The sequence below is a fragment of the Daucus carota genome, chromosome 9 (genome assembly GCF_001625215.2).
Source record: "Daucus carota subsp. sativus chromosome 9, DH1 v3.0, whole genome shotgun sequence".
Lineage (NCBI taxonomy): Eukaryota > Viridiplantae > Streptophyta > Magnoliopsida > Apiales > Apiaceae > Daucus > Daucus carota.
The window spans coordinates 31,268,538-31,340,626 of NC_030389.2; the positions used below are offsets into that span (position 1 = coordinate 31,268,538).

Consider the following 72,089-nt stretch of genomic DNA (forward strand, 5'->3'; position numbering starts at 1 on the left):
AAAAGCTGAAACACCAGCATTTGCTCTTCTAGATAGAGCCTGGTTTGAGACCTGAGATGGATTTTTGTTTAGGTCCTTTGCATTCTCCAGCACCACTGCTTCAGTGGCATCCACTTGAATCACTTGAGCACTATGATCTTCTAATTATTATGTGTCCAAGTTCAAGGCCATAAATCTTACCTTTCTTGTCATCCAATATATTCTCCAGCACCACTGCTTCAGTGGCATCCACTTGAATCACTTGAGCACTATGATCTTCTAATTATTATGTGTCCAAGTTCAAGGCCATAAATCTTACCTTTCTTGTCATCCAATATATTCTCCAGCACCACTGCTTCAGTGGCATCCACTTGAATCACTTGAGCACTATGATCTTCTAATTATTATGTGTCCAAGTTCAAGGCCATAAATCTTACCTTTCTTGTCATCCAATATATTCTGTTTAGGGATATGTTTTTCAGAAAAATATTGCATAATACTCCAAAAAGAGCAAATATGATAACTGAAAATCAGAAAATTTAGAAAGAATCTACAAAATTTTGTTGAAAAATTGACATAAATTACTGAAATTATTTCAGATATTTTTTGAATGGAAATATCATTCATATGTTTTTATGAGATATCACTTATATTTAGAAAAATACCGTTAATGCAAAAACTAAATAAATATTTAATATGGGTCACCCGTAGACTAAGAATTCATTGCACATCCAAAAAAAATCGTGTTTATATATTATATTTTAAAATAATTTTTGAACACACACAATAATGCAAAAAAACAAGTATTGATCAGTTCAATTCACCACGCAAAATTTTACACTAACCATGTTCAAAAAATCTATTTAAAATTTAAAATTCTACAACACAGCCTGATTCTAAGAGCATTTCTAATGGGTTAGCTATAATCGTTGACTAAATGCTGAAACCGCAAAACATTGTGTTTCAAAGAAATTGATTATATTGGTTAGCTATAATTTAAAAATAGATATGTTTGGACTGTGGAGTGTGAGTTTTTCGAGAAGTTGACTATATTTTTTATTTTTAATATGTCAATTCACATTTTTACTCGGGACTTTCTACGAAGGTCTATTTTAAATATTGATTCTCCGAAGGCAACCCTATATTACCTTATTTGTAATTGCAGTAACTTAAAATTAATTGTTTTTTATCAGTATTACAATCATATTAACGACTATGAATGTATTTTTGAAAACAAGTATTTTTACAAGTTCTTTTATATAATAATTTATAAAATTATATTATGAGTTGGGCTCCTTGGAGACTCATATTCTTTAGAGACCATGGAGACCTAGTAAACTACCTTTGGATGGTTTTTAAATCAGACGGTCAGGAATAAAAGTCGTTTAATATTTTTTTTAATTTTGTAAAACAAAACAAATGATGGTAATGTATTAGAGCCGTGATAATTGCTACTTCTTCATCTAGCACAACATCATCGGCAGTTACAGAATTGAAAGCACACACCGGGGATAATCTTCTTCTCTCGACGGGAATCAATCAAAATGACATATGTGCAGAACAATCTCGTGACATATATTTCTTATCAATCTTTTCTTTTTAATCCTGTCTTTTTGGGTGACCTGTGAAAGACCTATAATCATGATTACATGTGCTAAACAATTTTATATTTTTATATCAAATTTTATGATAAGGAAACTACAAAACTATTATAAAAATCGTATGTCTTTAAATGAGTTGCATGGTACAATAGTACAGTACAAACTTAGTATTCTTTTTCCCTCTTGCTTATTCCACTTTTTGATTATATCTTGTTTGTCATTAAAAGTCGTGATACAATACCAGCCCCTTAGACAATAAAACTTTAATGTCCGAAATGAAAAACCCGTCTTCTTCCAAGCATCCTGAAAATATAAACAAAGGAAAACAAAGGAATATAAGTCGATATATATAACAGATTATATATATTATAGAAAAATAAAAGATAATATATCCAATAATTAAGCCAACAAGGTGGCAACAAATTTCAGCCAACAAGGTGGCACATAATTGCCTCTTACAAGCCAAAAATATGTCATCAATCATGGCCCTCCCATAAATAGTACAAAATTAACCATCAATAAGGCGCAATTAACATAATAACTGAATAAATGAAAATAAAGACATATACAAAAATTTCAAAAAATTTTCATAACACAAAAGAACCAACTATAATGGATAATGGAGATACTAAATAAGGAAATTAAAACTATTATACAAAGTTCAAAAATCTATGCAAAACATTAATCAATATAGTTAATATAACAATTACTAAAAAGGGTAATTTCAAAATTTAAAAAGTTAAAAATAGCCAAACACTAATTAAAGAAAAATTGCATGAAACAATTTACCTATATTACAACCAAAATAATTAAAAAATATTAAATGCAGATAATCAAAATCAAAAATTAAATACAAAACTACAAAACTGAAATCGTAAATTAAGCCATAATTTTAGTCAAGAAAATCACAACCGTGAACCACCGTAGAACCACCATCATCTTACCGATATCTAAAAATTCGTAATAAACAACATGTTAACACTAAATCTGTCGTGGTGGCATAGAGTACAATTTTACGCAAACAAACAACAAACTGCAATGAGTATATTTATAAAGTAAAGACATTAAGATTTAATGCAAAATCTAAATTACCAACAGATCATATAAACAAGTAAGATGCTGAATTAGAAAAAGTACACCTTAGTTTTGTGGAGTATATTTACACAAAAAGAATCGTCTTCAAATTTTGATCGGTCCTTTAAAAATGTCCTTATTTTTTCGCAAATTCGACCCGGTTTGATGTATAGAGAAACACAAACTCCACTCCCTTGGCAATCCTTGACTCGGTCGAATGATTTTGGTGGGGGTTTGGAATTGCCAGATCGTTCTGTTTTGATTGGTAAGTGGAGCGAGTATTATAAGCACAAAAAACCAATCTTTTGGTTTAGTCAATACTTGAGAAGGTAGTCCTCATCGTCATCCTCATCTCCATCAGAAGGTAATTGCGCATTTGACAAATGCGAGTGTTAAATCTACCTACAACTACACCATAATATTCCGGATATCTTTCCATTCAGACCGTACACACATATGATGCGTGAATACATCTTATATGCATACACCACATATAAGTACTACTCTCTAATCCACACAACACAGTAAAATTCACACAGACGCCTTCAAAGCCAGCCTCCACCAGCCCCTGTCTCAACCTCCAGCCTATCGTTTGTAAGTATTTTGCACACCGTCGTGACAAAGCCAATATCGTTGCCACAAACTAGTTCAATGACACTAGGGCTGAGCAAAACCGTACCGAAACCGAATAATCGAACCGAACCGTACAATTCTGGTTAGGTTTGGTTTTTATTTTTCTGAAAATTTCGGTTAATTCAGTTTTCGGTTATTAACCGAATAACAATTCGGTTCGGTTCGGTTATTAAATTATAAATACAGTTATAACCGACATAACCGAATTATATATGTATTATTTTTAAATTATAATATATATGTATAATATAGAAATAGTTTATAGAATAATATATCTCACGCCAACACATTTTTAACCTAATTCCGCGCATCCGCCTCTCGCCTCTCCCTGGTACTCAGTCACTAGCTACCACCCGCCGATTTCAAGAATCCATATCTAATATTCAAGACTCAAATCAAAGATTCAAAGGTACTATATCTTATATACTGTATGTTGATCGATCTTTAATAAACTATGAGTGATATTATGTAGTGCGATTGATTGCATTTGAACCAAACAAAATCTTCAGGCTCCTGCCTGTACAGGACCTAATGCGGACTATTTTTTTTTTTTTTGTTTTTTCTTGTTTTTCAGATGGTGGGCGCATTGCAAATCCTGTTTTTGCTTGTTTTTCAGAAAAATTCTGTTTTCTCATAACTGAAACCGAATTAACCGAATTATTTCGGTTCGGTTTCAGTTCAGTTTAATAAATAATTCGGTTCGGTTCGGTTTAATAAAAAAGTTTCATTTCGGTTTTCGGTTATTTCGGTTCGGTTCGGTTTTAGACCGAACCGACCGAATGCTCAGCCCTAAATGACACCGTTAAAACTCCGACAAAGACACACAACCTCAGTAGCACCGCTGTATCCACCAGCCTTTCAACCATCCCATCTCCCTCCTCGCCAGCTAATCGTCGTCACCATTTCTATACACTCCAATTAAAACCTCTGATTAATGCTGCTCATATTTCTCGCCTATCAGCCACCCCACCATCACATACACGCACATTACATACTCCTCAATTTATATTTAGATTAATTCATACCAAAGCCGCCGATAGCTACACAACACAAGTGCTATTCTATTCATCACCATACACCCACACGAATATATACATATCCTAATTGATACATAACTTCAATTTGATCAACGAAATCCAGGACCCCAACCCCTTTTTCCTCTACAACTCAATCCCTGTATCCGTTAAATGCGTTAAAAGGAGCATTTGCTTGTGTATATGAAGAAGATATTTATTGAATCTCGATTACGCATCTAAGAAATGTTAGGTAGAAAGGGAGTTGTACCGACTCTCGGTATTTTCGACATTTAGTATTAAAATTTTAATTATTTAAAGCATTTTCTCCATTTTGTGATATTAAAAGAAATAATCTTTTTCAAAAATACTCAAGTCGTATTTTTTTTCTTTTTCTAAAAATAAGGAGCAACCTGAGATATTACCATAGCAACTTCAATCATATTTTTAAACTTTTTTAAAAACATATTGCCTCCGACCACATTCTTTACATTTAAGAGGGAGGCTTAATAAATACTTCAAAACTCTTCTTATATAAATTACAATTTCTTATTTTATTTTAACTAGTTGAGAAGCCGCGCGTTGTGGCGGCCAATAAAAATTATATTAATGATTCAATATTAATATTTATAGAATAAAATATTTTTTGGCTGTCTATAAAAAGTATATTAATGTTTCAAAGTTAATATTTGTACAATAAAATAAATTTATATTATAAAAATCTTGATATAATATCAATACTAATATATAAAATTGCAAAATTGGACTATAGTTCATGGTGAAAAAATGAAAAATAAATTTATACACGTAATTAACAATTTAAAGCATGACGAATCTTAATTATTTTTTTTGAAAAGTAATCATGTTCTTGCATTGTCACCTTCCTCCAATTTTTTTGATTGATTGTGCACAAAAACATTAACTTAAATCTGTGAGATAACGGTCTATAACTCCCTTCTTAAAAGTTGCTTGAACGGAGCAAACAGATAATGCATAAATAATTTTTTCCCGTATACAAAGTAAATCATATAAAAATTAACGACAACAAACATGTCTGATGAACAAAACATATATTATAAAAGAATAACCAACAAACATACATCACTAATAGTTTATTTTGTTCATATCAACCATCAATATCATGTCAAGACTATATTCTTTTCCGTGTTTGGATTTGTGGTTAAAAATCGAGATCGAGTAAGAGAACTATCACCAGAAAGAGGTAGGTTTGTGGTATTGAGAGAGGAGGTTGTGTTTAGATGATCCAAAACCCTACGATCGATACGGGTATTTATAGGTGCAGAGAGACTTGTTTGTTACTCTTTCCCATAATTAAATAATCTGAACAAAATCAGAATAAAATTTTCAAGTTACTGTATTCCATAAATAATCTATATTTCCCGTAGTTCTAATTTTTGATATTTTTCATCCAGAAATTTCAGAAAATTAGAAAAATAGAACGGAGGCGCCACCTAGACGCCCCTCGCTTCTCCTTTATATAAGTATATTGATATTGATGATTTTATTATTTTCTTAAAAATTTAATATTTAAATCTTTATTCTAAAGATAGAATTTGGAAAATTAAGTTAGGCAACGACTCACCCGTTAAATATTTTACGAATTTTCCTGAAAATTACTGTATAGATGAATATCGGCCCCAGGACCGAGACAAAACCACCGTTTCATTCAAAAGTCAAAACCACCGATTCAGTCAAAACCCTCAGTGGGAGCGACTGCCTCTTCTTCACCACCACCTCCTCATGATTTCTCCGGCCATCCTCCACCTTGCCGGAAAATCCCTCAAAAAGACCAAACTACCCTCCATTCTCCTCCTATTTTCCATCCTACCCTCTTCACCATTCTCCACCTCCTGCAAAACCCACCATTATCTACATCAAACACCCCCTCCTCCTGTCCCTAAAAAGGTACCCTTTAAAGCCTCAGCTCATGGGGTGACGTGGCAAGATCCCTACCATTGGATGAAACACACTGATGACCCTGACTTGATCAACTATCTTGACCAAGAAAACTCATATGCTGATGCTTTTATGGATGATACAAAGAGTCTGCAGCAGACTTTTTATTCTGAGATGATTGCAAGATTACCCTCCAAGATTTCCACTCCCCCGGAAAGATGGGGACCTTGGTATGTCATAGAATCTCGATATATGAATACCCGATTAATTAATAAATTTCGAGGTCCTGACATGATAGAGAATGTGTATTTGTAATTTTGGTAGATGAATAATTCCGATGAATTAATAAATTTCTCGGTCCTGACATGATAGAGAATGTGTAATTGTAATCTAGATAAATAAATTATAATTCTTTGGGCATGACCATTAGTTATGGTAATGTATATGCAATGCACGATTGTGAAAGATGTAATCTTTTGGTTGCACGAGTTATGATTATTGACTCTCATTAGTGTTTTAATTAGAGCTGTAAACGAACTGAACTGTTCGGTAAGCTCGCTCGGTTCGTGTTCGATAAGCTCGTCCGATAAGCTTACCGAACACGAGTTCGAACAACATTTTCTGTCCGATAAGCTTAACGAACCGAACCGAACTTTCAGGGTGCTCGTTTCATGTTTGGTTCGTTAAGCTCGTGTTCGGCTCGAGTTCGAGAAGCTCGTGTTCGTTCGACAATAAATAAAAATATTTATAATATTATATGTAAATATAATATATGATATCCATAATTTAGGTATTAATATTTTTTATAATTGTAGATTTATATAAAATTGATATTGTATATGTTGTAAATATATAAATAAAATATTTGGGTTAATTTTTTTCATTAAATCAATTAAAAATAAGCTAAATATTATTTTCAAATATACATAGTTCGCGAACTGTTCGTGTTCGGTTCGACTGTTCGCGAACAGTTCGTGTTCGGTTCGGTTCGTTACCGAACTCGAGTTCGGACAAGAAAATTTGTTCGATAAAATTATAGAACATTGTTCGGTTCGTTAAGATTTTGATCGAGTTCGATAAGAGTTCGTCCGAGTTCGGTTCGTTTACAGTTCTAGTTTTAATAGTCCTTGTAGATAAATAATCTCGATAAGTGAATATGATTCTCTAATTCCAATAAATGTATTAGCATTGATTATGGTGGTGTATAAGCAAGAATGTGTAAAACTGTAACCTTTTGGTTGTATGAGACTCCGAGTTAGGATTATAGATCCTTTTTAGTGTTTTAGTGATGATTTATGGTTTAATTTAGTAGCGTTTACAATTCAGTCTAAGCACATTCGAATTTAATAATAATTATACGTATTGTTTTTTTGTGTGTTTTTACTTTTTCTTATTATTTATGGTTGAATTGAGCAGAGTTTTCAGTAAGGTATTTGGGTCTCGGCGGACTTGTATTAATATGTGTAAATGTATTTATGTATTCACATGTGTTGTTTTCATTATGCTAAATATATGTGCAATAATCTGTCAAGATATAATCTTTTGCTCATGTGAGTAAGCACTGTAGGTTTTTTTTTGATCGAAAGGACAGTATATTCTTTCTAGTGTTATAATTTTTACAATAATGTTTAGATTAGTTGCTTAGAGTTTGCAATTAGTCTAAGCACACCCGGATTGATCTCCATTTTCTTTCTTAGGGATGAGGTATTTGCCTGTTTGTAGATCATGTTAATTAATGTGCTGGAATTGTTGATTTGCTTGTAACATGATTTTTATGAGTTTTGAGAGACTAGCAGCTATGTATGTGATACGATTTTTGTGCGTATTGGGAATGTTGCTTATCTTACATTAATTGGGGCGTGTACAGGTTTTACTTTCAATATATTCCAGAGGGTAAGGAATACCCAGTTCTTTGTAGGAAATTAGCAGCCGAGAAGAATGGTTGGATTCAAACTATATATAATTATGTTATGGGAGAATGGCGGAAGGTGCAAATATTATTAGATTGGAACGAAATTGCAGAACAGTATGGTGAGTTCATTTATCTCTTTAGTTATTGATGAGAGTTTGATTTTTAGTTAACATAAGAGTTCTCCAGAATCATATCATCTTGTTTTATTTCATGTAATTTTCCGTGTTTTTTTAAAATCAAAAACTTGGACTGCTGTATTTTTGGAAAAGAAAATTCAAGAAGTAATTGTTTGTTTGAAAGGCATGAAAGTCAGTGCTGAAGTTTCTGAATATGACTCTATAGTGAATGAACTTATCTGCGGATGTACAACTGCATGTCTGGCATAGGGTTCTCTGGTTTTGGCTTTTTGCCTTATGTGTTATATATTAAAAAACTTATTTCTAGATTTGATATGTGCTTACAAGCAGTTTTTATAGCTTATATAATTTGGTCTGTTTGTATTTATTACCAGGGTATGTTCATGTGGGTACATGTAGAGTGTCACCGGATCATAATTATCTTGCCTTTACACTTGATATAACTGGTGCTGAAAGGTTCATGCTGCAAGCTAAGAACCTAAGCAATGGTGTTCTTGAGAACTTGAGAGTTGATGATGTAGTTAGCTTGGCATGGGCTCCAGATGGATGCACCCTATTCTATACTGTATCTGATGAAAGCCAGCGGCCTCACAGGCAAATATCTATATTACCTTTCTATGTCTTCCATATAGGAGGAGTTCATAGATCTAACTAATTTTTAGTTTATCAGGGTGCAATACTGTAAAATAGGGCAAGATCCAATCAATAATATTGAAATGTATACGGAAAAGGATTCCAGGTTCTGTGTGGACATTACTAGTACCAAGGATGGGAAGTTTATAACTGTGAATTCAAACTCAAGAACTTCATCAGAGGAAGGAATTTACCTATTTCACATGTCTTAAATAGACCCCCTCCCTGTTCCCCAACTATTATACGTGCAAGAGTTGTTTTTAAAAGTGGAATCTACTCAAATATGTGTTATATCGCTTCAGGTTTATGTCGTAGATGCAACTAACCCTCAAAGTGGCCTCCACCGAGTAAACATTCGCATCCCTGGTGTTCAGTACTTTTTGGAACATCATCATGGATTTTTCTATGCTCTAACAAATCAGCTTCCATGTGGGAATAATTTATTGTCTACTGGAAATTATTACTTGATTAGATGCCAAGTCCAGGACCTACAGACAGCTAAATGGGAGGTAAACTTTACTTTACCTAATTATGCAGTATTGACTTTTTATCTTGTGATAACAGATGAATTTCCTATTCCGCATGGTACTTTTGATGGGTATATATATCTGTTTCTCTATACTACTGCACTCATCACAATTACATTTCTTACATCCCAGAACTAGCATTGACCCTGGTTATGTGTTTGTCATATAGCTTCGTTCGTTCCGCTTAGGTTTGTTTGACACAATAATTCAAATGTGATTTGCATCTATAATATCAATGATTTCATTATGTTACTGTAAGATATCTGATTTAAAAGAATCAAATCATTTTTAATTCATTAGATGGTAACATAGGAGTCAGACTCAAATAATTTTATGGCAGTTCAACTGCAAAAGTTTTACAAAAAAAAATGGAACAAATAGTTTGAATTATGAACACTATCTTCATACATGTATTTATGTAAAGACAAAGGAAAATACATGGGGATCCACAAAGTTTTGGGAATACGCAGACCAACCATCAAGAAGGGCAGCCTGACAACCATGGCCACCACTACTGCACCCATTGATGCCGCGCACTCACTGTCTCTGTTAGTGGAACCACAGCCAAGAACAATTTGGTCGCTGACAACAAAAATGTGTGAAACTGTTGAATATACTGTGATCTTATTAAGGCCTTATAACACCTTGAGGTTTTGGAGAGTTGCTTACAGTATGGTATCACAACCAGGCTGGCTTGACTTCAAATAACCAGGTTCCGGTGGGCTGGAGCATGTTCAGGCTGTTGATGGCAAACATCAGCTTTCTTAATGTCTGGCCAACCACCTTTTATGATGGCTGCTTTGTGTTTTCTATAATTACATGGATGCCATCTTTGTGTTTAAATATTGCATGTAAACTTCTTGAAATATTCTCAAGTTATAGTGCCAACTACTATTTCAGTTCTCACCATGATATTTGTAGATAAGACTAATAATTAACAGGATGTTACGGGGACATTTATGCTATTCAGTGTTTCACTACTAGTCATTAATTATGCTGATAACTTTTCTTAATATCACCTTGAAGATGGAGCAATTTTTTGTTGAAATAATGCTAAATTAGGTGGGAATAAGGTTTAACAGAGTGTTTTTGGCATTCAGTGGGACTGGTTACTATTAAACAGGGTTGAGATTTTATACCTCAATGCATACTGTATACATGTGATCGTCTTTGAGGAATTTTTATTTTGTTCTTTATATTTGTGTTTTCTTTTGCCAGACCATCATTTTACCAAGTGAAGATATCAGCATACACGACATGGACATCTTTAATGGACACCTGGTTCTTTTCCTTAACAAAAATGGTTCTCCCGTTATATGTTCCATCAAATTACCAATTGATGAAAGCTTTAAGGTATAGCCTCCACTTTCTTCATACAAGTGCATATATAAATATGTAAATTGGAGATATATTCAACTCGTAATAGATATTCCTTTAATATAATTGTAGTTATATTTATTAGGAATTTATCAAATTAAGGAAACTTACTGCTAACAAAATATCACTCTTTATCATATGACATGTCATGTACACTAAAGTTGCGTTCACTTGGATGCAACAAAATAGGGGGAGAATGGAATGAAATTTGTACTCTAAATTGGGGGTGCTTGAAGAAAATATATATAATTTTCATTCCTTAAATCACTCCGTTCCAAACTATTTCAACTAGAAAATTAACCCACATGTTTTGGAAGGAATGCTCATTTCACTTCTTCATCATATTTCCTTACAGTCTTCATAATAAAAAATTTAGACTCTCACATATTTAGTCACTATTTTCTCATACATTCTTCTTTCTCCATAAAACTTCTTTATAATTTTTCATTCCATTCTCTCCTCATTCCATTCCGTCCAAGTGAACGCAACTAAGTTCTTGTTGTAATAAGTATTGCACTTGAATTTGGAATCTCTATATCTTTGTATGGAATCTTTTAAATCTTTATGTTGTGTGATTATAGTTGATCTGCTATTGACTTGTAGAAAGAAATGAAGATTGATGATCTTAACCCGTGGTATTTCCCTCTGCCATCAAACCTATGTGAAATTGTTCCTGGTTCAAATCATGACTTCAACAGCTCGCAGTACCGTGCCATCGTCTCATCTCCAGTGGTATGACCAGTAAATGATATAGTGTTGAGATGCACAATGACACTGCTTTTATTTATTCGGAAGCAGACTCTTTTTTCCAGTATCCTCTTAGGTCTCCATTTATTGATTAGTTTTCTCCATTAATAATGTACTCTATAAATAAGGATTTAGCTTATGCTATGCATTTATTGAACTTCAAACACAAAGTTATAGGTTATACACTAGTTTGAATCAAAGTAAACGATGCTCTTAAGTTTCATAGTCTATGCAGTTGCAATGTTTTAATTGAAGTTGAACTAAAATTCTCCTCGAAGCCCAAAAATAGCAATTAATATGAGCAAGTGAGTTGGTGAGGTATTCCTTATACTTTGTCCTATTTTTTCAAGTACAGATACCTGATGTAATTGTTGATTACGACATGTCGAGGTATACTTTCTCCATAGTGCATCAAGATGAGGTTCCTGGCAGTACTCCTAATTTTAACAGTAACTCATCCTCACTTACTTGCAAAAGAGAGAGTTTCGATTTTCAGAACACCCAAAGTGAAAGGGGCGAAGATGTTATAAATGATGAAGGGCAGAAATGGAGTAATTTTTCTGATGCCTATTGTTGTGAACTAAAGGAAGTTGTTTCCCATGATGGTATCAAAATTCCTCTGACCATCTTGTACTCTCGTAGAGCACATCACAAGGGTCAGTCTCCTGGACTACTACAAGGCTATGGAGCATACGGGCAAGTGCTTGATAAAAGCTGGAGCTCAGATCGATTAAGCTTACTTGATCGTGGCTGGGTGGTTGCATTTGCTGATGTAAGGTATATACCTGGTTTTTTAATAATATTATAAAGCAATGTTAAAGCCGCAACTTTGTTCAGTATTGCTGTTTATTCTCCAAAATTATTTTCATATGGAGCATAAATTATTGGAATTAGAGGAAGTTGTGCAGCTTATAGACTCACCAAACGCGTTTTAAGTTAAGTCTGTCACCTTCCAACTTTTGAGTGGAGCTAGTTCAGTTCAGTTTTAATGTATAATGGTCAATAATAATTTACTACGGTCTCACTTTCAATTTTGATCTGGATATATAGCAAGCGATTTACTTATTGCTGGCTGCAGTTTATACTGATGTCAAGAATCAAAATCTGATGTTGTGACCTGATTCAACTGCACAGAGGTGGTGCTGGTGCTGATCCTTCATGGCATAAATCTGGGAGTGGTTTGTTCAAATCAAACTCTATAGCTGATTTTGTGGCATGTGCCGAGTACCTAATTAGTGAACATTATGTTCACAAGTATCATCTTGGGGCTTTTGGAGGTAGCGCTGGAGGTCTTCTTGTTGGTGCAGCTGCTAATAGGTATCCACAACTCTTTCGAGCTATCATTCTAAAGGTAAACTCCCCTGAAAACTTCAGTGGAAATCATATGTTGTCTTTACGTGGCCGATTTTTATAACAGTTCATGTGGCACTTCTTCCCCTGGGAATCTATGTCTGTGGTCTATTACTTTAATTACTTAATATAATGATGATGTTGATAAAGTTATCATGAATGTTCATAAAGATTATGTCAGTGGACTCGTGTTGTGCGACTGATCATCAAATTTAGTTGTAAACTAACCTTTATGTTTACCCCAGGTTCCGTTTCTTGATATATGCAACACATTATTGGATCCTAGTCTGCCCCTTACAATGTTAGACTATGAAGAATTTGGAAACCCTCAGATACAGTCCCAATTCCAATCAATTTTAAGCTACTCACCCTATGACAATGTACCATCTGGAGTTTGCTGTCCTGCGATGCTTGTGACAGCATCTTTTAATGACTCAAGGTAATCTTAGAAATTCTTCTATATAATACATCCTCCTTACCTTAGCATGTAAGCGGAACACGTGTCTGCATTGACTTGGCACACACAAACATCTGCTGGAAAACATGTGATCATAGTTAAACTGGCGCATTCCATTGTACATCATAATGCATTCCATTGTACATCATAATATTAACTTAAGCTCTGCTTAATCTTAGAGTTGGAGTCTGGGAACCTGCAAAATGGGTGGCTAAAGTCAGAGAAAATGCATGTTCAGATTGTTCTCAAGCAGTCATTTTGAAGACAAATATGAAGGGTGGACATTTTGGCGAAGGAGGGCTGTACAGTCAATGCGAGGAATCTGCATATGAATACGCTTTTCTGGTGAAAACTATGGGCCTCATGGAGAAGGATCGTAAATAAATATTATGCATCGATTTTTCACAGACCTTTAGACGTAAATTAAGGTAATTTCAACTCCTGTTGTCCTTGTACAGTTATTTGCTACCTTTAATCAGTAGCCATAGAAGCTCAGAGAGATAAATTTGGTGCTCATATGCAAGAGGACAGCTATGCCAGGTGATTTCATTACTGAATGGTTCAAATCCGCAAAACATTCAAAGCTCTAAATGCTAACATCTATATTCTACTTGCCCTATATCGGTTTATGATATCTCATTAGCCCTATTGCTCGGTTCGACACCAGAGGAAATGTATTGTGATGTTTCACAGTTTTACTATCAGCTCTTCACAAGATGATGTTTTCCACTTGTTCTTGTCCCACATGAAAAGGGAAAGTATGGGTAGAGAAGGCTGAAAGTACAGTAGATTGTGAGGATTTGTTTATTTAGAATCACATTGATCATCTGTCATTGCATGTAAAAGTTTGAAGCTAAGCTGGGCATGCATGTGAAAATCGAACATTTCATGAAGAAAGTGGAAGACAATCATATTTCACATGTTGTTTAGCTAGCTAAGGCTCTTGACCAATAAAAATGTTGTGAAATGAGTATTAGAAGAATCTGGTTGCTATAAGCCAATGACACCACAGCAGCAATGGCTTTGGTTTGGTTATTTTAATAATTTGTTTCTTAATCACACCGGTCGCAAAATTGAGAATCGGAGCTAAAAAGCGACCTACTATAAGGATTTATCAGAGATTTTTAGTCAAACGACAAATCAGTAAAATATTTTTTTAAAATTAAATGTAGATTTTTCAATAAATCAGAGATTTTTAAAATAGTGGACTTATATCTAGATAATTAATTATTTTAATAACAAAGAGAAAATAATGGTACAGCTAACATGTTATATCAATCATGGGCTTAGTACAGATAATTAGGATGTAGATTCGTTTAATCATATACCCATTTCATTTGGTTTGATCATGCAACTCCTAATATATTAACAAAAATAAATAAATTTTGTGCACAAAACCTTTTTCCTAGTGATATTTTATAATGCTAAATTGATGATTTCCCTAATCATGAATGAAGTAAACGAACCTTTTGCTCCCCTGAAATATGTCATTTGCCGTATGTTAACTTTTTATAACAGGATTCGGTAAAAAAAAAATATTATAGGACTATCAATGAGTAATATTTTTAGGTTTTATCCGGAAAATTTTAATAAAACTGAGTGTTGAATTTGGTTTGATTTAGTTCGCCTAAGATTTATTACTAGAATAATACAGATATTAATTTATAAGCTTCTAAACTCAAAATATTATTATTAGTCATGTGTGAAACTAAAAACTACTCCAGTATAAGTTTAATACAGTACTCCCTCCGTCCCTCTCATTTCTTTACACTTTTTTTTTATGTCCCATCTATTTCTTTATATTTCAAAACTTACCCAAAATAGTTAACGGGTCCCACCACTTCTTCACTTTTCTTTCCTTTTCACACTTCTTTTACTCCACTATCTTCTTTTTATACATTAAAAATCAATATATCTCACCACTTCACCCACTTTTCTTTCTATTTTCCACTACTTTATACATATTTTTTAATCTCCATACCCAACCCAAACAATAAGAAATGGAAGAGACGGAGGGAGTAATTCCTAAATAGTTGTTCAAAAATGTTACTTGTGTTACGTACGTGAACAAAATAATTAAAAGACAATAGTACTTCATTTAAAAAAGAAAAAAAAAAGACAATAGTACTTTATTAGTACAGAACAAGTACACAAAAAAAACATAAAATAATTATGTAGCCTGAATAATGGGGTCCGCATGGCCCACTTCTAAAAATAAGCTTTCAAAAACATTTACTACCAATTCGTTCATATTTGCAGGTGCAACTATTCGCTCGGTTATCAATCAATTTGTTCTGAAATTGAATATATATTGCAGTGCTTGTCGGCCTTGTTTTTGATAATTAAACTTGCGTGCGTTAGGATTGTGTTGACCAATGCGTTAACGTAGCAAATTCGAATTAGAGAATTGTATGTTTGTGTACGAGTGCGCGCATAAACATGATCGGGAGAGATTGAGTGAGGGGGAGTGAGTGAAGTAAAAATGAAAAAAAAATTAAGACATAGTATAAGTTATTGAAGTATTTGAAAAAAAAATCCGAACCTGAAATAAAAAAGTTAACATTTTTTTTTTTGAGAGCAAAAAAGTTAACATTTTTAATTTTTTTAAGTGTTTCTAATTTTTTTACAGAAACAGGTAAAATAAAATAGAAGCGACTTTTTCTTATAAAAGAGGTGGGAGCAGGGTGGTGCCAAAGTAGAGATGGCAAAAAAAACCGATCCGAATGGATACCCGACCGTTTCGACCCGAATGGATCTTACCGAACCCGATATTTTGGATTTGGATTTGGATTTGGATTTGATTTTTAGACCCGAACGAGTTTGGTTTGGATTTGGATACTAGGTATTCCGTATCGAAACCCGACCCGAAATCCAAATCCGATCCAAACCCGAAACCCGAAAAAAATCTAAATATATATATATGTATGTATGTATGTATGTATGTATGTATGTATGTATGTATGTATGTATGTATACTAATATACTTCTTTTCAATTTTAAATCTACTAAATTTTGGTTATATATATAGAGTGTGAATATATATATTCTTGGGTTATAGTGGCTTTTTTTGTTTAACTAATGAGTTTCTTTAATATTTCATACTCCATATAGTGAAGATTTGTGTTCAGAAATTATTAAATACGGTTCACGATTTTATTAATGTGTAATACTTTATTATTAAAGTAGTTTAGTTTTAAATATAATGAAATTTAAGGGCGAAAAAATCAAAAAATAATATTTTTACAATACTTTATAAATTTCAGAATTTAGGTTTTGGACAAACCCGAACCCGATCCGAAACCCGTGGATTTGGATTTGATATTTGAAACCCGATTGGATTTGGATTTGGATTTTAAAAATAATTTGGATTTGAATTTGGATATATCAAATATCCGAACCGATCCAACCCGTTGCCATCCCTATGCCAAAGAGGCACTACATTTAAAATTTTAGTCTTAAATTATTGCATATATTTTAATAAAGAAATATTAAAATAAAATAATAAATATACAGAAGCTGAAAAATATCAAATTAGAGCTGAGTTAATTCTATATACTTATACTTAATAATAAAATTACACACATAATCTCTGTCCATGTGCGATAATATTATAAGTGCAACTTTGACTCAATTTAAAATTATTAAATTATATATCAAATATAATTTTATAAACTTGTTTATTAAACAAAAAATGTTGACTAAATCGATTATATCAGCATAAGTTCACATCAAATATTTTCAAAAAAAATAATAAAATTAAGTGTTTTTTAATTTATTTTTTTATTTTAATCTAATATCATATAATGCAATCAATTTTGGAAAAATTTCAATATTTAAGTCCTTGATATTCATAGAAGTGATTCTCTTCCACAAAGGTGCAACTATAAAAGTACAGCTTTAAACCATAAAAAAATAAGCAACTTTGATTTTATCACCAAGAAGAGCATAATGCTTAACATCCAATTTAGTTTAAATCCAAATGAAAAACACAAAAAACTCAATCAAAAGAATACATGCCGACACAAAAATTAATTCCTTTATTCTTAATAAAAGTAGCATGAAAGTGCACCTCTTTTCTCTCCTGTCACAAATAAATTCTGTGTCCGGATAAATTCAACTCTCTTTACACTTCTTAACATCACCAACTTTCAAAACTAAACAAACACAAAAATAAATAAACAAACACACAAGCATAACATAAAATGTACAACATTAATGTTTAAAATAGATACTTCCACTTTTTAAAACAATCCAATCTAAAATAACAAGGTAATGATTAAATACATAGGTTTTTATTACTTAATTTAACAGGGCTAAAGATTCCATCTTGTTCTTGGGCTTTTTACACCTCCCATCTTTGGACTCAAATTCTATAAAAATAGTGTAGATACATACAAGTCCTTGTATGTATATATTGATATCATCACAAATCAAATTAATCAGTGCCTTGAAAATTACCCAATTCAATCAAAGTCAACTCATGCCAGGGGAGATCTATTCAACTCTAAAGCGAAGAAACTGGGTGCAAAGCTTTGATATGCTTGTATTTTGACCTGCCCACAAAGCTTATTTACACACCCCTTATAAATTTTGTACATAAAGATTCAATCTTTTTATATTTTGAGCTTAAAGATTCAATCTTTTTTGCATTTTGGGCATAAAGATTCAATCTTTTTTGGGTTTTGAGCATAAAGATTCAATCTTTTTAGGATTCCCGACATGGGTTTAGTTGATTTGTTGGGGTCTTTTGATTGGGAGCAAGAATCTTACCCTCAGTATGAAGATTTTGTTGTTCTTCCCTTGTTTGCCTTGTTCTTTCCCACTGTTCGATTCTTTCTTGACAGATTTGTGTTTGAGGTACTTTATTTTGGTTGTTATGATTAATGTTGGTGTTTGATGGTTGTTTTGTAGTTTGGAGATCCATTGTGAATGTATCATTGTTTAGTTTTGTTAATTATTCTGTTTTAGCTTGAATTCGAGTTTTCGGCTTTTTTGAGCTGGGATTTTAGTTAGTGTTTTGCTCCCTGCAATTTAATGGAAGAAAACGGAGCATAGAACATATTAATGTACTTGAATGTGCAGTCTAGGCATTCTTATCTCTTCTTTATCCTCTTCTTATTAATTTGAAGACTGAATGCTTTTTAGTTAATAAACATGCTAGTGTAAATTAAACTAAACTTGTAGAGTACGGACTGAATGCTTAACTAGTAGGAGTAAAGAGACTCTTATCATCGAGGTTTCCCCTACCATCAGGAAGAGAGTCTATCTTTTTTCTCATAAACGCATTAATTTTATACCTAGACTGTACTTTGGAAGGATTCTACTTGTACTTGGATATTAAGTCATTTACCTGAAGATTTTGTCCCCCAACAGTGGTTTCCTCTAGTACTACATTCTTTTTTGGTGGTCATAAATTCTAATGATTGCAGGTAGCCTACTCACATAATTGAGTTGAGATTCTGATATCTTCAATTTCAATGGTGGATTTAAATCAGGCTGTATTATTCTAATATCTATTACATAAAGTAGGTAATGTGGAACTTGTAATTGTTTTGAGGCCTTCTCTTCAAGGGCCATGATTCTTTTTGTTAATAGTGTAGTCTAATATTATTAGTATTCTGCTAGTATTGTATGTAGAGTTAGTTTCTACTTGTCAACAAACAACCCTCTAACCTTTAGGGTACATGCTCGAATGTTTGATCTATATCTAACAAAACAAAGTCTCCCCTTCAGGATCTTCTGTCTGGCTGAGTGATGTTTCTACTACCCGTGGAACTTCATATTGTTGTTGATTAGCTGAACAATCAAAATAACTCTACATCAGATCTACTATCCCTAGAACTTCATATTGTTGTTGATTAGCTGAACAAACAAAATAAATCTCAATTAGGTAGGTTGCCAAGAAACTCTGAACCAGAAAGACTGCTTTAACTTATAAATGACATGTTATACTGATATAAACTGAGCGTAGCATATCCAGATAGAAATGTACTCCTTTGGATTTTATTTTGCTCAGACTGAAAAGTGTAACGTAACTTTGCATGTTGCAGAGAGTTGGAAGATATTTGATATTTGGAAAGGGACAACAGAATATAGCCATAGAGACAGATGAGAGGAGAAAGAAAATACATAAGTTCAAGGAGTCAGCTTGGAAATGCATCTATTATCTTTCAGCAGAGGTTCTAGCTCTTGCTGTAACCTATGATGAGCCTTGGTTCACTAACACTAGCAATTTTTGGACAGGCCCTGGTGATCAAGTATGGCCAGAGTTAAAAACAAAGTAAGGATTCTAGAAAATAACCACCTATGATAATGTTACTTTGGAAGCCACATTGGGTTGTTCAGTAATAATATGGTATACCATAGCATGTTATTAGCATACTAACTTGAGTTGCTGTATGACAACCAGGTTGAAACTGAAAGGTCTTTATATGTATACTGGCGGATTCTATACCTACTCTATATTTGCGCTGATATTCTGGGAAACAAGGCGTTCTGACTTTGGGGTTTCAATGGGTCATCACGTAGCAACTGCCATACTCATCATATTGTCTTATATATTCAGGTTTGACTAAAACATATCAGTTATATAGTTATAGTTTTGGTGCTGATAACAGTTATCCCAACGTTTATACAGATCAAAATTTGTCTGAGCAGCTGTCATGTTATTACTCAATATAGGGCTATTTTCATATTTAGCTGAAAGAGATCTAGTTTCTAGTGAAATAATATTACTTTTTATGTCTACCTGCAGATTTGCTCGTGTTGGGTCTGTTGTTTTGGCTCTACATGATGCTAGTGATGTGTTCCTGGAAGTAGGGAAAATGTCCAAATACAGTGGTGCAGAGGCACTTGCTAGCTTTGCATTTATTCTGTTTGTTCTATCGTGGGTTCTACTTCGCCTCATTTATTATCCATTTTGGATTCTCTGGAGTACAAGGTGGGAACAGATTCCAAAATATCTAAATATATTTTGCTCCTGCAAATACTTCTATGTTAATGTCAAGACGTATAATCCTAATATTGATGTCAATTCTGAACTTTTGGTTAGAGTAGATTATCAACTAAGTATCTAATGGTCCTGACAAACACAGAAAATGTGACGTGGCTTCTCATAATCTATTTTCAAATAAGTTTACTGTGACTTGCTTGGTACCCCATATTTGTGAGGGGCTGAGGGCATTGCTTGATTTGTTGCATGAAACAGATAGCTTACACAAGAATGCTGGATACCTTTTCATACAATAGGTGTATCTTGCCGACTTTTCCTGCGGCACTTGGTTTTACAAGTTCAACGTATGTATAACTCATATATAGAATGACAAGAATCATAACATGTTTGTCTAAAAATGATAGAATATCCTAAGGTTCGGTGACCAGTAATAGAAGCTAAGGCTAAATACTTAAGACTTTAGTAGCTCCAAAGTGCGGGAGAAGTGATGCTTCTAAAGGTTAAGCATTATATTCTTTCATTATTTTATTGGCAGTCATGGCCTCAGGATGTATGGTAAATTGGTAGTATTATCTTATGTTTGTGAGGATAAATGTTTGTAAACTCTAGAAGACATACCATAACTGTTGTGTACTTTGTTCTGTAGAACTTTCATGGCTGGTTTGTTTTCTTTGTTAGACTTTTATTTATCTACTATTGGTATTTGTAATTATCATGGTAGCTGAAGCTCTTAAAGCCTTATCAATTAAGATCATATCATGTATGACTATCTAGCCGGTCAATCTTCAGTCTAATTACCCTGAAATCCTTCTTAGTTTGATGCATACTCCAGTTGTGCCACAACCCACTATGAATTTCTGTGTTTCATGAGAATTGGTTGCATTAGAAGACTAGAATGCATAACTGGACAAGCTGCACCAACTTTTTCATATTTCTATTTTCTCATATTCCTTCTTTCTTTCTGATCGTTTCATTCCATTTCCGGTGCAGTTACGAAGTCCTCAGAACACTGGACAAAGCAAAACATAGAGCTGAAGGACCAATTTATTACTATGTTTTCAACACTCTGCTCTATTGCTTGCTTGTCCTTCACATTTACTGGTGGGTGTTAATGTATAGGATGCTTGTCAAACAAATCCAAGCAAGAGGCCAACTTAGCGATGATGTTCGATCAGGTAAGTTGTTACAACTGAAAATTTATGCTTTTGCATGCATAAGGGTGTAATTGTATGATTTTAGTAAAATAAGCAGGCACGGGTCCTCCTTCCTTTGTGAGTGATCTTTACTCAAAAATTCTAAAATCTTCTAATGCAGATTCGGAAGATGAAAACGAACACGAAGATTGAAAATATTTCAGGACTCGATATATGGCAGAAGGTGATGTGACAATTGTCGACGTCGTTTTTTCACTGTAATCAGTAACGCAATATATACATTTAAAGATGACTAATTACAGTATGGTAAACTCAACTGTATACATGAGCTCCTGGAAGATATAATCGAGACCTCCTAAAATTTGATTAGATTTTGTTGTAATATTATTTGACTTCTACTTTACACTGATAAGACACATCCTTTTATTTACTTCTGCAGATGGTAGAATTAAGAATTATACTTGAAGTGTTCATTAAAACACTTGTCACAAGTAGTTTCCTTATAACTGGAGGAACAATGTATATTTATTTGAGAGCAGCTGTGTGGAAGCACGTCAAGGACGGGATGCTTGGAGCATTTCTGGTAAGCGGGGAAGGTTTGGTTCGCTGAGGAAGCAAGCCAAAGGTTTATTTGAGGTCATGGCATTTTTAATCCATTTATCGATGTGTTTAGGGTTCTTTTTTAAAGATTTGATACTGAAGTTTTATCAGCTGGAACGCTCCTGATGAAACCTATTGTAACCCGTGTGTTTAACCAAGCTCTTAGTGCTGTCCGACTGTTGTCTTGCTTCCACTCTGATTAAATTCATACGAGAAAGGCCTTTGAATTGTAGAAATGTGTCCTTTCTTAGGTTCATTTTCAGTTTTGATACCCTGCTGCTATTTCTTTCGAGAATTGCCAATGAAAGAAAACATAAATTGTATTATTTATACCGAAAGTGTATCTGATTGATATCTATCTGCAAACAGTACTTAAACCCCTTGCAGAGGTCTAAACATATACTCCCTCTGTCCCATTCAATTCTATACGTTTCTTTTTCACGGCTCGACACGCACTTCAATGCTCTTGTAAAATATAGTTCTATAACTTATTTTTAAAATTTTCTTTTTCTGAATAAAAATATAACATTCAAACTTTTATTCTGAAAAGAAAAATCTTAAAAATAAGTTATAGAACTATACTTTACAGGAGCATTAAAGTCCGTGCCGCGTCCCCGTCCCCCAATGTATACAACTCAGGGGGACGAGGGAGTATAAGACACCGATTAAGATGCATATCTGATTGTCATATCATGGAGTTTAAAATAGGTTTCGCCGTGCAACACTTAATAACTTCATTATTATGATATTGTCAATTCTAGACTCGTTAGTATGATATTGTAGCCAAGGCCATTGTACTAACACTACACCATATTTCACCTGTTGCAACGGCTAAAAAATGTAACCTTAGGGCCTAAAACTGTTATAGTAGACCCTTTGGTAACATTTTTGCCAAAATTCGGTGTTGCATTTGCTGCCGTTGCAATAGACATCTGTTGCAACAGTTATTTAATTTCTTGCAACATTTTTGAGGTATTGCAATAGACTTTCAATTGTAATCTGTTGTAACATTTTCGAGGCTTTTGGTAACAATTTTATAGTGTTACAATAAATTTACTGTAACATTTTTTTGTAACACTATATTCTTAAAAATTGTTGCATACCAATAATTTGAAATTTTGTTGTAACACTTTTGTGCAACAATATTAAACCAATTGCAATACTTTTTATTTTTTTGGTAACATATTTCTGCAAAAAATTTGTATGTATTGTAATGCTTTTAAACTGTTGGACCTGATTTATAGTAATACTATTTACAAATGCAATACTCTGAAAATTTCTTAACTTGAAAAATGACCAAATTAAGTAGAATTTAAGTACAATCCGAGTCATCAACTTGAAAGATACAAAAGAAACTAGTCTAAGGTACCAAGTTTGGAACCATCCTCATAAAAGTTAATCCAAAAGCAAGCGGAGAGTTGAAGATTATATTTAAACTTAAATGTGACTAAAAATCTTCATTCATCACCATGTTTAGCAGCTACGTTTCCATATTCTTTGTCGTCAAGTTCATCATCGGAAGCACGCATGCAACACTACTAAAAGGATTGTTTTTCAGCCCTTCCTCATCATTATCATATTTGAGATAATAATCTTTCTTCACGCGAATTTTGTATATCCTCCACAAATCACGCATAGTCCGTAGTGCAAAATCCCTACAAAGCAAAGAAATGATGGAAACTCTTTGAATTACGCATTACCTGACAACTATCACAAAGAAGAAAATGCCACAATGTACCATCTTGTAAATCTATTACACAATATTTGATCAACTTATATCAGATATATATGCAGTAATTATTTCAGAATTGGGGGAGTTTCTATATCCCATAGTATAAAAACAATACCAGTCCACGACTAAATGCCAACTAGTTTAGTGAAAAGGAAAAAGTGCTCACAGTTGTGAGCATGTAGAAGTGTACTAAATCTTCTTCTTATTTTGTCACAAGTATAGGAGGTATACCTGTGATCTCGTTTTTTTGTGCAATTTTTTTTGGGGAAGGTCTTGCTTTCTAGTTGTGTCATAAGCCATGCCCAATTTCCCTCACTGTTAGTGCTGTTGGCTGCTCAACATTGTGTGTTACACATCACTGAGTAATGAGATTTCTTTATACGTAGTTTAAGGTTAGAGTGAGATGTTGAAGTTTCTGTTGAGTTTTTGGACAGTTTGTGTTGCCGCAATCTATCCATCTCTGGATGTAGGATCTCTCATATGTCTGGACAATAGGAGGAATATATAATTAGAAAGGAAGTGCATATGAAATTAGTCAAGAAGTGGAAGAAATAATAAAGAACATATTTATGATATGCAAAATTTACCTGTCATGTGGCCACTATAACAAGGTCCCTCAGCGCTTCAAGGGGAATAGGAAATAAAAAATCATCAGGAATTACAGGATAACTGGGCTTTCTATTCTCCTCTGAGTTTTTTGGGGATAGGTCTTACCTGTTCTTGAACTTCCTCCGAGATATCTAATTGATCATACAAAAAGTTTTTCAATGCTCTCTCAAGTTTCCATGTCTGGCACTAAAGCTGAAAGGCAATTGTCTTGGCAGCACCATCCTGAAATAAAAATCCAAATCTCTAGCTCAATCTCTAGCTCATTAAAAAAAAGCCCACTTTCACATGGAACACATAACTACAGACGGAAGCAAAGGGGGCTGAAGTTAGTGGCTCCAAGCATATTTGATTACAACCTGGCAAAGCAAAGAGGCCAGGAAAAAACACAAGAGCATAAACAGAAATAAATCCAAACATGTCATGGAAGAATTAAAAATCCTAACTTAATGTTATCTGTATTCAGTGAAAAATATCACAAACTTTTTCTCACCTCCCCAATCCTATTATCCAACCCAAAATGATATTATATCACTGGTCAATGCTAAAATTCACCACAAACAAACACCCAAGTCTCAAATTCCACTCACTAAACTCCATAAATCACTTTCCTAATGTAGACCCAGGTGCTAAAATCTCACTCCCTCCAAACCCAACTACATAATCACTGCAGAAACCTAAAATTCACAATCAAAACCACATAAATGCCAAAAAAAACAAACCCACAATCCAAAATAATGCCTTTAAGTGAAACCCTACAAAAATTATCAAAAAAAATACCAAACTTCACAGCAAATAAACAGAGCCCACTTGATATATCAAAGTTAGGTGTCAAAATTTACCTGGAAAACAGGAACAGTTGGAGATCAAGTTAGATACAAAGCAACATTAATAACTCTCCAACCTTACCCTAATCGAACAAATTAAGGCACAAAATAAGAACACAGAATAAGAACATAAAGATACAAAACCCTAAAAAAGTTATCCTCTAAACAACACAAATCCCTAATCGAAGTATTAAGACATGAATTAGGACAAAGATACGAATTTTACCTTGATTGATATCAAATATTTGCAGTGTGAGACCGGAGAGGATTTTGAAGATGTGCAGCGTGAGAGAGAAGAAGAAAGACAGTAGCTTGAGAGTGGAGAGGATTTTGTTTGGGGGGGGGGGGCGTTGGTAATTTTGGGGGGTTTATTTTGTTGGTTTTGATTTGTACCCCGCCAACAAAAATAAAGAAGCCCGCCTATTTTTTTGCTTCCAATTTAAAAAAAATGTTGCAAACTATTGTAACGTTTGACAAAGTGTTACCATTGTTATCAAAATTTTTAGATCTCTGAAAAAATGACCATGCATGCAACACTTTTCAGTTTTAGGTAACATTTTATGAAAATATTGCAAAAGGGTAGCAAGTTTTTGCCTATAGCAATATTTTTTGCAACATTATTGACTTTTGGTGTTGCAATAGGCCAAATATGGTGTAGTGTAATGATGTTGTTTTTGAATACACAAATTTTCTTTATTTGTATGAGATGGGACTTGGGTTGACACCCACGTTACAATCAATATACTTATATAAAGGAGAAGCGAGGGGCGTGTAGGTGGCGCCTCTCACATCGCTTCGTTCTATTTTTCTAATTTTCTGGAATTTTTGGATGAAAAATATCAATTATATAAAGGAGAAGCGAGGGGCGTGTAGGTGGCGCCTCTCACATCGCTTCGTTCTATTTTTCTAATTTTCTGGAATTTTTGGATGAAAAATATCAAAAATTAGAACTACCTTTTTTAGTTTCGGGTATATTAGAAGCAAGTTTCAGAATCTGATTTTGTTTCAGATTATTTACGGAATATAGTAGCTTCAAAGTTTTAATCTGATTTTGTTTCAGATTATTTAATTATGGGAAAGACAGATTATTTATGGAATATAGTAGCTTGAAAATTTTGAAGCGAGGGGCGTGTAGGTGGCGCCTCTCACATCGCTTCGTTCTATTTTTCTAATTTTCTGAAATTTTTGGATGAAAAATATCAAAAATTAGAACTACCTTTTTTAGTTTCGGGTATATTAGAAGCAAGTTTCAGAATCTGATTTTGTTTCAGATTATTTATGGAATATAGTAGCTTGAAAGTTTTAATCTAATTTTGTTTCAGATTATTTAATTATGGGAAAGACAGATTATTTATGGAATATAGTAGCTTGAAAATTTTAATCTGATTTTGTTTAGATTATTTAATTATGGGAAAGAGTAGCAAACAAGTCTCTCTGCACCTATAAATACCCGTATAGATCGTAGGATTTTGGATCATCTAAACACAACCTCCTCTCTCAATACCACAAACCTACCGGATAGTTCTCTTACTCGATTTTTAAAGGAGAAGCGATGGACGTGTAGGTGGCGCATCTCACATCGCTTCTTCTCTTTTTCTAATTTTCTGAAATTTTTGGATGAAAGATATCAAAACTTAGAAATACCTTTCTCTTGCTCGATTTCTAATTCGGAAGTGTCGTTCTTCTGCAACGATGAGTGAAGGCTGTTTATACAGTAAAGGTTGTTGCAAGCAAATGTCGTTATAAACCGTTATATTGGAGTCGACAAATCCAAACATGAGAAAAGAATATAGTCTTGACATGATATTGATGGTCGATGACAATAAATTAACTATTAGAGATGTATGTTTGTTGGTTATTCTTTAATAATATTTGTTTTGTTCATCGAACATGTTTGTTGTTGTTGATTTTTATATTATTTACTTTGTATACATGAAAAAATTATTCATGCATTATCTGTTTGCTCCGTTCAAGCAACTTTTAAGAGAGTAGTTATATTTAAGTTAGATGTTTTTGTACACAATCAATCCAAAAAAAAATTGGAGGAAGGTGACAATGTAAGAACATGATCACTTTAAAACAAACAAATAAAATTATGATTTGTCATGCTTTAAATTGTTAATTATGTGTATAAATTTATTTTCATTTTTTCACCATGAATTATAGTCCAATTTTGCAATTTTATATATTAGTATTGGTATTACATCAAGATTTTTATAATATAAATTTATTTTATCCTACAAATATTAACTTTAAAACATTAATATACTTTTTATAGACAACCATAAAATTATTTTATTCTACAAATATTAATATTGAATCATTAATATAATTTTTATAGGCCGCCGCAACGCGCGGCTTCTCAACTAGTCTCTCTATAAACTAAGAACCATTATACCGCCGTCATTCATCTACGACTAGTCTTGTTGCCGCACATGTCTCCGATCACAATTTTGGAGAGCCTCCTACATCACACAACTTACAGCCCGTAATCCATCAATCCCAATCTGAATCTTCAATTCAGATATCAGTTGTTAAATCGGGCAACACCAATAAACTTCACATTATTATAATATTATCTTCCGTGACCAAGTCCACACGAATTTGTTTTGGACATCTCCACTCAAGAGGCCTCATACTTACGAATGTCAAAACGATTCGAAAAATTAAATATCCATCCGAAAAATTTGCATCCGTATCCGATAAAAAACGGATATTATCCGTATCTGAAATAAAGTGGAAATTATACTTATCCGAACTCGAAACTAAATACATATATGTTATTTAAATTATATAATATATAACTATATGTAATTAAAATTTACTATATCAGCTTGTAATGTGTGTATATGCATTAAATAATACAACTTATACAAATTTTATATAATTGTACAAATATTTTATACATATATAAAAATATCATTTGAGCTTAGTCGTAAAAAAATTATCCTAAAATCATCGTCAATACGGTAGGGCCATCAAAAAGTCCGAAATCCGTCCGAAATATCCACATTTATATCCAAGAAAAAGCGAATATTATTCGTATCTGAATCCGACAATTGCGGATCCATATTCGAATTATCCTTTTGAGACACTTGCTCATACTAATGGAGTTTTTGGATTTGGATTGATACCCACTCTACAGAATACAAATCATCCCTCCATTTCAAAGTACTTATAAAATATTCTCCAACATACAATATTCAAACGACTCAAGGACTGATGAGATCCATTCGAGCACATGAACAATATAGCTTAATGTTCAGCAAAAGGATCTACTTCCTGCCTAAATGTTGTCCCTAAAATGCTTAGCACACTGCACATACGATTAGATTATGGTTCTTGCAGAAGAGAGTAAGAAAGCATAAATTATTAAACAAAAGGTAAACAACTTGCTACTCTGAGCGTTTCCTAAAATGATTTCAGAAAATACAAACATGTTTTTTACTGCTAACTCTATGAACTTTCAGCAACAGGAAATTTTCAGAAAATGCAAACATGTTTTTTACTGCTAAGTCTAAGAACTTTCAACAACAGGAAATTTTAGACAAAAACATGGGATACAAACGGAACCATAAATCTGAGATCCTGTAAGATCACAAGTCTTTTTGTCTTGTAAAAACTGTCTGATATAACATACAGGTTTACCTTGATCTTAAAACTGGCATGAAGTGCCAAGTCTTTGATTCTGCTTCTGTGCAAGGGTCACAGATTTCCGCTGAGAGAATGTCGGGTACAAAAGCTCTTGGAACTTGTCTAGAAAAAGCGCCCATTTTTCATCGTTCATGTCTGAGAATTCCACAAAGGTAACACTGGAAGCAAGTTGCTCACCTGCAGTCTTGTGTCCAGAAGATTTCAGGTACTTTGGCTTCTCATATAACGCGGTGTTCTCCAGTGACATGGATAGCTTGGAAACATTAGGCATCTTTGCAGCCATTCTCTCGCCTTGCCTTTTCCCTTTAATTTCCTCTTCTTCCTCCTCCTCGATGCTATCTCCGAATCCAGATTGAAGGGGAGGTTGAATCATGCATGAATTTGTTGAAGAGTCTTGGCTTAGTTCTTTACAATCCATATCAAATTGAAACACATCATTCTCTTCTGCATCATCCTTGGGGGATAAGGCTTCCATCTCAGAAATCAGTCTTTTGGCCTTTAAGCACACGAACTCGAGCTCACTAGGCTCCTCGACACCAGTGTGGAATTCCCTGGTCATCATCTCCCCAATCTCAGAGAGACAGAGTCCAAAGGTAGAAGCTTTCTTAAGAAAGGTTGTACAGAGAATGAGAACCCGAAGACAAGCCTCCCGAATCATGGGAAGTTGTCTGCGGAGCATCTCAGAATCCTTATATGGATCCAGCTTCTCTATATACTCCAGTTCTTCTTTTGAGAAGGGAATTGAAGCCTGGGGCCAGTGGATCCATTCAAAGTATGGATCCTCTAAATTCTCTGGCAGACAGAGGCCATGATCGATTGGAAATATTTCCACTTCACCAAATCTTCCAAAAGCTTTCAGTTCCCTCACCAGAATGTTTCCTCCATGTCTGTCTGTATTTAAAATCCTTATATCTAGTATCCCGATACGATGAACAGAAGCAACAGGGAAATTGGATGTCCCATGATCACTGGCATCAAAGTCATGGGGAATAAATTGCTGACAGGATGCAATCTTGCTCACAATCTTTTTGCTTTTCAATATTTTTGCATCAACACTATTAGTATTGAAAATTGAGTGACTGATCTTGACCAATGCAGTGGGTGGTACATTGGCAAAGTGGTCATAATCAAGAATGTAAGCAGCCACTTCTCTAAATCCTGTTTCTCCAACCCTTACAGAATGCTTTAATCCTGGCTGTCCAAGCGCTTTTCCAACAAGGCCTTTTGGGTTATTAGGTGCAAAAGGCTCTTCATCTGTTGGCTTTACTATGGCTACATTTACACCGTTGTTGTTTCTGAAATAGTAGGCACCCCCAAGCCCACCACTAACAGGAAGTGGATCAACTCCAATCTTCACTCCTTCAATAATCTCCTCAACAAGCTGTTTTATTTTGGCAAGACTTTTACACTGACATAAGATCTCAATTGGACCACTCTGATCTCCCTGTTGAAAATCTTTTCCAGTGGGCGAGAGACAAGGAGATGACGAACTTCTGTGCATCCGTGAAAGAAGAAGAGGAGAATGGTTTTGAATGGCACTCAAGTCGTTCTTGAGTACCTTATCACCAAATATTAATGAGCTTCCCTCAACTGGAACATTAAGACAAATCTGCAACCTCCTCTTCACAGTATGAGCATTGTCATCACGATCCAAATCCATTGCCAATACACAGCCAGTGTCGGTCTGCACAAAAATACGCCTCCTTCCAGCAGGTTTGCATTTCTTCCTATTTTCTTCTACGGATACTCCATCAGCTAAGCTGCTAAAAACTGCCATTGACATTTGTATTTGATCTTTCGGCGGTGAACTTTGATGGCAATGGAAGAGGCCTTCTTCCTCTTTGAAGAGGGTGCTGACCTCCAAAGCAGATTGCAAAGGAAGCAGATAGTATGATCTACGATATGAATACAGAACTCCATCATCAGTTCATACAGAAACACATCACTACATTAGTAGATCAAAATATACCAAAACTGAAACACAACTGAATCAACTGAGGGCTGCAGTCTATATGTAAAAAAGAATTAATCAACATTGATCATCATAGGTGAAAGCCTTTTTACCGTCTAGCACAAATATACCAGACTTTAAGGCCGCGTTCACTTGGTAGGAACGCGGCTTCATGCTCAGTCACTATTGTATCATACATTCTTCTTTCTCCTCTAAATTTGTTTATGATTTTTCACTTCATTCTCCCCCGGTCCAATTCCATTCAACGGAATGCATGCAATCTAAAGGTTTGGCCCTAAATACCACACGATACGCATTTGGAAGCTGCGTATCACTACAAAAAGAAACATGCACGAATCTTTTGATAATTTATCTAGCGATCTGTATAAAATGTGTATCTCATAACACGCATTTAAAAGATGCGTATCATTAAAATATGCACATTATATATGCTTATTTGATGTGACTAGTGGTATTTCGAGCCATGCTATCCAAAATTGTGGTAGATCGTGCCATCCTTTTCAAAATTGTGGTGTACTATTTGGTTAATGTGGCTAGTAGTCGTTTGTAATCCAAGGATAATCTCTATAGTCACCCTGATATATTAATTAGTCAATGATATTTGTCGGTCAATTGATCTTCTCACCAGGTATTTCTTACACTTTCATTAAAGTCAAGTGTCGTCATTTTTAGGAAAAAGGAAAGACCTATATTTTATTATATTCATTAGAGGATACTTTCAGCCAATAGAGTCAATATAGGTCAACTAATAATCTCCCACACACGTATATGTGATGTTTACATTTTTCATTAAAGTCAAACATTGTCGTTTTTTGATATAATGAAGACCTATATTTGTTGCTCATTAGAGGATACTTAGACCAATAAACTAAATATTTGTCGGCCGGTAATCTTCGAAACATATATTTCTTATATTGTTTTTCATTTCTCACATATTTCTTATCTCATTAAAGTCATATGTTGTCGTTTTTCAAAAAAAAAAAAAGATAGACCTAGGTTTATAGATTGCGGCGCCAAGGGAAACTGCTTAAGATCACGTGTAAATAACATAAAACACATATCAGACTCATAATGACAAATCAAAAAATAGCGGCGCCAAGGAAAATTGCTTAAGATCACGTGTAAATAACGGAAAACACATATCAGACTTATATATAATGACAAATCAGAGAATAAAGCTTGAGCTGGAGGAGAGATAGCCAGGCTAAAAAATTATATCTTCCAAATTCAGGAGCTTTCAACTAAAATTCATCCATAAAACTAATTCACATATCTTCATTTGTACTGAATCTTAAAAAATCTATTCATCAGACCAGAAATTGACATGTTCACGAACAAAACCCCCAAAAATGACCCTCGAACATAACATAACTATATATCTATAATGTACATAACTTTAACATACAAGTGCAATGAGAACATGATCAAAATGATTCTAACACATATCTCAAGTCACACACACACAAAAACACATAATAAGTAAAATCAATACATTGATACTCAATCCAGCTCTAAAATACAAATTAGCACAAAATAATCAAACCAGACTCAAAAAAATTCATATAACTCACCAGAAGCGGAGTAGATCTTGAAAATAAAAAAGATGAACTTTGTGAATGGTAAGAATAGGAAATAACACAGCCAAGCCAATGGAATGGAGCAAAAAACAAAGAAAAAGAGGGGGTGTAAGTAAGTAGTCACGGAACCCACACAGCTCATTGGGATTTTCTGTAACTATATTTGTACATATGTTTTAATACCTGTACATGAGTTTACATATGCATTTTATAAGTGGACACATGATCGGGTGTCACATGAGGCTCGTGGCGTCGCATTGTGCATCATAATTTTTGTTTTATATTTTTTAAAATAAGTTAAATATTTTGTTAAAGAAAATAATATCTTACAAGTAAGAACGTTTATATCAACTCAAACGGTTGTTAAAATAATATAAAATATCAATGTTGTATAATTTCTTGATCCATAAATTATTCATGCATGTATTTTAATAGTTCGACCTATATTTTAATAATAATATGATATTATTATATATAAAATATAATCTTGATGTGATAAGAGAATTTGAAATGTTACGGATCTTTTTGAAAGTTCGACAAATATATTTATATGAAGTGTTTTTTACGATCCCTGCAGCTTCGATGATCATAGCTAAAGTGAGTGATATATTGAATGCGATTGAGGCTAAAATTATAGACAATAAAAATGTTTAATCGAAATTAATATTTTTCTATATAATATTTATAATTTTCAATAAGATTTTAACTACAAATTTGTGTGAATGGAGATATTCTTTAACATCTTTTTTATATTCGAGATTTTACGAGATTTTGGTATGAAAATTCAGATTGTTGTAATGGATATTCTCTCTCATCTATTAAAATATTGAATATGAATGTATATCATGTGGGCTAAGAATAGGACGAAATTCTCACAAAAAGGTTAAAAGTACGTATACTGTGGGGCCAACTTTATTTAATTTTTGAAAATCAAATGGCATCATCCAAAAAGAGGACAAGATATTGGGGCCGTTCGGCTGAACTTAAAATTAGTGCTTTATGCTTAAAATATAAAAGTGAACTAGAAGTCAGAAGCAAATTAAGATTTATAGGTGATTAAACTGTCTGGGAAAGAAGTAGAAGTCGTGAAACAAAATCAGTGTGGGTGTTTGGGTGGGGTTTTTAAGCCCCACTTCTAGAATTTAAGTTTGAAAACACTTATCCGTACCGTTTGTGTAAAAAGTCGAGAAACACTTATAAAAAACTAGGATTCCTAACTTTTGTTTCATGACTTCTACTTTTTTTTCAAACACTTTAATCACTTATAAGTCTTAACTAACTTCTAACCTCTACTTTACTTTTTTTACTTTAAGCATAAAGCACTTATTTTAAGCTAACCCAAACTGCCCCAGTAATCCTAACCTTTTTAAAGTACTTTTCGACTTTTTACACAGAGAGTACAAATAAGTGCTTATAACTTATTCTGTCAAAAAAATGTGGTTCTAACTTATAAACCCAGAAGCTGGGTTTATAATCGGTTGCCAAACACCACCATATACTAATCGATCTACTTTCGAAAGATAAATGCAATTCGAATGAAAGATGTTAAAAAAAATAAAAATTGATCAAAAATGAATGACATGATTGCAATCCTGAAACTCAGAATTAGCTTGGACGATCTGCTTTGATGCGTTTGTAGTTTTAAAGTGATAAAAGTATAAAATCTAGTCAGATTTTGTATAAAATGAAGATTGATATATTTTAATAAAACAAAAATACATATATCGTGTCTCGTCCGGGAGATAATGGAATTAGGATAAAAGGACTCTCAATTCTTTTTAATAGTCGCATGATTTTCTTTTGTGAGAAGCTATTCTTTAGTTTAATTTGTCCGAAGGGAATGAACAAAAAGTGCAAAGATTTATATATATATTCATAGACGCATAGTTCGAAACTTCGAATTGTATAACATATATAGCCAAGGATTTACTAAAACTTTCGAAATATAAATGCATGATTGGAGAGTATTTTTGTTACATAGTGTTTATACTTTTGTTTACAAAATCATTTACCTAATTTTAAATTAAGAGTTTTCGAATTTTGGAGATGCACCACTAAATACAAACCATATCTATATTATAATGAACCACAATTCGAAATACCTCAACTTTTTTATAGCGCATTCTATTTTGGCAGTTCGATCGCGAAAGTTATTCCTCCTGCATTTATATATAAACGCTGGTTTATCAAGAAGACACAAGAAAAGCACTTTGAATTATAATTTAATTTATAATATAATTATTGTATTTGAGTTTGATTTATTTTATAATTTGATCATCCCTTTAACATAGCTCGTGTCATGTATTTTTGTGTGATGATAAATTCTATACCGGGCTTGTTTAGAATTCGTTACCGGATCCAAAACTCATATCCATTTTGAAACGTGTCAGGCACTGTTCGTATATATTTAATAGAAATATATTAATAAAATTTAATTAAGATAATATTTAGAGAAAAGTTATTTGGAGTCCCATGATTATTGGAGTCCTTGGAGTCCCAATCCAGACCCTTTATTTACACTAGATCCGATGGCTGCTATTGTTTCTTATTTAATATAAAATTCAAGTTTTATTTTATATACAGATAAGAGGCGCGTTAGTTTTCAGCCATCTATGTACGCGAGACACAAGGGTCAGTTACAACTACCGAGTACTTGCAAAGTGTCGCTAATAGAAGTACAATGTTCTGCCCTTACATGTATATCATCCTAGAGTTTTTTCCATTGTGTTCCTCAACAATTATATATGTTCATCTTCTCCACTTGCAGAATACTCAATAATAAACGTACTGCTTCCGTTGATCGCTCATGTTCTGCCCTTTATCCTGTACTTCTATCATGTTCGGCACTTTATCTTCTATCTGCGTGTCTTTTGTAATTTTCCGTCCATGTCAGTATTCGATGGAAAATGATCAGCAGCTTATTTAGTGAACACGTGTGATTATCCTGCAGAACAAAAATACCTATTATCCTACAGAACATAAATACCTCTTAATTAGCACTTCTGTGCAGAACAATGAACTCTCTTGGAACACATACAAGTGCACTGAGAACATGATCAAAATGAATCTAACACATATCTCAAGTCACACACACAAAAACACATAATAAGTAAAATCAATACAATGATACTCAATCCAGCTCTAAAATACAAATCAGCACAAAATAATCAAACCAGACTCAAAAAAATTCATATAACTCACCAGAAGCTGAGTAGATCTTGAAAATAAAAAGATGAACTTTGTGAATGGTAAGAACACGAAATAACACAGCCAAGCCAATGGAATGGAGCAAAAAACAAGGAAAAAGAGGGGGTGTAAGTAAGTAGTCACGCAAACCACATAGCTCCTTGGGATTTTCTGTAACTATATTTGTACATATGTTTTAATACCTGTACATGAGTTTACATATGCATTTTATAAGTGGACACAGGATCGGGTGTCACATGAGGCTCGTGGCGCCGCATTGTGCATCATATTTTTTATTTATTTATATTTTTTGAAATAAGTTAAATATATTGTTAAAGAAAATAATATACTACAAGTAAGAACGTTTTATCAACTCAAACGGTTGTTTAAATAATATAAAATATCAATTTTGTATAATTTCTCGATCCATAAATTATTCATGCATGTATTTTAATAGTACGGCCTATATTTTAATAATAATATGATATAATTATATATAAAATATAATCTTGACGTGATAAGAGATTTTGAAAAGTTTCATATATTTGAAAGTTCGACAAATATATATATATGAATTTTTTTTACGTTCCCTGCAGCTTCGATGATCATAGCTACAGTGAGTGATATATTGAATGTGATTGAGGCTAAAATTATGGATAATAAAAATGTTTAATTGAAATTAATATTTTTCTATATAATATTTATAATTTTCAATAAGATTTTTAACTACAAATTTGTGTGAATGGAGATATTCTTTAACATCTTTTTTATATTCGAGATTTTACGAGATTTTGGTATTAAAATTCAGATTGTTGTAATGGATTCTCTCTCATCTATTAAAATGAATATGAATAGGACGAAATTCTCACAAAAAGTTTAAAAGTACGTATATTATGGGGCCAACTTTATTTCATTTTCGAAAATCAAATGGCATCATGCGAAAAGAGGACAAAATATATACTAATCTATTTTAGAATGATAAATGCAATTCGAATGGAAGATGTTAAAACAAAAAATTGATCAAAAATGAATGACATGATTGCTTCCTGAAACTCCGAATTAGCTTGGACGATGTTTGTAGTTTCGAAGTGATAAAAGTATAAAATTTAGTCAGAATTTGTATAAATGAAGATCGATATATTTTAACAGAACAGAAATACATATATCGTGTCTCGTCCCGGAGATAATAGATGGAATTAGGATAAAAGGACTCCAAATTCTTCTAAAAAGATTCGTAAAATGTTATATGATTTATGATGGATTAAATCAAAACAAATCAAACAAACCCAGTATATTTAGAGCACGGTCTGGGGAGGGTAAAATGTACGCAGACCATGCTCCTACTCGTTTAGAGTAAGGAGACTGTTTCCGTGAGACCTTGGCTTAGTGCAAGACAAAGTTTTGTGTGATATATAAGTAGATAGTACCTTAGCCCATGATTTCTAACACATGGGACTCACCTCTATCGGCAATGCATCTGTCCATGAATAATCCGAGCCGACAACCGTTGCATCAAAGCATAACACCAAATCACCCAAAACCTCTTTGCCGCTAATTCATATATCAATAAATGATATCAGCCTTGTCCTAAAAGCATAACATCAGAACACTCAAAACCCCTGTAAGCTACTAGACCGAGTCTCAACTACTCTAATACGCCGTCACCATTAATCACTCTTATCTAATGTCATATCTCCCGTGAGATTTAGGGCTCCCTAGTCCAAACTCAATTGATCAGACCACGTCCGACTTCTCTTTCTCTTGCCCCGAACCGATATGCGTTCAACCCAACTGTCTTACCTTTACCCATCATGCCTAAGGCTGCGCGTCCACAGTTTTATCTTGACTGGCACCAGCATCATCGTCAGGAACATGAACAATCTCTTGGTTAAATATAATCTTCCTTCCAGGGACTGCATTAAATAACTCAGAAAAATAACTACCCCATCTCGTTGTAATATCCCCAGCATGAAGTAAAACACGATCATCCTCATCTTTAATATATCAAACTGAACAAATATCATCTTGACGTCTCTTGGTACGTGTCTTTGCAAGTTTATAATGGAGTATCTTTTTCAAATAAATGACAGCTAATATTGATTTTTTATTTGTGAGAAGCTATTCTTTAGTTTAATTTGTAAGAAGGGAATGAACAAAAGTGCAAAGATTTATATCCATAGACGCATAGTTCGAAACTTCGAATTGTTTAACATAGCCAAGGATTTACTAAAATTTTCGAAAAACAAATGCATGATTGGAGAGTATTTTTGTTCCATAGTCTTTATATTTTTGTTTACAATATCATTTATCTAATTTTAGTTAAGAGTTTTAAAATTTTGGAGATGCACTACTAAATACAAACTATATCTATACTATAATGAACATAATTTAATTTATGATATAATTATTGTATTTGAGTTTGATTTTCTTATAATTTGATCATCCCTTTAACATAGCTCATGTATTTTTATGTGTTTGATGATGAAATCTATACCGTACTTGTTTAGAATTTGTTACCTGATCCAAACTCATATTCATTTTGAAACGTGTCGTGTACTGTTCGTATATAGGTAATAAAAATATATTAACAAAATTTAATCAAGATATATTTATAAATTTTACACACACACATATGTGTGTGTGTAGAAGAAAGTTCTATGGAGACTATATTTTTTGGAGATTTGAGAGACTTAATCACAACCATCCATTTCTTACACAACCAAGGGCTGCATATATTTGTCGTGCACACTCGTTTTCTCTCCCTATCCTATCCAACACTTCTAAATCGGTGAAGAACCAGTACTTTTAAATCCTGTATAACATAAAATAATAATTCCATAATATTGGTGTTTAATCACCGAAATCCTAACAAATAAAAATAATAATTGCATACAAAACATATATGTAGTTGGACATTGCTATGATTGGCACTGAACTCATTGTCATTGTCCTGCAACGAATTGAATTTATTGCAAGACAAAATAACACTTAAATATATCACAAATATACAGGACAAATTATTAATATTACATTACTAGAAACGCTGGACAAGAATAGTGTAATTATAAAGATAGTAATTAAAACTAAAACAAGATATGGAGGATAAGAATATTAATAATACATTACTAGAAATGCAAGATAAGAATAGTGTAAATTATTAATATTACATTACTAGAGATGCAGGACAAGAAATGCAAGACAAAGAATATTTAATCACGTTCATTAATTGCCAGATTATTTAAACGGTAGATCTTGTTGTCTCTAAGGACTTCAAAATTTTTGGTCTTCATTGAGCCCACCTCTATATATATATATATATATATATATATATATATATATATATATATATATATATGTATATTTGGGCTACTTAAAAATCCACTTTCTTTAGCGTCCCCAGAGTCCTATCTACTACCATTGGATCGATCTAGAAATGAATCATGCGGCTATTAAAAGAAATTAAATTATTTTATTAAAAAAAAGTAAAAAACATCCGTTATTTCTCATACTACTAGTTCTATTATCTCGCACATTAACAACGTCAGTTATCATTTGAAATAAAAACACATAATTCGTGAAATTTTGCTTTTTAAGTCGAAGATAGAGTCAAAGATTTATCTTGTTCTGCATAGAAGGGAGTGGTGACATTGGGCTTCTACGGTTACCGAGGAAATTGGGAGAATCCACCATCGAGAGCTTGATCAGAGTTAATGAGAGTGAAGGTAAATCGCATGATTTTGTTTTGCATAATTTCTTGCAATTCATGACATAAGTTTTTGGTGTACTTTATCTTGCGTGTAAATTGTATCTCATCTTGCATGTTTTGTATATATTAAGTGGGGATTGTTGTCACACCAAATTGTACTTGAGAATGTATGACTGATTGGCTAAAGAGTGTGTTTTTATCAATGATTTTGAATGCACCGTGTGGTTTCGTTGTTTCATGGATATGGGTATTATAAGACATCCATTAAATAGTTGGTCATAAAACATTAAAAAAAGTAAAATTTGTGATGATAAGACACTGATAAGACACATCCTTCTATTTACTTCTGCAGATGGTAGAATTAAGAACTATACTTGAAGTGTTCATTAAAACACTTGTCACAAGTAGTTTCCTTATAACTGGAGGAACAATGTATATTTATTTGAGAGCAGCTGTGTGGAAGCATGTCAAAGGACGGGATGCTTGGAGCATTTCTCTGGTAAGCGGGGAAGGTTTGGTTCGCTGAGGAAGCATGCCAAAGGTTTATTTGAGGTCATGGCATTTTTAATCCATTTATCGATGTGTTTAGGGTTCTTTTTTAAAGATTTGATACTGAACTTTTATCAGCTGGAACGCTCCTGATGAAACCTATTGTCACCCATGTAAATACAAAGCTCTTATTGCTGTCCGACTGTTGTCTTGCTCTTCCACTCTGATTAAATTCATACGAGAAAGGCCTTTGAATTGTAGAAATGTGTACTTTCTTAGGTTCATTTTCAGTTATGATATATACCCTGCTGCTATTTCTTTCAAGAATTGCCAATGAAAACATAAATTGTAGTATTGTTTATACCGAAAGTGTACTCGAAACCTGATTGATATCTATCTACAAACAGTAGTTAAACCCGTTGCAGAGGTCTAAACATATATAAGACAGTAAGACACCCAGTACAATGGATGATCCATAGATAAATTAAGATGCATATCTAATTGTCATATCATGGAGTATAAAATACGTTTGGCCGCACAATATTCATCGACTTCATTAGTATAATATTGTATGTTCCGTACATAAGTCTGCTGGGTCAAAGCTCTCGTACTAATGGTATTGGTTTTGGCTTGAGACTTGGGTTGACACCAACTTGTAGTTTTGGGGAGCCTCCTACATCACACAACTTACAGCCCCACAATCCATCAATCCCAGTATGAATCTTCGATTCTGATGCCACTTGTTGAACCGCGCACTACCAATAAAGTTCACATTAGTATAATATTGTCCGCTCTGACCGTGATCAAGTCTGCACGGATTTGTTTTGGACTTCTCCACCCAAAAGGCCTCATACTTAAGACTGTCAAAAAGACTCGAAAAATTCGATATCCGTCCGAAAAATTTGCATTTGTACGGCAGAAAAAAGGATATTATCCGTTTTCGAAATAACGCGAATATTATCCAAATCCAAATTCGTGATATTCGAATCACCTAAATACATATATGATATTATATCTATATATGATATGTAAATTATATAATGTATAACTATATATAATTAAAATTTAGTCTATTAGTTTGTAGTGTGTGTATAAGCATTAAATAATATATTTATACAAATTTTATATAATTGTACAAATACTTTGTATATATATATATATATATAAATATCATATGAGCTTGGTCGAAAACAAATTATCCTAAAATCATTGTCAATACGGTAAGGCCATAAAAAATCCAACATCGGTCCGAAATATCCGCATTTATATTCGAGAAAAAAGCGGATATCATCCGAATGCGAAGTAAAACAAATATTATCCATATTTGAATTCGACAATTGTGGATCGGTATCCGAATTATCCGTTTGGCAGGTTACTCATACTGAAGGAGTTGTTTTTGGCTACTTATATTTAATATTTAAGATAAATTTTTTTACCTTTGCGACGTAGAATTTGGGTTGATACCCACTCTAAATCAAAATACTTATAAAATATACGCATAAGATATCCTCCAACAAACAATATGCAAACGACTCAAGGACTGATGAGATCCATTCGAGCACATGAACAATATAGCTTAATGTTCAGCAAAAGGATCTACTTCCTGCCTAAATGTTGTCCCTAAAATGCTTAGCACACTGCACATACGATTAGATTATGGTTCTTGCAGAAGAGAGTAAGAAAGCATAAATTATTAAACAAAAGGTAAACAACTTGCTACTCTGAGCGTTTCCTAAAATGATTTCAGAAAATACAAACATGTTTTTTACTGCTAACTCTATGAACTTTCAGCAACAGGAAATTTTCAGAAAATGCAAACATGTTTTTTACTGCTAAGTCTAAGAACTTTCAACAACAGGAAATTTTAGACAAAAACATGGGATACAAACGGAACCATAAATCTGAGATCCTGTAAGATCACAAGTCTTTTTGTCTTGTAAAAACTGTCTGATATAACATACAGGTTTACCTTGATCTTAAAACTGGCATGAAGTGCCAAGTCTTTGATTCTGCTTCTGTGCAAGGGTCACAGATTTCCGCTGAGAGAATGTCGGGTACAAAAGCTCTTGGAACTTGTCTAGAAAAAGCGCCCATTTTTCATCGTTCATGTCTGAGAATTCCACAAAGGTAACACTGGAAGCAAGTTGCTCACCTGCAGTCTTGTGTCCAGAAGATTTCAGGTACTTTGGCTTCTCATATAACGCGGTGTTCTCCAGTGACATGGATAGCTTGGAAACATTAGGCATCTTTGCAGCCATTCTCTCGCCTTGCCTTTTCCCTTTAATTTCCTCTTCTTCCTCCTCCTCGATGCTATCTCCGAATCCAGATTGAAGGGGAGGTTGAATCATGCATGAATTTGTTGAAGAGTCTTGGCTTAGTTCTTTACAATCCATATCAAATTGAAACACATCATTCTCTTCTGCATCATCCTTGGGGGATAAGGCTTCCATCTCAGAAATCAGTCTTTTGGCCTTTAAGCACACGAACTCGAGCTCACTAGGCTCCTCGACACCAGTGTGGAATTCCCTGGTCATCATCTCCCCAATCTCAGAGAGACAGAGTCCAAAGGTAGAAGCTTTCTTAAGAAAGGTTGTACAGAGAATGAGAACCCGAAGACAAGCCTCCCGAATCATGGGAAGTTGTCTGCGGAGCATCTCAGAATCCTTATATGGATCCAGCTTCTCTATATACTCCAGTTCTTCTTTTGAGAAGGGAATTGAAGCCTGGGGCCAGTGGATCCATTCAAAGTATGGATCCTCTAAATTCTCTGGCAGACAGAGGCCATGATCGATTGGAAATATTTCCACTTCACCAAATCTTCCAAAAGCTTTCAGTTCCCTCACCAGAATGTTTCCTCCATGTCTGTCTGTATTTAAAATCCTTATATCTAGTATCCCGATACGATGAACAGAAGCAACAGGGAAATTGGATGTCCCATGATCACTGGCATCAAAGTCATGGGGAATAAATTGCTGACAGGATGCAATCTTGCTCACAATCTTTTTGCTTTTCAATATTTTTGCATCAACACTATTAGTATTGAAAATTGAGTGACTGATCTTGACCAATGCAGTGGGTGGTACATTGGCAAAGTGGTCATAATCAAGAATGTAAGCAGCCACTTCTCTAAATCCTGTTTCTCCAACCCTTACAGAATGCTTTAATCCTGGCTGTCCAAGCGCTTTTCCAACAAGGCCTTTTGGGTTATTAGGTGCAAAAGGCTCTTCATCTGTTGGCTTTACTATGGCTACATTTACACCGTTGTTGTTTCTGAAATAGTAGGCACCCCCAAGCCCACCACTAACAGGAAGTGGATCAACTCCAATCTTCACTCCTTCAATAATCTCCTCAACAAGCTGTTTTATTTTGGCAAGACTTTTACACTGACATAAGATCTCAATTGGACCACTCTGATCTCCCTGTTGAAAATCTTTTCCAGTGGGCGAGAGACAAGGAGATGACGAACTTCTGTGCATCCGTGAAAGAAGAAGAGGAGAATGGTTTTGAATGGCACTCAAGTCGTTCTTGAGTACCTTATCACCAAATATTAATGAGCTTCCCTCAACTGGAACATTAAGACAAATCTGCAACCTCCTCTTCACAGTATGAGCATTGTCATCACGATCCAAATCCATTGCCAATACACAGCCAGTGTCGGTCTGCACAAAAATACGCCTCCTTCCAGCAGGTTTGCATTTCTTCCTATTTTCTTCTACGGATACTCCATCAGCTAAGCTGCTAAAAACTGCCATTGACATTTGTATTTGATCTTTCGGCGGTGAACTTTGATGGCAATGGAAGAGGCCTTCTTCCTCTTTGAAGAGGGTGCTGACCTCCAAAGCAGATTGCAAAGGAAGCAGATAGTATGATCTACGATATGAATACAGAACTCCATCATCAGTTCATACAGAAACACATCACTACATTAGTAGATCAAAATATACCAAAACTGAAACACAACTGAATCAACTGAGGGCTGCAGTCTATATGTAAAAAAGAATTAATCAACATTGATCATCATAGGTGAAAGCCTTTTTACCGTCTAGCACAAATATACCAGACTTTAAGGCCGCGTTCACTTGGTAGGAACGCGGCCTTAAAGAATTATTCATGCTCAGTCACTATTGTATCATACATTCTTCTTTCTCCTCTAAATTTGTTTATGATTTTTCACTTCATTCTCCCCCGGTCCAATTCCATTCAACGGAATGCATGCAATCTAAAGGTTTGGCCCTAAATACCACACGATACGCATTTGGAAGCTGCGTATCACTACAAAAAGAAACATGCACGAATCTTTTGATAATTTATCTAGCGATCTGTATAAAATGTGTATCTCATAACACGCATTTAAAAGATGCGTATCATTAAAATATGCACATTATATATGCTTATTTCATGTGACTAGTGGTATTTCGAGCCATGCTTTCCAAAATTGTGGTAGATCGTGCCATCCTTTTCAAAATTGTGGTGTACTATTTGGTTAATGTGGCTAGTAGTCGTTTGTAATCCAAGGATAATCTCTATAGTCACCCTGATATATTAATTAGTCAATGATATTTGTCGGTCAATTGATCTCCCACACACGTATATGTGATGTTTACATTTTTCATTAAAGTCAAACATTGTCGTTTTTTGATATAATGAAGACCTATATTTGTTGCTCATTAGAGGATACTTAGACCAATAAACTAAATATTTGTCGGCCGGTAATCTTCGAAACATATATTTCTTATATTGTTTTTCATTTCTCACATATTTCTTATCTCATTAAAGTCATATGTTGTCGTTTTTCAAAAAAAAAAAAGATAGACCTAGGTTTATAGATTGCGGCGCCAAGGGAAACTGCTTAAGATCACGTGTAAATAACATAAAACACATATCAGACTCATAATGACAAATCAAAAAATAGCGGCGCCAAGGAAAATTTCTTAAGATCACGTGTAAATAACGGAAAACACATATCAGACTTATATATAATGACAAATCAGAGAATAAAGCTTGAGCTGGAGGAGAGATAGCCAGGCTAAAAAATTATATCTTCCAAATTCAGGAGCTTTCAACTAAAATTCATCCATAAAACTAATTCACATATCTTCATTTGTACTGAATCTTAAAAAATCTATTCATCAGACCAGAAATTGACATGTTCACGAACAAAACCCCCAAAAATGACCCTAGAACATAACATAACTATATATCTATAATGTACACCACTAGAAAGCACATAACTTTTTACATACAAAAAAAATTTAACATACAAGTGCAATGAGAACATGATCAAAATGATTCTAACACATATCTCTAAGTCACACACACACAAAAACACATAATAAGTAAAATCAATACATTGATACTCAATCCAGCTCTAAAATACAAATCAGCACAAAATAATCAAACCAAACTCAAAAAAATTCATATAACTCACCAGAAGCGGAGTAGATCTTGAAAATAAAAAAGATGAACTTTGTGAATGGTAAGAACAGGAAATAACACAGCCAAGCCAATGGAATGGAGCAAAAAACAAAGAAAAAGAGGGGGTGTAAGTAAGTAGTCACGGAACCCACACAGCTCATTGGGATTTTCTGTAACTATATTTGTACATATGTTTTAATAACTGTACATGAGTTTACATATGCATTTTATAAGTGGACACATGATCGGGTGTCACATGAGGCTCGTGGCGCCGCATTGTGCATCATAATTTTTGTTTTATATTTTTTAAAATAAGTTAAATATTTTGTTAAAGAAAATAATATCTTACAAGTAAGAACGTTTCTATCAACTCAAACGGTTGTTAAAATAATATAAAATATCAATGTTGTATAATTTCTCGATCCATAAATTATTCATGCATGTATTTTAATAGTTCGACCTATATTTTAATAATAATATGATATTATTATATATAAAATATAATCTTGATGTGATAAGAGAATTTGAAATGTTACCGATCTTTTTGAAAGTTCGACAAATATATTTATATGAAGTGTTTTTTACGATCCCTGCAGCTTCGATGATCATAGCTAAAGTGAGTGATATATTGAATGCGATTGAGGCTAAAATTATAGACAATAAAAATGTTTAATCGAAATTAATATTTTTCTATATAATATTTATAATTTTCAATAAGATTTTAACTACAAATTTGTGTGAATGGAGATATTCTTTAACATCTTTTTTATATTCGAGATTTTACGAGATTTTGGTATGAAAATTCAGATTGTTGTAATGGATATTCTCTCTCATCTATTAAAATATTGAATATGAATGTATATCATGTGGGCTAAGAATAGGACGAAATTCTCACAAAAAGGTTAAAAGTACGTATACTGTGGGGCCAACTTTATTTAATTTTTGAAAATCAAATGGCATCATCCAAAAAGAGGACAAGATATTGGGGCCGTTCGGCTGAACTTAAAATTAGTGCTTTATGCTTAAAATATAAAAGTGAACTAGAAGTCAGAAGCAAATTAAGATTTATAGGTGATTAAACTGTCTGGGAAAGAAGTAGAAGTCGTGAAACAAAATCAGTGTGGGTGTTTGGGTGGGGTTTTTAAGCCCCACTTCTAGAATTTAAGTTTGAAAACACTTATCCGTACCGTTTGTGTAAAAAGTCGAGAAACACTTATAAAAAACTAGGATTCCTAACTTTTGTTTCATGACTTCTACTTTTTTTCAAACACTTTAATCACTTATAAGTCTTAACTAACTTCTAACCTCTACTTTACTTTTTTTACTTTAAGCATAAAGCACTTATTTTAAGCTAACCCAAACGGCCCCAGTAATCCTAACCTTTTCAAAGTACTTTTCGACTTTTTACACAGAGAGTACAAATAAGTGCTTATAACTTATTCTGTCAAAAAAATGTGGTTCTAACTTATAAACCCAGAAGCTGGGTTTATAATCGGTTGCCAAACACCACCATATACTAATCGATCTACTTTCGAAAGATAAATGCAATTCGAATGAAAGATGTTAAAAAAAAATAAAAATTGATCAAAAATGAATGACATGATTGCAATCCTGAAACTCAGAATTAGCTTGGACGATCTGCTTTGATGCGTTTGTAGTTTTAAAGTGATAAAAGTATAAAATCTAGTCAGATTTTGTATAAAATGAAGATTGATATATTTTAATAAAACAAAAATACATATATCGTGTCTCGTCCGGGAGATAATGGAATTAGGATAAAAGGACTCTCAATTCTTTTTAATAGTCGCATGATTTTCTTTTGTGAGAAGCTATTCTTTAGTTTAATTTGTCCGAAGGGAATGAACAAAAAGTGCAAAGATTTATATATATATTGATAGACGCATAGTTCGAAACTTCGAATTGTATAACATATATAGCCAAGGATTTACTAAAACTTTCGAAATATAAATGCATGATTGGAGAGTATTTTTGTTACATAGTGTTTATACTTTTGTTTACAAAATCATTTACCTAATTTTAAATTAAGAGTTTTCGAATTTTGGAGATGCACCACTAAATACAAACCATATCTATATTATAATGAACCACAATTCGAAATACCTCAACTTTTTTATAGCCCATTCTATTTTGGCAGTTCGATCGCGAAAGTTATTCCTCCTGCATTTATATATAAACGCTGGTTTATCAAGAAGACACAAGAAAAGCACTTTGAATTATAATTTAATTTATAATATAATTATTGTATTTGAGTTTGATTTATTTTATAATTTGATCATCCCTTTAACATAGCTCGTGTCATGTATTTTTGTGTGATGATAAATTCTATACCGGGCTTGTTTAGAATTCGTTACCGGATCCAAAACTCATATCCATTTTGAAACGTGTCAGGCACTGTTCGTATATATTTAATAGAAATATATTAATAAAATTTAATTAAGATAATATTTAGAGAAAAGTTATTTGGAGTCCCATGATTATTGGAGTCCTTGGAGTCCCAATCCAGACCCTTTATTTACACTAGATCCGATGGCTGCTATTCTATTAGATGTTTCTTATTTAATATAAAATTCAAGTTTTATTTTATATACAGATAAGAGGCGCGTTAGTTTTCAGCCATCTATGTACGCGAGACACAAGGGTCAGTTACAACTACCGAGTACTTGCAAAGTGTCGCTAATAGAAGTACAATGTTCTGCCCTTACATGTATATCATCCTAGAGTTTTTTCCATTGTGTTCCTCAACAATTATATATGTTCATCTTCTCCACTTGCAGAATACTCAATAATAAACGTACTGCTTCCGTTGATCGCTCATGTTCTGCCCTTTATCCTGTACTTCTATCATGTTCGGCACTTTATCTTCTATCTGTGTGTCTTTTGTAATTTTCCGTCCATGTCAGTATTCGATGGCAAATGATCAGCAGCTTATTTAGTGAACACGTGTGATTATCCTGCAGAACAAAAATACCTATTATCCTACAGAACATAAATACCTCTTAATTAGCACTTCTGTGCAGAACAATGAACTCTCTTGGAACACATACAAGTGCACTGAGAACATGATCAAAATGAATCTAACACATATCTCAAGTCACACACACAAAAACACATAATAAGTAAAATCAATACAATGATACTCAATCCAGCTCTAAAATACAAATCAGCACAAAATAATCAAACCAGACTCAAAAAAATTCATATAACTCACCAGAAGCTGAGTAGATCTTGAAAATAAAAAGATGAACTTTGTGAATGGTAAGAACACGAAATAACACAGCCAAGCCAATGGAATGGAGCAAAAAACAAGGAAAAAGAGGGGGTGTAAGTAAGTAGTCACGCAAACCACACAGCTCCTTGGGATTTTCTGTAACTATATTTGTACATATGTTTTAATACCTGTACATGAGTTTACATATGCATTTTATAAGTGGACACAGGATCGGGTGTCACATGAGGCTCGTGGCGCCGCATTGTGCATCATATTATTTATTTATTTATATTTTTTGAAATAAGTTAAATATATTGTTAAAGAAAATAATATACTACAAGTAAGAACGTTTTATCAACTCAAATGGTTGTTTAAATAATATAAAATATCAATTTTGTATAATTTCTCGATCCATAAATTATTCATGCATGTATTTTAATAGTACGGCCTATATTTTAATAATAATATGATATAATTATATATAAAATATAATCTTGACGTGATAAGAGATTTTGAAAAGTTTCATATATTTGAAAGTTCGACAAATATATATATATATATATATATATAGATATATATATATATATATATATATATGAATTTTTTTTACGTTCCCTGCAGCTTCGATGATCATAGCTACAGTGAGTGATATATTGAATGTGATTGAGGCTAAAATTATGGATAATAAAAATGTTTAATTGAAATTAATATTTTTCTATATAATATTTATAATTTTCAATAAGATTTTTAACTACAAATTTGTGTGAATGGAGATATTCTTTAACATCTTTTTTATATTCGAGATTTTACGAGATTTTGGTATTAAAATTCAGATTGTTGTAATGGATTCTCTCTCATCTATTAAAATGAATATGAATAGGACGAAATTCTCACAAAAAGTTTAAAAGTACGTATATTATAGGGCCAACTTTATTTCATTTTCGAAAATCAAATGGCATCGTGCGAAAAGAGGACAAAATATATACTAATCTATTTTAGAATGATAAATGCAATTCGAATGGAAGATGTTAAAACAAAAAATTGATCAAAAATGAATGACATGATTGCTTCCTGAAACTCCGAATTAGCTTGGACGATGTTTGTAGTTTCGAAGTGATAAAAGTATAAAATTTAGTCAGAATTTGTATAAATGAAGATCGATATATTTTAACAGAACAGAAATACATATATCGTGTCTCGTCGCGGAGATAATAGATGGAATTAGGATAAAAGGACTCCAAATTCTTCTAAAAAGATTCGTAAAATGTTATATGATTTATGATGGAGTAAATCAAAACAAATCAAACAAACCCAGTATATTTAGAGCACGGTCTGGGGAGGGTAAAATGTACGCAGACCATGCTCCTACTCGTTTAGAGTAAGGAGACTGTTTCCGTGAGACCTTGGTTTAGTGCAAGACAAAGTTTTGTGTGATATATAAGTAGATAGTACCTTAGCCCATGATTTCTAACACATGGGACTCACCTCTATCGGCAATGCATCTGTCCATGAATAATCCGAGCCGACAACCGTTGCATCAAAGCATAACACCAAATCACCCAAAACCTCTTTGCCGCTAATTCATATATCAATAAATGATATCAGCCTTGTCCTAAAAGCATAACATCAGAACACTCAAAACCCCTGTAAGCTACTAGACCGAGTCTCAACTACTCTAATACGCCGTCACCATTAATCACTCTTATCTAATGTCATATCTCCCGTGAGATTTAGGGCTCCCTAGTCCAAACTCAATTGATCAGACCACGTCCGACTTCTTTTTCTCTTGCCCCGAACCGATATGCGTTCAACCCAACTGTCTTACCTTTACCCATCATGCCTAAGGCTGCGCGTCCACAGTTTTATCTTGACTGGCACCAGCATCATCGTCAGGAACATGAACAATCTCTTGGTTAAATATAATCTTCCTTCCAGGGACTGCATTAAATAACTCAGAAAAATAACTACCCCATCTCGTTGTAATATCCCCAGCATGAAGTAAAACACGATCATCCTCATCTTTAATATATCAAACTGAACAAATATCATCTTGACGTCTCTTGGTACGTGTCTTTGCAAGTTTATAATGGAGTATCTTTTTCAAATAAATGACAGCTAATATTGATTTTCTTTTGTTTGAAGCTATTCTTTAGTTTAATTTGTAAGAAGGGAATGAACAAAAGTGCAAAGATTTATATCCATAGACGCATAGTTCGAAACTTCGAATTGTTTAACATAGCCAAGGATTTACTAAATTTTTCGAAAAACAAATGCATGATTGGAGAGTATTTTTGTTGCATAGTCTTTATATTTTTGTTTACAATATCATTTATCTAATTTTAGTTAAGAGTTTTAAAATTTTGGAGATGCACTACTAAATACAAACTATATCTATACTATAATGAACATAATTTAATTTATGATATAATTATTGTATTTGAGTTTGATTTTCTTATAATTTGATCATCCCTTTAACATAGCTCATGTATTTTTATGTGTTTGATGATGAAATCTATACCGTACTTGTTTAGAATTTGTTACCTGATCCAAACTCATATTCATTTTGAAACGCGTCGTGTACTGTTCGTATATAGGTAATAAAAATATATTAACAAAATTTAATCAAGATATATTTATAAATTTTACACACACACATATGTGTGTGTCTAGAAGAAAGTTCTATGGAGACTATATTTTTTGGAGATTTGAGAGACTTAATCACAACCATCCATTTCTTACACAACCAAGGGCTGCATATATTTGTCGTGCACACTCGTTTTCTCTCCCTATCCTATCCAACACTTCTAAATCGGTGAAGAACCAGTACTTTTAAATCCTGTATAACATAAAATAATAATTCCATAATATTGGTGTTTAATCACCGAAATCCTAACAAATAAAAATAATAATTGCATACAAAACATATATGTAGTTGGACATTGCTATGATTGGCACTGAACTCATTGTCATTGTCCTGCAACGAATTGAATTTATTGCAAGACAAAATAACACTTAAATATATCACAAATATACAGGACAAATTATTAATATTACATTACTAGAAACGCTGGACAAGAATAGTGTAATTATAAAGATAGTAATTAAAACTAAAACAAGATATGGAGGATAAGAATATTAATAATACATTACTAGAAATGCAAGATAAGAATAGTGTAAATTATTAATATTACATTACTAGAGATGCAGGACAAGAAATGCAAGACAAAGAATATTTAATCACGTTCATTAATTGCCAGATTATTTAAACGGTAGATCTTGTTGTCTCTAAGGACTTCAAAATTTTTGGTCTTCATTGAGCCCACCTCTATATATATATATATGTATATTTGGGCTACTTAAAAATCCACTTTCTTTAGCGTCCCCGGAGTCCTATCTACTACCATTGGATCGATCTAGAAATGAATCATGCGGCTATTAAAAGAAATTAAATTATTTTATTAAAAAAAAGTAAAAAACATCCGTTATTTCTCATACTACTAGTTCTATTATCTCGCACATTAACAACGTCAGTTATCATTTGAAATAAAAACACATAATTCGTGAAATTTTGTTTTTTAAGTCGAAGATAGAGTCAAAGATTTATCTTGTTCTGCATAGAAGGGAGTGGTGACATTGGGCTTCTACGGTTACCGAGGAAATTGGGAGAATCCACCATCGAGAGCTTGATCAGATTTAATGAGAGTGAAGGTAAATCACATGATTTTGTTTTGCATAATTTCTTGCAATTCATGACATAAGTTTTTGGTGTACTTTATCTTGCGTGTAAATTGTATCTCATCTTGCATGTTTTGTATATATTAAGTGGGGATTGTTGTCACACCAAATTGTACTTGAGAATGTATGACTGATTGGCTAAAGAGTGTGTTTTTATCAATGATTTTGAATGCACCGTGTGGTTTCGTTGTTTCATGGATATGGGTATTATAAGACATCCATTAAATAGTTGGTCATAAAACATTAAAAAAAGTAAAATTTGTGATGATAAGACACTGATAAGACACATCCTTCTATTTACTTCTGCAGATGGTAGAATTAAGAACTATACTTGAAGTGTTCATTAAAACACTTGTCACAAGTAGTTTCCTTATAACTGGAGGAACAATGTATATTTATTTGAGAGCAGCTGTGTGGAAGCATGTCAAAGGACGGGATGCTTGGAGCATTTCTCTGGTAAGCGGGGAAGGTTTGGTTCGCTGAGGAAGCATGCCAAAGGTTTATTTGAGGTCATGGCATTTTTAATCCATTTATCGATGTGTTTAGGGTTCTTTTTTAAAGATTTGATACTGAACTTTTATCAGCTGGAACGCTCCTGATGAAACCTATTGTCACCCATGTAAATACAAAGCTCTTATTGCTGTCCGACTGTTGTCTTGCTCTTCCACTCTGATTAAATTCATACGAGAAAGGCCTTTGAATTGTAGAAATGTGTACTTTCTTAGGTTCATTTTCAGTTATGATATATACCCTGCTGCTATTTCTTTCAAGAATTGCCAATGAAAACATAAATTGTAGTATTGTTTATACCGAAAGTGTACTCGAAACCTGATTGATATCTATCTACAAACAGTAGTTAAACCCGTTGCAGAGGTCTAAACATATATAAGACAGTAAGACACCCAGTACAATGGATGATCCATAGATAAATTAAGATGCATATCTAATTGTCATATCATGGAGTATAAAATACGTTTGGCCGCACAATATTCATCGACTTCATTAGTATAATATTGTATGTTCCGTACATAAGTCTGCTGGGTCAAAGCTCTCGTACTAATGGTATTGGTTTTGGCTTGAGACTTGGGTTGACACCAACTTGTAGTTTTGGGGAGCCTCCTACATCACACAACTTACAGCCCCACAATCCATCAATCCCAGTATGAATCTTCGATTCTGATGCCACTTGTTGAACCGCGCACTACCAATAAAGTTCACATTAGTATAATATTGTCCGCTCTGACCGTGATCAAGTCTGCACGGATTTGTTTTGGACTTCTCCACCCAAAAGGCCTCATACTTAAGACTGTCAAAAAGACTCGAAAAATTCGATATCCGTCCGAAAAATTTGCATTTGTACGGCATAAAAAAGGATATTATCCGTTTTCGAAATAACGCGAATATTATCCAAATCCAAATTCGTGATATTCGAATCACCTAAATACATATATGATATTATATCTATATATGATATGTAAATTATATAATGTATAACTATATATAATTAAAATTTAGTCTATTAGTTTGTAGTGTGTGTATAAGCATTAAATAATATATTTATACAAATTTTATATAATTGTACAAATACTTTTTATATATATATATATATATATATAAATATCATATGAGCTTGGTCGAAAACAAATTATCCTAAAATCATTGTCAATACGGTAAGGCCATAAAAAATCCAACATCGGTCCGAAATATCCGCATTTATATTCGAGAAAAAAGCGGATATTATCCGAATGCGAAGTAAAACAAATATTATCCATATTTGAATTCGACAATTGTGGATCGGTATCCGAATTATCCGTTTGGCAGGTTACTCATACTGAAGGAGTTGTTTTTGGCTACTTATATTTAATATTTAAGATAAATTTTTTTACCTTTGCGACGTAGAATTTGGGTTGATACCCACTCTAAATCAAAATACTTATAAAATATACGCATAAGATATCCTCCAACAAACAATATGCAAACGACTCAAGGACTGATGAGATCCATTCGAGCACATGAACAATATTATAGCTTAATGTTCAGCAAAAGGATCTACTTCCTGCCTAAATGTTGTCCCTAAAATGCTTAGCACACTGCACATACGATTAGATTATGGTTCTTGCAGAAGAGAGTAAGAAAGCATGAATTATTAAACAAAAGGTAAACAACTTGCTACTCTGAGCGTTTCCTAAAATGATTTCAGAAAATACAAACATGTTTTTTACTGCTAACTCTATGAACTTTCAGCAACAGGAAATTTTCAGAAAATGCAAACATGTTTTTTACTGCTAAGTCTAAGAACTTTCAACAACAGGAAATTTTAGACAAAAACATGGGATACAAACGGAACCATAAATCTGAGATCCTGTAAGATCACAAGTCTTTTTGTCTTGTAAAAACTGTCTGATATAACATACAGGTTTACCTTGATCTTAAAACTGGCATGAAGTGCCAAGTCTTTGATTCTGCTTCTGTGCAAGGGTCACAGATTTCCGCTGAGAGAATGTCGGGTACAAAAGCTCTTGGAACTTGTCTAGAAAAAGCGCCCATTTTTCATCGTTCATGTCTGAGAATTCCACAAAGGTAACACTGGAAGCAAGTTGCTCACCTGCAGTCTTGTGTCCAGAAGATTTCAGGTACTTTGGCTTCTCATATAACGCGGTGTTCTCCAGTGACATGGATAGCTTGGAAACATTAGGCATCTTTGCAGCCATTCTCTCGCCTTGCCTTTTCCCTTTAATTTCCTCTTCTTCCTCCTCCTCGATGCTATCTCCGAATCCAGATTGAAGGGGAGGTTGAATCATGCATGAATTTGTTGAAGAGTCTTGGCTTAGTTCTTTACAATCCATATCAAATTGAAACACATCATTCTCTTCTGCATCATCCTTGGGGGATAAGGCTTCCATCTCAGAAATCAGTCTTTTGGCCTTTAAGCACACGAACTCGAGCTCACTAGGCTCCTCGACACCAGTGTGGAATTCCCTGGTCATCATCTCCCCAATCTCAGAGAGACAGAGTCCAAAGGTAGAAGCTTTCTTAAGAAAGGTTGTACAGAGAATGAGAACCCGAAGACAAGCCTCCCGAATCATGGGAAGTTGTCTGCGGAGCATCTCAGAATCCTTATATGGATCCAGCTTCTCTATATACTCCAGTTCTTCTTTTGAGAAGGGAATTGAAGCCTGGGGCCAGTGGATCCATTCAAAGTATGGATCCTCTAAATTCTCTGGCAGACAGAGGCCATGATCGATTGGAAATATTTCCACTTCACCAAATCTTCCAAAAGCTTTCAGTTCCCTCACCAGAATGTTTCCTCCATGTCTGTCTGTATTTAAAATCCTTATATCTAGTATCCCGATACGATGAACAGAAGCAACAGGGAAATTGGATGTCCCATGATCACTGGCATCAAAGTCATGGGGAATAAATTGCTGACAGGATGCAATCTTGCTCACAATCTTTTTGCTTTTCAATATTTTTGCATCAACACTATTAGTATTGAAAATTGAGTGACTGATCTTGACCAATGCAGTGGGTGGTACATTGGCAAAGTGGTCATAATCAAGAATGTAAGCAGCCACTTCTCTAAATCCTGTTTCTCCAACCCTTACAGAATGCTTTAATCCTGGCTGTCCAAGCGCTTTTCCAACAAGGCCTTTTGGGTTATTAGGTGCAAAAGGCTCTTCATCTGTTGGCTTTACTATGGCTACATTTACACCGTTGTTGTTTCTGAAATAGTAGGCACCCCCAAGCCCACCACTAACAGGAAGTGGATCAACTCCAATCTTCATTCCTTCAATAATCTCCTCAACAAGCTGTTTTATTTTGGCAAGACTTTTACACTGACATAAGATCTCAATTGGACCACTCTGATCTCCCTGTTGAAAATCTTTTCCAGTGGGCGAGAGACAAGGAGATGACGAACTTCTGTGCATCCGTGAAAGAAGAAGAGGAGAATGGTTTTGAATGGCACTCAAGTCGTTCTTGAGTACCTTATCACCAAATATTAATGAGCTTCCCTCAACTGGAACATTAAGACAAATCTGCAACCTCCTCTTCACAGTATGAGCATTGTCATCACGATCCAAATCCATTGCCAATACACAGCCAGTGTCGGTCTGCACAAAAATACGCCTCCTTCCAGCAGGTTTGCATTTCTTCCTATTTTCTTCTACGGATACTCCATCAGCTAAGCTGCTAAAAACTGCCATTGACATTTGTATTTGATCTTTCGGCGGTGAACTTTGATGGCAATGGAAGAGGCCTTCTTCCTCTTTGAAGAGGGTGCTGACCTCCAAAGCAGATTGCAAAGGAAGCAGATAGTATGATCTACGATATGAATACAGAACTCCATCATCAGTTCATACAGAAACACATCACTACATTAGTAGATCAAAATATACCAAAACTGAAACACAACTGAATCAACTGAGGGCTGCAGTCTATATGTAAAAAAGAATTAATCAACATTGATCATCATAGGTGAAAGCCTTTTTACCGTCTAGCACAAATATACCAGACTTTAAGGCCGCGTTCACTTGGTAGGAACAGGATGATAAGAGAACTGAAGAAATTTGTACTCTAGCTATTTGGGTGAGGTTGAACTAGAAATCTAACTCACATGTTTTGAAGGGAATGCTCCATGTAATCTTCACTATTTTCTCCCACAATCTTCATCATTGAAAACCTAGACTCATTCATGCTCAGTCACTATTGTATCATACATTCTTCTTTCTCGTCTAAATTTGTTTACGATTTTTCACTTCATTCTCCCCCGGTCCAATTCCATTCAACCGAATGCATGCAATCTAAAGGTTTGGCCCTAAATACCACACGATACGCATTTGGAAGCTGCGTATCACTCCAAAAAGAAACATGCACGAATCTTTTGATAATTTATCTAGCGATCTGTATAAAATGTGTATCTCATAACACGCATTTAAAAGATGCGTATCTCTAAAATATGCACATTATATATGCTTATTTCATGTGACTAGTGGTATTTCGAGCCATGCTATCCAAAATTGTGGTAGATCGTGCCATCCTTTTCAAAATTGTGGTGTACTATTTGGTTAATGTGACTAGTAGTCGTTTGTAATCCAAGGATAATCTCTATAGTCACCCTGATATATTAATTAGTCAATGATATTTGTCAGTCAATTGATCTTCTCACCAGGTATTTCTTACACTTTCATTAAAGTCGAGTGTCGTCATTTTTAGGAAAAAGGAAAGACCTATATTTTATTATATTCATTAGAGGATACTTTCAGCCAATAGAGTCAATATAGGTCAGCTAATAATCTCCCACACACGTATATGTGATGTTTACATTTTTCATTAAAGTCAAACATTGTCGTTTTTTGATATAATGAAGACCTATATTTGTTGCTCATTAGAGGATACTTAGACCAATAAACTAAATATTTGTCGGCCGGTAATCTTCGAAACATATATTTCTTATATTGTTTTTCATTTCTCACATATTTCTTATCTCATTAAAGTCATATGTTGTCGTTTTTCAAAAAAAAAGAAGATAGACCTAGGTTTATAGATTGCGGCGCCAAGGGAAACTGCTTAAGATCACGTGTAAATAACATAAAACACATATCAGACTCATAATGACAAATCAAAAAATAGCGGCGCCAAGGAAAATTGCTTAAGATCACGTGTAAATAATGGAAAACACATATCAGACTTATATATAATGACAAATCAGAGAATAAAGCTTGAGCTGGAGGAGAGATAGCCAGGCTAAAAAATTATATCTTCCAAATTCAGGAGCTTTCAACTAAAATTCATCCATAAAACTAATTCACATATCTTCATTTGTACTGAATCTTAAAAAATCTATTCATCAGACCAGAAATTGACATGTTCACGAACAAAACCCCCAAAAATGACCCTAGAACATAACATAACTATATATCTATAATGTACACCACTAGAAAGCACATAACTTTTTACATACAAAAAAAATTTAACATACAAGTGCAATGAGAACATGATCAAAATGATTCTAACACATATCTCTAAGTCACACACACACAAAAACACATAATAAGTAAAATCAATACATTGATACTCAATCCAGCTCTAAAATACAAATCAGCACAAAATAATCAAACCAGACTCAAAAAAATTCATATAACTCACCAGAAGCGGAGTAGATCTTGAAAATAAAAAAGATGAACTTTGTGAATGGTAAGAACACGAAATAACACAGCCAAGCCAATGGAATGGAGCAAAAAACAAAGAAAAAGAGGGGGTGTAAGTAAGTAGTCACGGAACCCACACAGCTCATTGGGATTTTCTGTAACTATATTTGTACATATGTTTTAATACCTGTACATGAGTTTACATATGCATTTTATAAGTGGACACATGATCGGGTGTCACATGAGGCTCGTGGCGCCGCATTGTGCATCATAATTTTTGTTTTATATTTTTTAAAATAAGTTAAATATTTTGTTAAAGAAAATAATATCTTACAAGTAAGAACGTTTATATCAACTCAAACGGTTGTTAAAATAATATAAAATATCAATGTTGTATAATTTCTTGATCTATAAATTATTCATGCATGTATTTTAATAGTTCGACCAATATTTTAATAATAATATGATATTATTATATATAAAATATAATCTTGATGTGATAAGAGAATTTGAAATGTTACGGATCTTTTTGAAAGTTCGACAAATATATTTATATGAAGTGTTTTTTACGATCCCTGCAGCTTCGATGATCATAGCTAAAGTGAGTGATATATTGAATGCGATTGAGGCTAAAATTATAGACAATAAAAATGTTTAATCGAAATTAATATTTTTCTATATAATATTTATAATTTTCAATAAGATTTTTAACTACAAATTTGTGTGAATGGAGATATTCTTTAACATCTTTTTTATATTCGAGATTTTACGAGATTTTGGTATGAAAATTCAGATTGTTGTAATGGATATTCTCTCTCATCTATTAAAATATTGAATATGAATGTATATCATGTGGGCTAAGAATAGGACCAAATTCTCACAAAAAGGTTAAAAGTACGTATACTGTGGGGCCAACTTTATTTAATTTTCGAAAATCAAATGGCATCATCCAAAAAGAGGACAAGATATTGGGGCCGTTCGGCTGAACTTAAAATTAGTGCTTTATGCTTAAAATATAAAAGTGAACTAGAAGTCAGAAGCAAATTAAGATTTATAGGTGATTAAACTGTCTGGGAAAGAAGTAGAAGTCGTGAAACAAAATCAGTGCGGGTGTTTGGGTGGGGTTTTTAAGCCCCACTTCTAGAATTTAAGTTTGAAAACACTTATCCGTACCGTTTGTGTAAAAAGTCGAGAAACACTTATAAAAAACTAGGATTCCTAACTTTTGTTTCAGGACTTCTACTTTTTTTTCAAACACTTTAATCACTTATAAGTCTTAACTAACTTCTAACCTCTACTTTACTTTTTTTACTTTAAGCATAAAGCACTTATTTTAAGCTAACCCAAACTGCCCCAGTAATCCTAACCTTTTTAAAGTACTTTTCGACTTTTTACACAGAGAGTACAAATAAGTGCTTATAACTTATTCTGTCAAAAAAATGTGGTTCTAACTTATAAACCCAGAAGCTGGGTTTATAATCGGTTGCCAAACACCACCATATACTAATCGATCTACTTTCGAAAGATAAATGCAATTCGAATGAAAGATGTTAAAAAAAATAAAAATTGATCAAAAATGAATGACATGATTGCAATCCTGAAACTCAGAATTAGCTTGGACGATCTGCTTTGATGCGTTTGTAGTTTTAAAGTGATAAAAGTATAAAATCTATTCAGATTTTGTATAAAATGAAGATTGATATATTTTAATAAAACAAAAATACATATATCGTGTCTCGTCCGGGAGATAATGGAATTAGGATAAAAGGACTCTCAATTCTTTTTAATAGTCGCATGATTTTCTTTTGTGAGAAGCTATTCTTTAGTTTAATTTGTCCGAAGGGAATGAACAAAAAGTGCAAAGATTTATATATATATTCATAGACGCATAGTTCGAAACTTCGAATTGTATAACATATATAGCCAAGGATTTACTAAAACTTTCGAAATATAAATGCATGAATGGAGAGTATTTTTGTTACATAGTGTTTATACTTTTGTTTACAAAATCATTTACCTAATTTTAAATTAAGAGTTTTCGAATTTTGGAGATGCACCACTAAATACAAACCATATCTATATTATAATGAACCACAATTCGAAATACCTCAACTTTTTTATAGCCCATTCTATTTTGGCAGTTCGATCGCGAAAGTTATTCCTCCTGCATTTATATATAAACGCTGGTTTATCAAGAAGACACAAGAAAAGCACTTTGAATTATAATTTAATTTATAATATAATTATTGTATTTGAGTTTGATTTATTTTATAATTTGATCATCCCTTTAACATAGCTCGTGTCATGTATTTTTGTGTGATGATAAATTCTATACCGGGCTTGTTTAGAATTCGTTACCGGATCCAAAACTCATATCCATTTTGAAACGTGTCAGGCACTGTTCGTATATATTTAATAGAAATATATTAATAAAATTTAATTAAGATAATATTTGGGGTATATATATATATATATATATATATATATATATTATAGAGAAGAGAGAGAGAGAAAAGTTATTTGGAGTCCCATGATTATTGGAGTCCTTGGAGTCCCAATCCAGACCCTTCATTTACACTAGATCCGATGGCTGCTATTCTATTAGATGTTTCTTATTTAATATAAAATTCAAGTTTTATTTTATATACAGATAAGAGGCGCCTTAGTTTTCAGCCATCTATGTACGCGAGACACAAGGGTCAGTTACAACTACCGAGTACTTGCAAAGTGTCGCTAATAGAAGTACAATGTTCTGCCCTTACATGTATATCATCCTAGAGTTTTTTCCATTGTGTTCCTCAACAATTATATATGTTCATCTTCTCCACTTGCAGAATACTCAATAATAAACGTACTGTTTCCGTTGATCGCTCATGTTCTGCCCTTTATCCTGTACTTCTATCATGTTCGGCACTTTATCTTCTATCTGTGTGTCTTTTGTAATTTTCCGTCCATGTCAGTATTCGATGGCAAATGATCAGCTTATTTAGTGAACACGTGTGATTATCCTGCAGAACAAAAATACCTATTATCCTACAGAACATAAATACCTCTTAATTAGCACTTCTGTGCAGAACAATGAACTCTCTTGGAACACATACAAGTGCAATGAGAACATGATCAAAATGAATCTAACACATATCTCAAGTCACACACACAAAAACACATAATAAGTAAAATCAATACAATGATACTCAATCCAGCTCTAAAATACAAATCAGCACAAAATAATCAAACCAGACTCAAAAAAAATTCATAAAACTCACCAGAAGCTGAGTAGATCTTGAAAATAAAAAGATGAACTTTGTGAATGGTAAGAACACGAAATAACACAGCCAAGCCAATGGAATGGAGCAAAAAACAAGGAAAAAGAGGGGGTGCAAGTAAGTAGTCACGCAAACCACACAGCTCCTTGGGATTTTTTGTAACTATATTTGTACATATGTTTTAATACCTGTACATGAGTTTACATATGCATTTTATAAGTGGACACAGGATCGGGTGTCACATGAGGCTCGCGGCGCCGCATTGTGCATCATATTTTTTATTTATTTATATTTTTTGAAATAAGTTAAATATATTGTTAAAGAAAATAATATACTACAAGTAAGAACGTTTTATCAACTCAAACGGTTGTTTAAATAATATAAAATATCAATTTTGTATAATTTCTCGATCCATAAATTATTCATGCATGTATTTTAATAGTACGGCCTATATTTTAATAATAATATGATATAATTATATATAAAATATAATCTTGACGTGATAAGAGATTTTGAAAAGTTTCATATATTTGAGAGTTCGACAAATATATATATATATATATATATATATATATATATATATATGAATTTTTTTTACGTTCCCTGCAGCTCCGATGATCATAGCTACAGTGATATATTGAATGTGATTGAGGCTAAAATTATGGATAATAAAAATGTTTAATTGAAATTAATATTTTTCTATATAATATTTATAATTTTCAATAAGATTTTTAACTACAAATTTGTGTGAATGGAGATATTCTTTAACATCTTTTTTATATTCGAGATTTTACGAGGTTTTGGTATTAAAATTCAAATTGTTGTAATGGATTCTCTCTCATCTATTAAAATGAATATGAATAGGACGAAATTCTCACAAAAAGTTTAAAAGTACGTATATTATGGGGCCAACTTTATTTCATTTTCGAAAATCAAATGGCATCAGGCGAAAAGAGGAAAAAATATATACTAATCTATTTTAGAATGATAAATGCAATTCGAATGGAAGATGTTAAAACAAAAAATTGATCAAAAATGAATGACATGATTGCTTCCTGAAACTCAGAATTAGCTTGGACGATGTTTGTAGTTTTGAAGTGATAAAAGTATAAAATTTAGTCAGAATTTGTATAAATGAAGATCGATATATTTTAACAGAACAGAAATACATATATCGTGTCTCGTCCCGGAGATAATAGATCGAATTAGGATAAAAGGACTCCAAATTCTTCTAAAAAGATTCGTAAAATGTTATATGATTTATGATGGAGTAAATCAAAACAAATCAAACAAACCCAGTATATTTAGAGCACGGTCTGGGGAGGGTTAAATGTATGCAGACCATGCTCCTACTCGTTTAGAGTAAGGAGACTGTTTCCGTGAGACCTTGGCTTAGTGCAAGACAAAGTTTTGTGTGATATATAAGTAGATAGTACCTTAGCCCATGATTTCTAACACATGTGACTCACCTCTATCGGCAATGCATCTGTCCATGAATCATCCGAGCCGACAACCGTTGCATCAAAGCATAACACCAAATCACCCAAAACCTCTTTGCCGCTAATTCATATATCAATAAATGATATGAGCCTTGTCCTAAAAGCATAACATCAGAACACTCAAAACCCCTGTAAGCTACTAGACCGAGTCTCAACTACTCTAATACGCCGTCACCATTAATCATTCTTATCTAATGTCATATCTCCCGTGAGATTTAGGGCTCCCAAGTCCAAACTCAATTGATCAGACCACGTCCGACTTCTCTTTCTCTTGCCCCGAACCGATATGCGTTCAACCCAACTGTCTTACCTTTACCCATCATGCCTAAGGCTGCGCGTCCACAGTTTTATCTTGACTGGCACCAGCATCATCGTCAGGAACATGAACAATCTCTTGGTTAAATATAATCTTCCTTCCATGGACTGCATTAAATAACTCAGAAAAATAACTACCCCATCTCGTTGTAATATCCCCAGCATGAAGTAAAACACGATCATCCTCATCTTTAATATATCAAACTGAACAAATATCATCTTGACGTCTCTTGGTACGTGCCTTTGCAAGTTTATAATGGAGTATCTTTTTCAAATAAATGACAGCTAATATTGATTTTCTTTTGTGAGAAGCTATTCTTTAGTTTAATTTGTAAGAAGGGAATGAACAAAAGTGCAAAGATTTATATCCATAGACGCATAGTTCGAAACTTCGAATTGTTTAACATAACCAAGGATTTACTAAATTTTTCGAAAAACAAATGCATAATTGGAGAGTATTTTTGTTACATAGTCTTTATATTTTGTTTACAATATCATTTATCTAATTTTAGTTAAGAGTTTTAAAATTTTGGAGATGCACTACTAAATACAAACTATATCTATACTATAATGAACATAATTTAATTTATGATATAATTATTGTATTTGAGTTTGATTTTCTTATAATTTGATCATCCCTTTAACATAGCTCATGTATTTTTATGTGTTTGATGATGAAATCTATACCGTACTTGTTTAGAATTTGTTACCTGATCCAAACTCATATTCATTTTGAAACGCGTCGTGTACTGTTCGTATATAGGTAATAAAAATATATTAACAAAATTTAATCAAGATATATTTATAAATTTTACACACACACATATGTGTGTGTCTAGAAGAAAGTTCTATGGAGACTATATTTTTTTGAGATTTGAGAGACTTAATCACAACCATCCATTTCTTACACAACCAAGGGCTGCATATATTTGTCGTGCACACTCGTTTTCTCTCCCAATCCTATCCAACACTTCTAAATCGGTGAAGAACCAGTACTTTTAAATCTTGTATAACATAAAATAATAATTCCATAATATTGGTGTTTAATCACCGAAATCCTAACAAATAAAAATAATAATTGCATACAAAACATATATGTAGTTGGACATTGCTATGATTGGCACTGAACTCATTGTCATTGTCCTGCAACGAATTGAATTTATTGCAAGACAAAATAACACTTAAATATATCACAAATATACAGGACAAATTATTAATATTACATTACTAGAAACGCTGGACAAGAATAGTGTAATTATAAAGATAGTAATTAAAACTAAAACAAGATATGGAGGATAAGAATATTAATAATACATTACTAGAAATGCAAGATAAGAATAGTGTAAATTATTAATATTACATTACTAGAGATGCAGGACAAGAAATGCAAGACAAAGAATATTTAATCACGTTCATTAATTGCCAGATTATTTAAACGGTAGATCTTGTTGTCTCTAAGGACTTCAAAATTTTTGGTCTTCATTTAGCCCACCTCTATATATATATATATATATATATATATATATGTATATTTGGGCTACTTAAAAATCCACTTTCTTTAGCGTCCCCGGAGTCCTATCTACTACCATTGGATCGATCTAGAAATGAATCATGCGGCTATTAAAAGAAATTAAATTATTTTATTAAAAAAACGTAAAAAACATCCGTTATTTCTCATACTACTAGTTCTATTATCTCGCACATTAACAACGTCAGTTATCATTTGAAATAAAAACACATAATTCGTGAAATTTTGCTTTTTAAGTCGAAGATAGAGTCAAAGATTTATCTTGTTCTGCATAGAAGGGAGTGGTGACATTGGGCTTCTACGGTTACCGAGGAAATTGGGAGAATCCACCATCGAGAGCTTGATCAGAGTTAATGAGAGTGAAGGTAAATCGCATGATTTTGTTTTGCATAATTTCTTGCAATTCATGACCTAAGTTTTTGGTGTACTTTATCTTGCGTGTAAATTGTATCTCATCTTGCATGTTTTGTATATATTAAGTGGGGATTGTTGTCACACCAAATTGTACTTGAGAATGTATGACTGATTGGCTAAAGAGTGTGTTTTTATCATTGATTTTGAATGCACCGTGTGGTTTCGTTGTTTCATGGATATGGGTATTATAAGACATCCATTAAATAGTTGGTCATAAAACATTAAAAAAAGTAAAATTTGTGATGATAAGACACTGATAAGACACATCCTTCTATTTACTTCTGCAGATGGTAGAATTAAGAATTATACTTGAAGTGTTCATTAAAACACTTGTCACAAGTAGTTTCCTTATAACTGGAGGAACAATGTATATTTATTTGAGAGCAGCTGTGTGGAAGCACGTCAAAGGACGGGATGCTTGGAGCATTTCTCTGGTAAGCGGGGAAGGTTTGGTTCGCTGAGGAAGCATGCCAAAGGTTTATTTGAGGTCATGGCATTTTTAATCCATTTATCGATGTGTTTAGGGTTCTTTTTTAAAGATTTGATACTGAACTTTTATCAGCTGGAACGCTCCTGATGAAACCTATTGTCACCCATGTAAATACAAAGCTCTTATTGCTGTCCGACTGTTGTCTTGCTCTTCCACTCTGATTAAATTCATACGAGAAAGGCCTTTGAATTGTAGAAATGTGTACTTTCTTAGGTTCATTTTCAGTTATGATATATACCCTGCTGCTATTTCTTTCAAGAATTGCCAATGAAAACATAAATTGTAGTATTGTTTATACCGAAAGTGTACTCGAAACCTGATTGATATCTATCTACAAACAGTAGTTAAACCCGTTGCAGAGGTCTAAACATATATAAGACAGTAAGACACCCAGTACAATGGATGATCCATAGATAAATTAAGATGCATATCTAATTGTCATATCATGGAGTATAAAATACGTTTGGCCGCACAATATTCATCGACTTCATTAGTATAATATTGTATGTTCTGTACATAAGTCTGCTGGGTCAAAGCTCTCGTACTAATGGTATTGGTTTTGGCTTGAGACTTGGGTTGACACCAACTTGTAGTTTTGGGAAGCCTCCTACATCACACAACTTACAGCCCCACAATCCATCAATCCCAGTATGAATCTTCGATTCTGATGCCACTTGTTGAACCGCGCACTACCAATAAAGTTCACATTAGTATAATATTGTCCGCTCTGACCGTGATCAAGTCTGCACGGATTTGTTTTGGACTTCTCCACCCAAAAGGCCTCATACTTAAGACTGTCAAAAAGACTCGAAAAATTCGATATCCGTCCGAAAAATTTGCATTTGTACGGCAGAAAAAAGGATATTATCCGTTTTCGAAATAACACGAATATTATCCAAATCCAAATTCGTGATATTCGAATCACCTAAATACATATATGATATTATATCTATATATGATATGTAAATTATATAATGTATAATTATATATAATTAAAATTTAGTCTATTAGTTTGTAGTGTGTGTATATGCATTAAATAATATATTTATACAAATTTTATATAATTGTACAAATACTTTGTGTGTATATATATATATATATATATATATATATATATCATATGAGCTTGGTCGAAAACAAATTATCCTAAAATCATTGTCAATACGGTAAGGCCATAAAAAATCCAACATCGGTCCGAAATATCCGCATTTATATTCGAGAAAAAAGCGGATATTATCCGAATGCGAAGTAAAACAAATATTATCCATATTTGAATTCGACAATTGTGGATCGGTATCCGAATTATCCGTTTGGCAGGTTACTCATACTGAAGGAGTTGTTTTGGGCTACTTATATTTAATATTTAAGATAAATTTTTTTACCTTTGCGACGTAGAATTTGGGTTGATACCCACTCTAAATCAAAATACTTACAAAATATACGCATAAGATATCCTCCAACAAACAATATGCAAACGACTCAAGGACTGATGAGATCCATTCGAGCACATGAACAATATAGCTTAATGTTCAGCAAAAGGATCTACTTCCTGCCTAAATGTTGTCCCTAAAATGCTTAGCACCACTACAAGAAAACAGGTCAAAACCGATCGCACAAAACCGACCGCCACAAATAAAACCGACCGACGGTCGCGTGATCGGTTTTAACCCGTCGAAATCACAAAACGACGTCGACCTGCGTGACGTGGCAACAAATAAAACCGACCGTCGTCAACGGTCGGTTATATGTATGACATGGCACTGCTATAACCGACCGTTCCCTGTGGTCGGTTTTGTGTTCCGCGGAAAAATAATTAAAAATCAATTTAAATAAAAATATCTGTGCATCAGCCCCTTAAAACGACGTCGTTTTCTTTGTTTGGTACTAAAACCGACAGATTGGTCGGTCGGTTTTATCCTGCAGCTTTTATATCACTTTTTAGCTAGTAGTGAGCTCCCATTCACTTGAAATAAAAATCAAAGGAGAAGAAAGGAGCTAAAGTGGGGAAGAATTATTGCTTGCAAACATTTCAAGTAAGTGATTTTCATTTCTTTGCATTAAATGTGTGTGTGGTGGGTGTGTTAAATGTGTTTGTTATATTAAATGTGTGTGTGTGTGTATTGAATGCTTGTATTGAATGTATGAAATTCATGTGAAATTATTTGTTAAATGTATGTGTTATTACATTTGTGTATTGAATGTATGTGTGTATTGAATGTATGTGTGTATTGAATGTATGTGTTATTAAATGTATGTGTGTGTTAAATGTATGTGTGTGTTAAATGTGTGTTAAATGTGTGTGTAGATGACAAACTTGGATCGAAGTTGGATTAGTAATCAAGTGCAAACTGATAAAATTTCGTTAACTCCGGAATATAGGAATGATGTAGAAACTTTTTTAAAATTTGCAAGTGAAAATGGAATGGGAGAAGATGGTACAATGAAGTGTCCTTGTAAACGTTGTAGGAATTTGAATTAGTTAAGTATCGATGATGTTAGATTCCAATTACTTGCTAAGGGGATGCTTGAGGGTTATACCGTTTGGACATCACATGGTGAAGAAAGAGGAAGAAAACGTAGTCGAACATCGTATAATCGTTATTATGTTCGGGAACCTACGAGGGTAGAACAACCGGTATATTTGAATGCGATGCTACATGATTTTGCCGGTGAAAATTCCGAATTTTATAACAACGTGGATACGGGAACTAGGAATGTAGAAGAAGTTCCAAATGATAGTGCAAGAAAATATTATGAGGTGATTGTTGAAAATGGAGCACCTATTTATCCCGGTAATACGAAGTATACAAGATTAAGCTTTACCACAAAATTGTTAGAATTCAAGAATATCTCACACTGTAGTAATAAGGCTTTTGATAGTTTGCTTACACTTTTTGCGGATGTATTACCAAAAAAACACACGTTGCCCCAAACTTATTATGAAATGAAGAAGATAATGAAGGGTTTGAGGGTTGAATATCAAAAGATTGATTTATGTGAGAATGATTGTATGTTATTTTATGGAGATGACAAGGATAAAGTTGTGTGTGATATATGTGGTCAAGATCGTTATCGGGATGTTTTGAGGAAAGATGGTAAAAAAATACCAAAAAAAATATTGAGACATTTTCCTTTGATTCCTCGACTACAACGCTTGTATATGTCAAAACATACATCCGACCATATGAGATGGTACAAGAATCGAGATGTCAAAGATGGAGAAATTAGTCATCCCGCGGACGGAGAAGAGTGGAAAAATTTTGATCATCGATATCCATCATTTGCTCAAGAAATTCGTAATATAAGGCTTGGCCTTGCAACCGACGGTTTCAACCCATTTGGCCCTACCGGGAAAAAAACATATAGTGTGTGGCCCATAGTAGTAGTTGTCTACAATCTTCCGCCGTCAATGTGTATGAAAAAACCCTATATGTTTATGACCGATATAGTGCCGGGTCCGAATAGCATTGGCAAAGATATTAACGTTTGTCTAAGGCCTCTCATTGATGAATTGAAGATATTGTGGAATACAGGAATTGAAACATATGATCAATCTTTGAAACAAAATTTTACAATGAGAGCGGCTCTTATGTGGACAATTAGTGATTATCCCGCTATGAGTATGATAAGTGGATGGTCGGGTAAAGGAAAATTAGGATGTCAAGTGTGTCTTGGAAGTGTGCAAGGGTTTCAATTAAAACATTGTGGTAAATGTAGTTTCTATGGCACGAACCGAATATTCCTTGAACCGAATGATCCACTACGTCGGAAAAGTAATTTGTTTGATAATGCGGAAAGAAGAGTGTTTCGTGGTCGTTTGTCCGGGGAGGGTGTAAAGGAGTTGCTTGACGGTTTAGTTTTTCCACCACCCGGAAAGACTAATACAAAGGCGAGGAGTATCGGATATGGGGAAGAGCATCATTGGACTCATGTTCCAATTTTTTTTAGAACTCCCTTATTGGTCTTCACATAGTTTACGATATTCAATTGACATCATGCATACGGAAAAAAATGTTTTTGAGAACCTATTTTTTACTATTGTGAATGCGAAGAAGTCAAAGGATCACAAAAAAGCAAGAGCGGATTGCAAGCACTTTGGTGTGTTACCTCATTTGTGGATCGATGAAAATGGCAAGTCACCCAAAGCACCTTTTTCCATTACAAGAAAACAACGTAAACTTTTGTGTGAATGGATTACTTCACTGAAACTTCCAGACGGTTATTCCTCAAATATATCTCGTTGTTGTAATGTTGAGGAGTGTACATTTTATGGATTCAAATCGCATGATTGTCATATATTTCTTCAAAAATTATTGCCTCTTGCAATTCGTGAGCTTTTACCGGCGCCTATTGCGGATGCCATCACGGCAATTGCAAATTTTTTTCAAGATTTGTGCTCATCCACGGTTACAAAAACCGATTTGGAAATAATGGAAAAATCAGTTGTAAAGGCATTGTGTTTGTTGGAAACAATTTTTCCTCAAAGTTGGTTTGATTCGATAGAACACTTGGTTGTGCATTTGGCGGAAGAAATTAGACTTGCTGGACCTGCTTACTGGCATTGGATGTATCCAATTGAGCGTTTATTGGGGAAACTAAAACAAAAAGTCGGCAATAAAGCAAGAGTTGAGGGTTCTATTGCCGAACGATATATGGAGGAGGAGATTGTCAATATTTGTGCTTTTTACTTTGCATCCGACTCGATTCACAATAAATTAAGTCGTAACGAAGTTTTGTTTGATGTACAAAAGACCGACAAATTAGAAGTTTTTAAATATCCATGTGATTCTCTTGGAAAAGAACGAAGTCGATATTTGAATGATGATGAGCAATTATTAGCTGATGAATATGTTCTTCTAAACTCTCCTGAAGTTCAACCTTATCTAAGGTATGTTAAATACATTTTATGATAAATTTTTGTGAAGATGTCAATACATTTTATGATAAATTCATATTATTGACATTTATGCATTATTGTAGGAGGTACCAAGATCGAGTTATGAGACAACGTCCTGAGACAACACCACAACAATTAGATCATATTGTGAAAACTCGATTCAAAGCTTGGTTTAAGAAAAAGGTTGAGAAAGACGAGATAGACGGACCTCGTTTCATGGACTTGCTAGAAGGACCGGCATTAAAGGTCATGACTTTTGAAACTTGTCAAGTTAATGGATATAAATTTTCAACATCATCCGCATCCGGTTCCGGTGTTGTAGTTAAAGGAACTTTGCACGAAAATAATATTGATTATTATGGTCAACTAATAGAAATTATAAGACTTATTTATCAAGGATGCAATCATGTATATTTGTTCAAATGTATTTGGTTTGATAGTCTCGGAAATGGTGTGAGGATCGATAAGAATCGAGTCGTGACGGTTGATATAACTTCAAGATTGAGATCTAACGAAGTTTTTATTTTAGCTAGTCAAGCCTCTCAAGTATATTACGCTCCTAGCGTATTGGATCCACGAAGCAAAATATATACGGTGGTCAAATCTAAAAGTCGTCCGATTGATGAATCAATTATTGTGCAAAATGATATAGAGGACGCTTTTCAAGAAGATAGATCTAATGCCGCTAGCTCATTTTCACTATTTGTTGATTTTGCACAATATGGACAAATACCATTTATTCGGCATGAAAATCAAGATGATGATGATGAAGAAGACGAATTGCGAGATGATGAAAATCAAGATGATGATGATGATGTTAAACACAATGAAGAAGAGGAAGATGATAATGAAGATGATGATGAAGATAATGATGATGATAATGAAGATGATGATGAAGATGATGACGGTTTTGATGACTTTCAATGATGTGTAAATAATATACAATGGTGTAATCATATACAATGTTGTTTAGGCTGCTTAGTAATTTGGTTATGTATTGGTATTTGATGTTGGTACAGGATTTGGCAATTGAAACTACAAAAGAATCTGTTTTTTTTTCAATTTTTGCCCAGAAAACCGACCGTCAACCAACATAACCGACCGTTTTTGACCATTAAACTACCAGAAAACCGACCGCATTCACATAAAACCGACCCCCATTTTCCAGAAAACCGACCGTATTCATATAGGCGCGGTCGGTTATAAGCCGGTCGGTTATAAGAATCCAGGATAGCCTACTGCCACAAACCCGACCGTGTCAAAACCGACCACATATAACCGACCGTGGCAGGATTTGACATCGGTCGGTTTTACTTAAAAGTCAGTCAAAGCCTCTGTAT

At 33.5% G+C, this 72,089-nt stretch overlaps 6 protein-coding genes and 1 long non-coding RNA gene across 9 annotated transcripts; 3 read left to right on the forward strand and 4 right to left on the reverse strand.

Annotated features, from left to right (window-relative positions):
- The first annotated feature begins 5,939 nt into the window (after nucleotides 1-5,939).
- LOC108203179 (uncharacterized) lies at nucleotides 5,940-14,413 on the forward strand. Its single transcript, XM_064084686.1, has 11 exons — nucleotides 5,940-6,447; nucleotides 8,085-8,248; nucleotides 8,641-8,860; nucleotides 8,937-9,079; nucleotides 9,200-9,408; nucleotides 10,645-10,779; nucleotides 11,407-11,535; nucleotides 11,906-12,327; nucleotides 12,685-12,901; nucleotides 13,146-13,339; nucleotides 13,537-14,413. Exons 1-11 carry the CDS (start codon nucleotides 6,062-6,064, stop codon nucleotides 13,739-13,741), a joined length of 2,424 nt encoding a protein of 807 aa, XP_063940756.1. The 5' UTR covers nucleotides 5,940-6,061; the 3' UTR covers nucleotides 13,742-14,413.
- A 3,250-nt stretch (nucleotides 14,414-17,663) lies between these two features.
- LOC108200316 (ASC1-like protein) lies at nucleotides 17,664-22,299 on the forward strand. The gene is made up of 7 exons (XM_017368425.2): nucleotides 17,664-18,214; nucleotides 19,408-19,637; nucleotides 19,767-19,922; nucleotides 20,112-20,297; nucleotides 21,300-21,484; nucleotides 21,624-21,686; nucleotides 21,903-22,299. Exons 1-6 carry the CDS (start codon nucleotides 18,077-18,079, stop codon nucleotides 21,653-21,655), a joined length of 927 nt encoding a protein of 308 aa, XP_017223914.1. The 5' UTR covers nucleotides 17,664-18,076; the 3' UTR covers nucleotides 21,656-21,686; nucleotides 21,903-22,299.
- A 1,041-nt stretch (nucleotides 22,300-23,340) lies between these two features.
- Nucleotides 23,341-25,567, reverse strand: LOC108202320 (uncharacterized). Of its 3 annotated transcripts, XR_010287879.1 has the most exons (6): nucleotides 25,455-25,567; nucleotides 25,244-25,311; nucleotides 24,510-24,626; nucleotides 24,383-24,417; nucleotides 24,027-24,279; nucleotides 23,341-23,718 (listed from the first exon to the last, which is right to left on the reverse strand). It is a non-coding gene; the product is annotated as an uncharacterized LOC108202320 (long non-coding RNA). The 3 variants fall into 3 exon arrangements; XR_010287878.1 differs by having other exon boundaries at nucleotides 24,383-24,626; XR_010287880.1 differs by lacking the exon at nucleotides 25,244-25,311 and having other exon boundaries at nucleotides 24,383-24,626; nucleotides 25,455-25,558.
- A 3,226-nt stretch (nucleotides 25,568-28,793) lies between these two features.
- On the reverse strand, nucleotides 28,794-30,709 carry LOC135149725 (phosphatidylinositol 4-kinase gamma 7-like). Its single transcript, XM_064085544.1, has one exon. The coding sequence runs from the start codon at nucleotides 30,663-30,665 to the stop codon at nucleotides 28,884-28,886; it is 1,782 nt and encodes a 593-aa protein (XP_063941614.1). The 5' UTR covers nucleotides 30,666-30,709; the 3' UTR covers nucleotides 28,794-28,883.
- Nucleotides 30,710-41,698: 10,989 nt separating this feature from the next.
- On the reverse strand, nucleotides 41,699-43,614 carry LOC135149731 (phosphatidylinositol 4-kinase gamma 7-like). The gene has a single exon (XM_064085554.1). It carries the CDS (start codon nucleotides 43,568-43,570, stop codon nucleotides 41,789-41,791), a length of 1,782 nt encoding a protein of 593 aa, XP_063941624.1. The 5' UTR covers nucleotides 43,571-43,614; the 3' UTR covers nucleotides 41,699-41,788.
- Nucleotides 43,615-54,530: 10,916 nt separating this feature from the next.
- Nucleotides 54,531-56,446, reverse strand: LOC135149724 (phosphatidylinositol 4-kinase gamma 7-like). Its single transcript, XM_064085533.1, has one exon. The coding sequence runs from the start codon at nucleotides 56,400-56,402 to the stop codon at nucleotides 54,621-54,623; it is 1,782 nt and encodes a 593-aa protein (XP_063941603.1). The 5' UTR covers nucleotides 56,403-56,446; the 3' UTR covers nucleotides 54,531-54,620.
- An 11,927-nt stretch (nucleotides 56,447-68,373) lies between these two features.
- LOC135149608 (uncharacterized) lies at nucleotides 68,374-69,825 on the forward strand. The gene has a single exon (XM_064085360.1). The coding sequence runs from the start codon at nucleotides 68,374-68,376 to the stop codon at nucleotides 69,823-69,825; it is 1,452 nt and encodes a 483-aa protein (XP_063941430.1).
- Nucleotides 69,826-72,089: the final 2,264 nt, after the last annotated feature.

Coding starts and splice junctions, on each gene's coding strand:
- LOC135149608 (XM_064085360.1), top strand. CDS start 68,374: ATGCTTGAGGGTTATACCGTTTGGACATCACATGGTGAAGAAAGAGGA.
- LOC135149725 (XM_064085544.1), bottom strand. CDS start 30,665: ATGTCAATGGCAGTTTTTAGCAGCTTAGCTGATGGAGTATCCGTAGAA.
- LOC108200316 (XM_017368425.2), top strand. CDS start 18,077: ATGGGTTTAGTTGATTTGTTGGGGTCTTTTGATTGGGAGCAAGAATCT. Junction 19,923..20,111: donor ATATTGTCTTATATATTCAG/GTTTGACTAAAA, acceptor GTCTACCTGCAG/ATTTGCTCGTGTTGGGTCTG. Junction 21,485..21,623: donor TAGCGATGATGTTCGATCAG/GTAAGTTGTTAC, acceptor CTTCTAATGCAG/ATTCGGAAGATGAAAACGAA.
- LOC135149731 (XM_064085554.1), bottom strand. CDS start 43,570: ATGTCAATGGCAGTTTTTAGCAGCTTAGCTGATGGAGTATCCGTAGAA.
- LOC135149724 (XM_064085533.1), bottom strand. CDS start 56,402: ATGTCAATGGCAGTTTTTAGCAGCTTAGCTGATGGAGTATCCGTAGAA.
- LOC108203179 (XM_064084686.1), top strand. CDS start 6,062: ATGATTTCTCCGGCCATCCTCCACCTTGCCGGAAAATCCCTCAAAAAG. Junction 6,448..8,084: donor CCGGAAAGATGGGGACCTTG/GTATGTCATAGA, acceptor GGGCGTGTACAG/GTTTTACTTTCAATATATTC. Junction 12,902..13,145: donor TTCGAGCTATCATTCTAAAG/GTAAACTCCCCT, acceptor TGTTTACCCCAG/GTTCCGTTTCTTGATATATG.